Genomic DNA, 72,089 nt, shown 5'->3' on the forward strand with positions numbered 1-72,089 from the left:
AAGAGAAATGGAAAAATCCATGGATTTTCAAAAGCGTATCTATTATATTGGAACACAATGGAAAATGTTGAGTTAAACTAACATTTGAATATTAGGTAGAAAACTTACTTCTTTTTTGTCCTTTTTCTGTCTCAGTCTTTTGAGACGGGAACTTCTTCTCTCAACTTACCAAAAAAGTCCCTACCCCTCTGTTCACCTACCTTTCTAACTCTTCCCCTAAAGAAGAAAGCGTTGTTAGTCTAGTCACCAGACCTCATTATATCAGTGGGCTGCGCTACCATGCCTTAAATATAGTCATCAATTCCATTTATAAGCACAACCTGGGTGTGATGACCTTCTAGAAGCTGTCTCCATCATGCCTGAGTGCTCTGTTTCAGCTTCTCTAACGGTGGTTAGTGAGTAAGCAGTCCTGCCATATACAGTCATGTTAACTGCTCAGGATGTGGATTCACAGTCTGCTCTACCCACATAACTCTCCACATTCGAGTAAATAGAAAAAAGGTTGTAAGCCAGGTTGCTGCTAGTACAAAGAGGGCTATCAATCAGCATGTTGCCAGAGCCCTAGAGCAGGGGAGCAAAGAGAAAGAGAAGAAAAGGAAGGATTCCATATGTGCTTCTTTCCCTTCATTCTTAACCAAAGGAGGGTCTTAATACAAAGTCCTTTGATTGGAAAGGACATAGATTCATTACTCATAGAATTTCCAAATTCTGAAAAGCCAGAAGTGACCTGATCTTTACCAGTGATGAATCTGCCCCTGAGGAGATTACCTGGAAAGGGAGAATTTCTCATAGCAGGTGGATATGTTCATTTTCAATATAAATGTAAGGGATTTTTTTCTCCCATTTTTAGCTCCAAGAGTAACTCCCTGTGTTAATTTTTTTTTTCTAAATCTTTCTTAACCAACCTCAAGGTGAATGATAATGTTGTATTTGACCTAATTATGAGTTTCAGAGACATGAATGTTATTGAAGGCCGAACCTTAATAGCAAGTCTATTTGCATGTCACTTAAGCCAGCAATTTCTGCATTTTTAGAATTACAAAACATGCTCTCATGTTTGGCATAATTTTGAAAACTTTGCAAATGTGGCCACCCATCTTTTAAAATGTTTATCTAATTTAAAATATTATGTACTGGATTCTTTGTTTAAAATCCTTTCTTCTCCTTGCTCAAATAAAAAAATCAATTTTTGAAAGGAATACATTTTTAATAAGCATATTATTTTATTACTGTAAATGCTTTGAAAAAGGCTGAATGTCAGACACAGATTCTCAAAAAGGCCAAAAATCATATCCGAAGATATGTCTATTTTTTTATATCTACTTTGCCAGCTTCAGCGTTTATGCCAGAAAAAAAATGATCGACACTAACATACTTGGGCAACACCCTTTCTCTTAAAAGCTTCTATAAATAACTTTAAAAAAATAGAATTTCTGCATTTAACATGGAATGACAGAACAATTTGGGGGTGAAAAATGGTCAGTTGTATCCCTAAGCCGTGTTGCCCTTTCCCTGCTTGAGGAAACAACAAAGGCAGTTTAACACTGATCTCTGTTAAACTTTATTTAAGAAATTAGCATCATGGACTCAATTCTGTCAGTATCCACAAAATCCGCATGTGATGACGACAAGAAAGGAAAGAAGATGAAGAACTCAGTCAAATACCTACTGGGATAAGTCTGTATAAAGACATCGATTAAATGTGTCTTCACAGTAGTTTTTTTTGAAGGTTATATACCATCTTTTAAAAATTCCTAATCTGAAATTTCCTTTTTCACTTAACACATTTGTTATTGAGAATATTCTCTGTGCACAGCTCTATGCTGGGCACTGGGTGAGAGTGATGGAGAAATAGAGAATTGGCAATATGTTTTGCAGAAGAACATGCAACAATTTTATAACACTGGGAAGCTACAACTGTGTCAGTTTGAGGGAAACAGAACAGAAATGCAGAGGGGGAGAGCTCTAAATCGAGCATAGATTGGAGCACACTAAAAATCGTCTCCCCCCTCCTATCCCTTTCCTTCCACTTTGATCCCAGCCTGCTGCTGCTCATCTTACTCTAGTTCATGATTATACATCACTGCTGTCATTTCCTCAGGGCTGCTTCCCTGGCCCTGTTCTCTCCAGTGCAGAATTAGATGCCCTTTCCAATTTCCATGTTCTTATGCTCCACAAGATATGAGACCCAAGTTTCATAAGTTTTCTGGAAACAGGTAATTTATATCACTGTTCATTTATCCTGAAAGTAAAGACTCATGTCCACTATACAGTAGGAGCTCATCAATTGGCTGGAAAAAATAGGAATGACTTTTGGATGGAGTGGGACATGAGATACACCTCAAGAGAGTGAAGTATAGAGAACTTTATTGCATACTATGATGAATCTCCCTCACTTGCTCTTAGGACTATAAGATTGAATCAAATCAAAATGCTGCGTAAGATAATTCAAGTAGAACTATTGAAAGATAAAAATTTTGTTTTTCTGTGGAGAAAAATTAATTACTGTCATTAAACATATACTCATGAAAACTCTAAAGTGTATGTAGTATATTTCATAATTTTTTTGTTACTTGTCCTTATTAGGGTTGGTACTTATGGGTCTTTGATATTAATTATTTTGTTCAAATAAGTTATTGTAAATAGTGTGCTCAAAGAATTTGATCTAACTCATAATATTGTGGCATTCCTAACAATTCAGTTGTTTTCCAGTATTGGTAAATGTGCTGTTAGACTGGTCCACTGTTGTGTTAATGTTAAGAATGCACGGGCACTTGGTTTAAAAATGGCTTGGTCCCAGATAGGCCAGATAATTCATCACCACCAGTTATTTATGTTAACTTGTATTAGTTATGTCCATTAACTGGTTAATCCAGGAAAAGAATCAGTCAAACACATAGACTCTGACTAGCTGAATCATCTGACATCAATGAATAATTTTTTTCTTTCTTTCCATCTCTTTGCCATTTCATTATTTAGATTTGGGTTTAGGGATGTGAATATTAGTAAAAAAACAATCAAAAGAATTCATGTGTGAAATAGTATGTCTCTTTTATAATGAGTATAAAATTGTGTTTAGAAATGAACAAGATTTAAACACCTTGCAAGATTATTACTAAGGTAACAGAAGAGCCCAAAATAAATTGCTGCAAATTAACATACACATTTCTTCTTCTTTTTTTTTCATACTACTTTATCATCTACTCAGAACTACCCAATATTCAAAGTGTGAGTTGGAACCGAGAGTCATAGCTCCCCTTCAAACATACCAAAGTGTCTATTCCTCTTCAAATGATTATCATTGGCTGAACCTGTACAAGTCATTAATTAAAACATCTTTTAAATAGTGGTGATAAATTATGTATTTTTGGAAGTCCACCTTCCTTGTTCATGTCTTCAAAGTAACGCATCACTAATTAATTTGTATTTTAATTCTTTCCCTTTTGAAAAAAAGTAGATATTGTGCCCTTCAATAGTTTGCCTGAATGAATACTCACGGTTTTGAGTTGATTCATTCTCATACTTCTAATTTTCCGTTGTCATCTCTAAGATAGATAGGGGTCACTTGAAAAAAATGGGGAGGGTGATACAGAAGGAAAACAGACTTCTAATAAAGGAAACTATTCTATTTCTTTCCCCTTTTCTTTTCTATATACTTGTTGGAATTGTTAATAAGTTGTCTTGCTCTCGATTTGAATCAGGCAAAAAGGTTTGTCAGAGAATGATCATGGAAAGATCAACACTTCTTTCTGAATTCAAATTATAGCCACATGGCAATTTTTATAGTTTCTGGGTCACATTTACATTTACCTAAATTGAGTAAATTAGGGTCACACAAAACCCTTGTGAATTAAGTGTAACTATCACCATTTTGCAGGTGACAAATATGACGGTCAGAAAGAGAGCAAATCAGTGTAGGTTGGCCAGCTACTTATTTCTGATTGAACTTGAATTCAACTCTTCTGACCCTGCAGTTTTTTTGATTTTGTATTTCATTTTATTTCCTTGGTGTACCAAAGATCTGATTAGAATGTAATTGCTTTGTGTATGAAATGATTTATTGGATTAACTGGATTCAGCAGGGTGCAAGCAGAAAACAACAATTTTTTCTTTACATCCCTGTCCTGTTGATTCTCCTTCATCCATTCTTGACAATACCTTGGTAAATGCATAGTCTTTCTGCCACATTCAGGTAAATTAGATCTCAATTCCAGATATAAAACATCCTTTACCTTCAAAGATTCTACCTTTCATTCAGTTCAAAGCTTTTTCCTTCCCCATTTTGGGCTTGCCTCCAATAGGAAGGCTGCAGCTATAGCACAGAAGAGGGAATTTAACATTAAAAACAAAATAGTTCCATGGCAAGTACATACTAAGTGTTAGAGACATTTCAGTGATCCAAATAGAGATTCTGCCCATAAGGAGCTTAAATTCAGTTTACATGTTATAGAAAATGGAAAAAGCTGAGCAGAGAGAACATAAGTACTAAGTATCGTGGTGGGAGAGTGTCAGGTTGCAGAAATAAATATGTTGGTGGGTAGGCCTTGTGGAGAAATGGATATTTGATAAAGCCTTGAATAGTGTTAATGAGTCGTCCATGCTAATATGTGGATTGAGAGCCCTCTAGGCAGAGGAAATGGAGAGTGAGCCTAACACATTCAAAGCACAGTGAGGAGACCAGTGAAGGTAAAGCAGAGTGAGTGAGGTAGAGAGTAGGAGACGTAAGGTCATAGAAACACAAAGAGCCAGATCATGGTAAGTTCAAGTCTTCCAACAAGCAGAAGCTGAGATAGAGTTAAGAGTGCAAGAGTTTAACAGGGGCAACATCCTATGAATCAAGGAGGAAGAGGGAGCCCCATATATTTGTTTTTGCTTTTATTTCTTTTGCCTTAGGAAACAGATCAAAAAATATTACTACGATTTTTGTCAAAGAATGTTCTGCCTATGTTCTTTTCTAGGAGTTTTATGATTTCAGGTTTTATATTTAGGTCTTTAATCCATTTCGAGTTTATTCTTGTATATGGTATGAGGAAATGTTCTAATCTCATTCTTTTACATGTAGCTGTCCAGTTTTCCCAGCATCACTTATTGAAGGGACTGTTTTTCTCCATTGTATATTATTGTCTCTTTTGTTATAGATTAATTGGTCATAGGTACATGGGTTTATTTTGGAGCTGTCTATTCTGTTCCATTGATGTATGTGTCTGTTTTTGTGCCATTATGAGACTGTTTTGATTACCATAGCTTTGTAGGCTTTGTAGTATAGCCTGAAGTCTGGGAGGGTGATACCTTCAGCTTTGTTCTTTTATCTCAGTATTGCTTTGGCAATTCAGAGTCTCTTGTGGTTCCATAGGAATTTTAGGATTATTTGTTCTAGTTCAATGAAAAATGCCATGGTGTTTCGATAGGGATTGCATTAAATCTGTAGACTGCTTTGGGCAGTGTGGCCATTTTAACAATATTAATTCTTCCAGTGAAAGAGCATGGGATATCTTTCCATTTCTTTGTGCCATCTTCAATTTACTTCATCAGTATTTTATAAGTTTCCAGAGTATTTAACCTCCTTGGTTAAGTTTATTCCTAGGTATTTCACTCTTTTTGATGTTATTTTAAATGGAATTGTTTTTTACTTTCCCTTTCTGACACTTCATTATTAGTGTGTAGAAAAGCAACAAATTTTTGTATCTTAACCTTGTATTCTGGAATTTGCTAATTTCATTTATCAGAAATAAGAGGAAAAATAAACAAGTGAGACCTAATTAAACTTAAAAGCTTTTACACAGCAAAAGAAACCATCAACAAAACAAAAAGACAACCTACAGAATAGAAGAAAATATTTGCAAATGATATGACCAACAAGGGGTTAATACCCAAAATATATAAACAGCTCATACACTTAATATAAAAAAAACTCAAACCAGCCCATCAAAAAATGGGTAGAAAACCTGACTAGACATTTTTCTAAAGAAAACATATAGATGGCTAACAGGCACATGAAAAGATGCATAACACTGCTGATTATTAGAGAAATGCAAATCAAAACAACAATGAGATATCACCTCACACCTGTCAGAATGGCTATCATCAGAAAGTCTACAATAACAAACATTGGTGAGGATGTGGAGAAAGGGAACCCTTGTGCACTGTTGGTGGGAATGCAAGTAGGTGCAGCCACTATGGAAAACAGTGTGGTGGTTCCTCAAAAAACTAAAAATAGAACTACCATATGACCCAGCAATTCCACTCCTGGGTATATATCTGGAAAAAACAAAAACACTAATTTGAAAAGATACATGCACTCCAATGTTCATAGCAGCACTATTTACAAGAGCCAAAATATGGGAGCAACCCAAGTGTCCACCAACAGACAAATGGATAAAGAAGAGTGTGTGTGTATACACACACACACACACACACATACACACACACACACACACACACACACACACACACTGGACTATTACTCAGCCATAAAAAGGAATGAAATTCTGCTGTTTACAGCAATGTGGATGGTCCTAGAGAATATTATGCTTAGTAAAATAAGGCAGAGAAGGACAAACACTGTATCATTTATATGTGGAATCTAAAAATTAATACAAACAAATATATGTAGCAAAACAGACTCACAGATGTAGAAAACAAACTAGTGGTTACCAGTGGGGAGAGGGAAGGGGGTAGGGGCACATTAGGAGTACAGGATTAAAAGATACAAACTACTGTGTATAAAACAGATAAGCAACAAGAATATATGGTATAGCACAGGGAATTATAGCTGTTATCTTGTAATAACTTTTAGTGAAGTATAAACTGTAAAAACACTGAATCTATGCTGTACACCTGGAACTAATATAATATTGTAAATCAATTATACTTCAATTTTAAAAAAAGGAAGAAGGGGGCAGAATTGGTTAGAGAAAGCCTTCAGACTGCAATGCAAATCTAATATCTGAAAGTCTGAGGAAAGGAGATAGAGTTGGGCAGGGACTACCTCACTGTGATTCATATTTAACATATTCTCAGCTAAATCCATGTTTCAGAGCAAAGATGGCCTATAAGAGGAGTCTTGCATTTGGCTGGTCTAGTTTCATACTATATGTACATCATTGGCTGGGGACTACCTGGGAAGGGTGTGGCCTCAAATGCTGCAGCAGATACTGAGGTCCTGCAGTTAGAAACTCTCAGCTAACTATACTTCAAGCAGCTGGATGTCAGGTTATTTTTTGAAAGGACATCTGAGCAGCGCACCTTCATGTCTGCTCCAAGCCTTTAGGTCACTTTATTGTTTTGATTTTTAGTCTAAGAGAAATGGGTGTCTACATAGAGGAATGCATGGTTTTGACTTAATTTTGAACAGAATCACTACGGCTGTGTCAAGAATAGACTGTAATGGGCAAGGGTAGAAGCAGGGAGGAGGTTAATGCAGTAATTCATGAGTTAATGCCCTGGACCAGGGCAGTGGTGGTAGAGGTGGTATGAAATGGTGATATTCTGGTTGCACAATGTCACATAGCTGCTTACTGATGTGCTGGCTTCTTCAATGCTTACCCTTGCTCTTCTATTCTGCTCCTCATCCCCAATCATTTTGTTGCCTCAGATATTCTAGTGTTGAAGCTAAGGGACAGAAGATACGTAGGGTCAGAAAATTTTTACTTGGCTACTGGAGTAGTAATAGTAGTAGTAATTTAGTATGTAATAGTAGAAATTAGTAAGTAATAAGTAGTAATCTAGTAGTAGTAGTAGTAATCTAGTATGGTAGGCTCTGTGGTGACAGTTATCAATGCTTATATTCTATATTTAGGGATTAAAAATTCTTGTTGTTGTTGTTCTTCTTCTAAGATACAACTATTAGGTTCCTCTGACTATACTTTTCTAGTGGGGTCAAAAATCTCTGCTGTCTGGCTACTTATATTTTCCCCTCTGCTCTTATTTTCCTACAATCCACTCCATAACAGACTCACCTGAAGGAGGTTTTTTTGGATGGAGACCTTTCGGTATAACTCTGAGGGGTTTACGTATGTCCCACAGAAAACATGACTACTTGTCACCACAAACAAGACAGTACAGCTTTCTCCCTCTGGAGTTATCTGTCTTCCTCTTCCTTCTTTTATTCTTTTCATCAGTGAGTCATGTGCCAGGCTCTGAATTTTCAACATTTCAAAAGATACAGGCCAAACTCTTCGGATGGTTCTTTCGGAGGATTCCTCACTTAAGGGGGTAAGGTGCAAAAATGGCCCCAGTTCTCTACTGTTCCTGTATTCACACTTCTTGCAACATGGTTTTGCAGCTCCTTTCATCAGAGGGTTGAGTCTACTTCTCCACCCTTAAATATGGATTTAATCTGGGCTGGTAAAAGCACTGTTGGGTCAGTCCCAGTGCTAGTACTCAAAAGACCTTGCATATTTCTACTCTCCCACTTGGGACCCCTATCACCTCTGCCATGTGAATAAGTATGGGCTAAACTGCTGGAAGATGAGAGGCCACGTGGAATCCAGATGAACTATCTCAACTGAAGTTTCACTAGGTCAGCCCTCTCTCACCTGATCAGACAGCTAAATGAAGAAGCATAAGTCCAGCCAAGATCAGGAGACTGCCCAGTGGAATGCCGCCCCAGTAGTTGAGCCACATAATTACAAGCTAAATCAATGGTTGTTATTTTAAGCCACTAAATTTTGTGGTGACTAGTTATGTGGCAAAAAAATAATTGGTATGCTTGGATTCAGTTAAGGAAAGTAACCCCACCATACTATGAAGTTAAAAAAAACCAGACACTTCACTCTAAAATTACTCTTCTTTCTAAAGAAATATTCACTTTCCTAATCAATATTCAAGTCTTTCTTTATCTACCTTCAAGGTCAGTGATAACCTAAATGTCATTAACCTGATTTTTAGTGGTTATCACTTAAATTCTCTAAGGGTGGTGTGATGTTTCCTTCTAGAATGTTCAGGCATGAAATAAAAATTCTCGGCATTGGAGATTCAGCCAAAAGTGAAAATAAAAAGGAAAGTCTTATTTCAGCAACTTTTTAAAAGTGCAAGGATCATGTACACATCAGCCTTCAAGAGGTGGGATAGATTACTGGTGACATGTATGGACTTCAAAGTCCTAGTTAGAAACTGAAACCCCACTTATTTGATAACCTGGACAAGTTAGTTAACTTCTTTGATGCGCAGTCTTCACATGGTAAACTTGGAATAAAATAATCTCTATGTCATATGTTGTATGGATCAAATGAGAATATCTAAAACACTTAAAATCATATTTGGATTAGCATATGCACTCAATGAAAAGTAGATATCATTAGTATCGTGTTTCACTTAGCACAGTGAAGGATATGACATGGGTACAATGAAAATACATTGAAAGATCCAAATGTCTGGAATTATCATGCAAATCCATGTAGCTATGTAATTCTATGTGTCTGTATACCTACTATGCTATTTTCATTTGCAGTCGTGAGTAATTTGGGGCATCTATGACTGGTATATGGTTTAAGAATCATTTAATATAAATGATAAAATAACAAATGCAGCCAAGTTTATAAGAAATTATTTATGTCACTTGAAATATGATTCCATCAGCTGTACCAATCTTGAGGCTCTGAGTCCTAGTTTTAAATTCTGCAAATGACTGACTGAAAGCCTCCACCAGTAATTAAAAAATTTCCATTATATCTTCTTTTCATTTACCAAAGTGATTATATATAAAAAATCAACTTTGTGGTCATAAACTTTAATATATTAAAATATGGTAAATGAAGATTGTTAGCATCCTCATCCCTATTTATACTTGTTAGCTTGTGTTTTTGTTATGAATTGTATTAATTGAATATATTAGGCTTCCTACAGGTTGATGTAATATTGATGCTGTTCTACATCACAATTTTCAGTTAATGATGCCTGCCCTCCAAAGTGATAGAAGTAATTATTTTGATGGTTACTCAAGCCAGTGTCCATAATGATAGAGGGTACATTAATGACTAGCAACACAGTTATGAATAATTGAATATTACTGGTGAATATCTCAGTGGTTTTAAAACATTTCTATCAGCTATCTCATAAAATGATCTCTGCAACTACTGAATTAACAACTCAAATTTAAAAATCATATAAAAGCTCTCTCATTAAAATAACTTGTGATTAGCCAAGTGTTTACTCATCCATTGTCAAGAGCTGATAAGATGCAAAAGAAATCATTTTTCAGTTACAACTCTGTCACCTACATGTCTTTATCACAGTTAGAAAAGCATGACAAGAATGGCAGAAGTTCTTTTTTCACAAAGCTTTTTTGCAGTGTGAACACTGAATGCCTCTGGTCATTATTTTCCCCACAAGAATGCATTAACATAATTTCGAGTCTTATTACTGTAGAAGTGTGACAGAACCAGTGTTATCCTTGGCAGCGTCTTATCATCGATTAGTCTCAGAGCTGGGTAAATGCTTCAGCAAAACATAAAAGGCACAACTGTTCAAACAAAACTTGCAAAGCTGTTAAGTGTTTCTACATATTTCTGCAAGACCTTTTTTGGTTTAAATTTTGTTGATACAGGTTAAAACTCTTGTTATTTTGGCACTCTTTTAGATTCCTGTTCAGAGGAACTGTCTCTGTGTGCTGAGGCTTTGATATACTGTGAAAATTTATGCCATCATGGTAGCACATTAGAAAACATGTGGACTGTTGTCTCACCAAACTGACGAACTGCTTCAATAGCACTTCATATTGGTTCTCTTCCAGGCCCCAGTGGCAGAGCTTAATCCATCAATACAGAGTTCATTCCATTGTCAAAAGACTCTCACCAATAGGATTGGGTTTTTTGTTTGTTTATTTAACTTACCAAGAATATGTCACTCTCTAATTTCCACTTACTGAAAATATCATCTGCCTCCTGAAATTACACCCAGAAGAAATTACATTTTGATGTCCTTCAGATATTTGAAGACAACCATCACATTTCTTTGAATCTTTTCTTTTTCAGGCTCTATTTTATTTGTTTATTTTTTTTCATTCCTTAGTGTAGTGTGTATAACCTTAGTGGGCAAAAATGTAATATCCTTTATTCTTCTTTAACTGCACTAAATTTCTATCAGATACTCCCCTTCTACCAAGAAGCAGAGACTTTATCTCAACCAATTCAGCATTCCCACCAGTTTCTCTACATTCTAAGGGTCATAAGTATTGTGAAGACCCCACACTGATGCCCAATAATACATTTTATTTCTGTAGAGCATTTGGTTCATGAATGTCAATGCTATATCCTCTTCATCTCAACTGCACATGGCCTTCAAGTCCCCTGGATTTTCTGAGGCACATTCACTCTGGTAGAAGAAAGTATAATATTTCATCTTCCATGAATCCTTCTCATAAAACATGTCCTTTGTAATTCTGTCCCAAGTCCATTTGCTTAGACTCTCAAGTATATATCTTTTATCCTTGAACTATACAAGCAATAGGAAAATTTTGGATTCTTGCTACTTTCCTGGACTCAACCCCCAAAGGAGGGATAGAGGTCCCTATGTCTGGATTCCCCAAACTTCTTCAACAGGTGCAACACGTCTTCTCTTTATGTCCATCTCCTCCTGTCAGCCATAGTTTTTTAACGTAGGGTAAGTGCAATATCTTGATATTTTATTGCTGCCTACAAATCTGTATTCTCTTGTATCTAAAGAATTATGTTTTCAGATTATCTGCTATATTAACACTCTCTTGCTTTAATAGAAATATCTAAGTGTAGTCTACTTTGATGAATGACTAGAACCTCCAGAGAAAATACCAGGAATTAATTTCAAGCTTAATCAACTTATTACATCTACTTCTGAGCCTATAACTACATAAAGTAACATTATACCTGTTATTTTCTCCAGGTAATTATTTTATAGCATTTCCGACAATGGAACCTGTCTGTTAGTTTTCCCTGTTCCCTCAATTTTCCCCGAGTCAGTTTCCTTTAAATTTTAGTTTGAACTTGTCTTTATGAGTACATGTCAAGTAGTACTTTCAGTTCTCCAGAGGACCTCTTAGATTCTTGCCAAGAGTCTGTCCATCATTGCTCTATAATATATCTTGGTTTAGAAACCAAAATCCTGTCTTTTCATGTCATCAATATAACCATCTGTTTCCCTCTAATGCTTTCTTCACTTTTAATGCCATGACTTTCAATTTTATTCCCCCAATTTTTAGTGTGATACACAGAATATCTACATTCATTCAAATGAATCAGTTCAAATGAAAGCATTCATTCATTCATACATTTTTATATTCTTGTGTCTATTACATTGGAGAGGCTTGATAACCACCAAGATAAGACCTCTGAAACAAATAATTGAACATACAATTCTATTGACTGAGTGCTATGATTAAATATATAGACTGAGGTGGTGAGTGGTATCAAGGGAAAGAATCTTGAAGGAGTTCGTAGCTTAGCAAAATTTGGGAGCAGATAAAAATCTTTAGGCAACCATCAGGTAAGAATTACTGCAGTGAAACATTCAAGATAGGGGGAGCAAGATGAGTAAACGCACAATTGCTTCTAGAAAAAAATAAGTTCGTCTTTGTTAGCAAAGAGAAGATGTTAAAGTGAAAGTTATAAAAACTGGGGACTAGATCATAAATGTCTTTATAGGCTGTTCTATGGTATTTGTATTTATTGTGAAGATTAGAGAGTCCTTTGAGGGATTATTAATAATGGGATATTGAGTGTCCATTATGTGTTATCTTACATACTTTTCACAGGTGTGATACGAAGGAAACGATGTTCAACAAGGTTAGGAAACTTGTTTCAAAACCAGATGCTTCTTCCATTATGTCTCTTTGACAATGTCTAAATAAAATAGCAAGAAGAGGAATGGAAAGGTGGGCACTGTTTCAAGAAATATAAAGTCAGTAAAATGACAGGGTACTGTGGCTGAGTAACTGAAGTTAAGGGAGTTAGAATAATAAATAATGGTGACAGGTGACTGATTCTAGTGACGGAGTAGGTGGGCATACTCTTGATTAGGCAGGGAATTCAGGAGTATTCCTGATGGAGAAGATAAATTATGTTTCAGACATTTGAGTTTGAAATCCCTGAGAGCTATCTGAACAGAGATGTAAATTAAGAAGCTGGCTATATGGTTTGTTGTCCAGGAATTTAAATCTAGGGTAAAAATACAGATTTAGAAGAATAGGCCCTAACTGATGATATGAGAGTTAAAAGGACTCATAAAAATTTTTAATGTGAGAACAGGAGAGAGAGAGAAGTACAGACACCAAGAAAAACTAGAATGTAAAGGATGGGTCCAAAAATGTAAGCCTGGAAAGAGACCAAGAAGAAGCAACATGAGAGAGAGAGGACTAAAAACAAGTGATATTCTTGTTAGGGAAACACAGAGGTGAACAGATACTGCTGAGTGATTAGGGCAAAAAAGGACTAAAATGTGTCACTGTATTGGGCAATAAAGAGGCAAGTTGTTATTGTGATGACAGCAGGTTCTGTGGAGTGGTTGGGGACAGAAGGAAAATTTCAATACCTTGAGAAAAGACCACCAGGAAAACCTCTTCTATTATAGTCTCTGGGGATGAAGACCCTGGACTTGTGCAATGTCCCAGCTCAGGTTTGAGAGGTGAGTGATGTCTGAGAAAATGAGAAGAATGAGTGTGTATCACTCAGAGGAAACCTGGTTGTATCGAAGAGAAGGGAATTGAATGTTTGCTTTGCATTTAAGTATGGGAGAGACTTGAGGACTTTTCTAGCCCAAGAAAGAGGAGTCAGCAGGGGGCGAATGGTTGTATACATATGTGAATGAGGAAATATTTGATTGAGTGAGGTTGCTGAGGAAAAGTGATGTGGGATCAAGAAACTAAGAATTAGAAAGCCTGACAGGCCTTGCTTGGCTTACTTACACATTTTAGACCCATTCACACTTTAGGAATGAACTGTCCAATATGGTAGCCATTGGTCCCATGTGGCTCTTGAGTACCTGAAAAGTGACTAGTCCCAATTGAGATGTACTGTGATTATAAAAATACACACTAGACTTCAAAGATTTAGTATATAAAAAAGAATTTAAAATATCTGTTTAATAATTTTTATATTGAATAAATATTGAAGTGAGATTATTTTAGATAGTGTTAAATAAAATGTATTATTAAAATAAATTTTACCTGTTTCTTTTTAATGTGCTGTTAGAAAATTTTAAATTGCATATGTGGCTCGCAATAGATTTCTTTTGGACAGTGCTGCTCTAGGAAGACCCTGCACCTCCAGTTAGCACCTGTGACTATCCTTTCACACAAAGCATGGACCCAGCAAGCAAGCAAAACATATATTACTCCAAGGACTAGGCCCAGAATTCCTCTTGTCAGTCCTTGTTTTTGTCTTGTGAGTACTTCCTCAGAAGGTCAGTCTTAACATACAAAGGTCAGGATAGAGGCCTCTTGTATAATTTAAATCTTCTATAGCATGTAGTTCCTTCTCTTTGTCACATGTCATATTCTCTTACTGGTTCTAGTTTTCTTTTGCTCCTGAGCAATTATTTTTGTTGCTGTCGGTATGACCTCCTTCATTTTTGTCCTTCCTTGGGGTCCTCAGCTTTACTAATAATTTGCTCAAGCTCTTTCCTTTCCTCTCTAGTAAAGAGATGGGTCTTTTTTAGAGCAAAGATAATTTGTCCCAGGCTCAAGTAGGAAGACAAATGCAATCGACTTTATAAGTGATTAGATTAGAATTTTTAAAGGTCTTAGGTCCCAGGTTGGTCCACCTTCCTTGGCCCATCACCATGAAAATGTCCCCTGTAAACTGCTAGGATAAGTGTCCCTTTTGCTATACCTGTTAGTCCCTGAGCCTGTGATCAAGATACTCCTGGCAATTCTTATTTGTCATCTGTCGACATAGTGTTCTCTTCCACCCTGCTGCCCCCACGCATAGGCCCTAACACCCCTCACAGACTTGCTGAGTGTTAGGAATTACCGATCATTTTTACCAGCTGGGCATCATTCTCCTCCAGAAAACATAAATACAAACTGTTGACCCAAATATTCTAAATTTCTCCCTTATCACTCCTTGTCCCTTGCTGGGCCTGTTAACTGAGGTCTGGTATTGAAAAAGGCTGGATTTTATCTTGTCTACTGAAAAGCCAATGAAAGTTAGGAAGATTACAAGGATATCTATATCTTTACTTCCATCACCACAGCACTCTATGTTGTATCAGTCCTGAGACTCAGTCTCAGTGCTAATTCAGAGATTTTACACATATACTCAACATCCTTTCCAGGCTCTATAAAGAGGTTAAAAATTAGTTGTAAGTTTTGGCAAAGGTAGTTTTAAACTTGTGTGAAATAATTCACTTATTATAATGAAATTTTAATTAGAAACCCTCCCTAGTTCCTCTATCACTCAATGCACGTATTAACAATTCTCAGCCATCAAAGATGAATGATGTGTTTATTTTATTATCACTAACTGGAAGACAATATGTAGCTTTAGTTAAATTTCATCACAAAAAATTATTCTGTTGCTCCCTCTGTTTTCCTCCAGAGTTCTCCTTTATTAAATGATATTTCATTGCCAATATCCAGCTTCTATAGTTTTCTGACATGTTCTGAAATAGAGGGGCATTTGTCTAAATGATTCTTTGCTTGTCTTATAGAATAGAAAGAAAACTTGAGAAAAACAACAATTTCCTTTCAGCTAGTTTTTAATTAGAAAGCCTTTTAGGATAGCAATTTTTCTCCTAACTAAAATTTACTATTGTGCAATTACACAGATTTCACTTCCAGATTGTTTACGCTCTTCACTCATTTAAAAATTGATAAAAATCTATAGTGGAAATATAAAAGTTAATAATTTTCAAGAAAATCTGATTTTTACTGGTAAATGCAATAATACATATAAATTTGAAAATCCCAGAGTTCAGCAATAATTTTTCTTTTTTAATTCATATATAATTGACACATAAAATTGTGTTACTTTAAGGTGTAGATCTGACCCGTTTATATGTTGCAATCTGAGTACCACTGTAGCTGTAGCTAACACCTCTATCATGTCACGTATTATTATTTCTTTGTTGCGGTGAGAACATTTAAGATCTAGTCTCTTAGCAACTTCAAATTATATAATACAGTATTGGTGACTGTAATCACTATGCTGTGCATTAGATCTCCAGAAATTATTCATCTTCTAATTGCAAGTTTGTTTTTGTTTATCCACATGTTCAACAAATTACACTCCACCTTTCTGGAGAGATCTGGTTATTCAGCTGTGAATGATTTCAGTTTTCAGGCACTCTTTCTGCCTGTCATATTTTCATAGAAAACCAATATACATGTTCCACAAACTGGGAATGCTCTATAATGCATTACCTATTGGCTGCCAACTGCAAAGAATGAAAAAAGTGAAAATAGATTCTTCTAAACTTTTTATTTTATATTAGAGTATAGTTGATTAACAATGTTGTGATAGTTTCAGGTGTAGAGAGCAAAGTGATTCATTTATACATATACATATATCTATTCTTTTTCAAATTCTTTTCCCATTTAGGTTGTTACAGAATATTCAGCAGAGTTCCCTGTGCTATATAGTAGTCCTTGTTGGTTATCCATTTTAAATATAGTAGTGTGTACATGTCAATCCCAAACTCCCTAACTCTCCCTTCCCCCCACTCTGCCTCCCCCCAATCCCTGTAACCATAAGTTCGTTCTCCAAGTCTGTGAGTCTGTTTCTGTTTTGTAAATAAAATATATTAATGCTATTAAGAATGCATCAACAAATTATTCTTCAGTAGCTGCCTTTCAAGTGGAAATTGCCTCAAATGACTTTCTTACAAAAAGGCCATTGCCCCTCTCTTCTGTAGCAAGCTGTGGTCAGAGTTATCACTAATTCCATTCTACTGCTAACACTGGCACATAGATTCCTGAGGGCTGCTGTGCTGCATTGTGCATAAAACATCCTTTGTCATTCCTGATCAACAACTATAAAGAAAAATTTAAGCAAGATTTTTATACTGTTATGGTCAGAGAAGACATGGGTAGGACAAGGAGAAATTCTGTAGTGCCCATTGTTATTAAGTGATGATTATGCCTGCGCCTGTTCTGGGAATCATAATATTGTGGTCACCTTCCACTGAGAAAAGAGGGGATTCAGCTCAGTTGCCACAGAAAGTACAAAGGGATGCTAAGGCTTTCAGAAGAAAATGCTTAATTGTTACAGAATGATTTATTTCCAGCCAAAATTAACTGCTGCACATGACTCAGAAATACCAAAAAAAAAAAAAAAAATTCAGACATCAACAAGGCTATCTGGTTTATGTAACAAAGGAAATCTACTGGAAACATCCATAATTTCTTGGCCCATAGACAATTCTCTAAGCCTCCCTTTGCCACCTAATGCCAAGAGTAGCATATTTTCCCATTCCTTGTTTCTGAGACGTTGGATGTTAAGAGGAGGATAAATGTAAGTTTATTTATTTTTCAGAATTTCAGCCAAAGCCAAGAACAATAAAATAGGTTCCAGTTATTCCAGACCTCATGGCAAGGTGCTTCAATAGCAAAGTGCACCAAGCTAGGAGCGTGTGAAATGAGTTCTATCAGTATTGACTCATCAACCACCTCAAGGCTAAGCCAGCAGAAGACTAGAGATTTATTAGAACATTCAAGAGGGTAAGAAGAATTTCTTTGGAGAGAAGTGTGCTATATATTCTAAGTCCTTCCACCTGGGGTGAGAGGAAGATAGTGCTTCCCCAGCACTGCAAATCTAGTGAGAGAAACTTAGCAAAAGCTTAACAGGTGTAGCAGATGCAGTGAGCATCCTGCTCAGAGCCCCTTAACTGGGCTTATATGCTCAGCCCCTGACTGAGGATGCTTGCAGCCAACGGTAACTGGTGCAAAATGTGTGCACCCTTGCTTTACATTGGGACCAATTCTGTTCTTTCTCCAGAGACCCTCATGGGATCAGCTGTAGGGAGACTTCAGCTAAAACCATGTCTTTTCTTACACTATCCTGCTTCTCTCACTCCCTTTCTTCTGAAAGACTGCCTCAATAAATTAAATGTTCTCATATCCCCACCTCAAGCTTTGCTTTAAGGAAACTGACCTAAGAAAACAGATATCTGCAGCTTGTGGGATATAGGGTCTGGTACTGCTTCAGACCTAGAAAAGTCTAAATATGTGGGACTGTGGCCCATAGCCAGCTGCACCACCTTGGACAGCAGGGAAGTGAGTCATAAGCAGACCCTATAAAAGCGAACCAGCTACAAGCTATCTTGAATAGAACCTTGCCTGACCAGGCCTTTTTTCAAGGAGTGAAGCAACATCTCAGGTGTCCAGAAGCATTAAAGGACTAGATACACGTAGTCTAACATTGTCACTGAAGATAGTTATCCCTAAGGGACCCATAACAAGATCTTTTATGAGAAACAAATGGGATTTAAAATCTGTTACACCCAGAGGACAGTACTGTGAGGTTATAATTCAGGTTTATTTTATGACTATTGTTTCTCCATTTTCTGCCTGCTCCAATAGTGGTGGGCCTACATCAGCAGCTACTGAGGGGAAGGAGGTAGAGTGAAGAAATAGGGGAGAAATGCTCCATGATCCTCCTCCTTCACTGCAGGCTTCTAGACCCAAGGCAGGTCTAAGCTGAGTAAATAAAGACATTTTATATTGGACGAGAGTGTGAAGATTTGGTGTTAGATTAGACTAGATATTTTACTACTTGAGAGTTAGTGGGAAAGCCATGGAAACCTTGAAATTCATACAAAAGTCAAAGGGAAACAGACCCACTTAGAATAAAGTTACCTTCTGCTTGTACCTGACAGATTCCAGCTTGTTCATGAAACCCATGGCTTACCTCTCTATATATATTCCAAATATCAATAAAGCCCCTCTGCTCCTTGCTATGTAGTGAATTACCTTGAACCCATTTATCCTGCTACCTGGGTATATCAAAGTCTTTCCCAAGATTTCCTTAGATTCCCAGGAAGATGTCTGTTCTCTTGGTCACATTTGTCTCTGGCAAACTCTGTTTAGCTTACATCAGCATTTCCTTTCCAAGTATCTTCAACAAAGTAACTCAATGTCCAAAAGGTCTAATGGAAATTTCTGTATATTGCCCAGGATATGATCTCTTTCCTTTGATGAAGAGCTTAATTCCCATCTACTAACTTTCCTAGCATTTCTGGAAGCTAAAGTATGGGCAGTTATGAAGTATAGGTTTTCCCAGTCAATTGTGCATGAGCCAGTGGCACAAAGAAGCAGAGGCAGAGGAGAACTCATTTATTTTACGAGTGGTGGTAGTAACAGCCAGCTATAGGCCGAGCAGTGTCCAGTGTCCTCAACCAGAGGTGACAGCCACATGCATGAAGCATCCTTTGGTGGTCTGCGGAAGCAGCAATCAACAGGCCAGATTCTGTGCTGTGGTTTGGCTGTGATTCTGTGTTCGATTTCCATTCCTTTCTGCCTGTTTTCTGAGCCAGTTTCTTCAGACTTCCCAGAGATTCTGTAAACTACCACCAGATGTTTCAAGAATATCTTTTTCTACCTAACTTACCCATAGTCAATTTTGCTTGCTTTAATACAAATCTTAATTAAAAACACAAGAATTGAAATATAAGTTAATAATGTGTTAGGGTCATGGAGAGGATCACACTGCAGAATGAAAGGCTTTTTACAACCTCGTTTTGTTCTCTTTGGGTTATTTATTTTTCCCTTCTCCTATCCATTTACTCTCCCCCTTCCCCTCTTCTTCAAGAGACTCAAATACCATATCTTCCTTTTACTGGGAAGAATTCAGCTCATTTCAGATCCTTGCTCAATCCTAAAAGGTGTTCACCTTTATAAAGGGAGTTCCAGTCAACTGGACCCATACACTTTCAAGGCAGTCGAGGTTATAAAAATTGTAAATAAATGAACAAATAAGGGTTTGTTTATTTGAGAATTATGATATATATACATATATATCTCACATTTGTCTACATTTCAGATAATTATTTCAAATCTAAGTTGTATTTATTACATTATTTACAGTCTATATTAGAAGACTAGGTCTAATGTGATTCAAAATTATAAAGCATATAGTGATTATCATGGTATATTTAGATTTATTTCAGCCAGTGTTCAGATAAACCAATTTAATTACTTAAATTTGGGAGAGTAATTTGAAAATCTACAAACAATTGTACTATACATGATCTTTACATGATACGCTGAGGCACTTACAGCCTAAGGATTACTATGAGAATTAAGTGAACTATCTGGTAAAAATACCTAACATTTATTGGAAGATTACTGTGCACAACATGCTTTTCTAACTGCTCAACATGTATTAATTCAGAGGATTTTTTTTCTAACAGGTTGTATTTACTTGGTACATTTTAAAACAATGGTTATACTGGTCATACGTATTAGAAACTATAAAAAATGTTAAGAAAAATGTACATCATACATTTATATATGTATTTTTTACACAGAAGTAAAAAAGCTTATTATAAAAAAATCAATACAAAAGGGTTTTTAATATACAGATTGAGAAAGAATTATGCTTCAGGCAGTTTAATTTGTTAATGTGAGCGAATAGCTTGGGGATTCAGAAAATAGCTTGGGGATCCTGTAAAGTAAGCAGTGTTATTACTCCCATTTTATAAATGAGTAAACTAAGGCACTACATCAAGCTCCTATGTCTGGGAAGTTGCAGAGCCAGATTTCAAACTCAGGGAGTCTGGCTCAGGATTTCAGGCTTAGCCCTGGGGCAGTGGTGCTTTAAAGTGAATGATATTAGTACCATACAGGAAATAGAGTAAGTACATGAAAACGGTCAGTTTTCCTTATTCTTTTTTCTCCTTTAGGACAAAATTTTACAATATCAAATATACCATTTGGCATAAATTATGCAACCTTAAAGTACCACTAACTTTCCCAAGCCTAGAATATAATGACAAAAGCAATGTGACACCAGTACAAATGTTAGATGTGTTTCAAATGTTTGTAACCTCCAAGATTCTAAGCTTTAACTATTGGCCTGACCTCCTTAAATCAATACTATAGACAGTAGGTTCCATTTCTCTATCATTCACTACATTTTAGCTTAGAATTATATAGCCTCTTCTTCCACAGTTACATTGGAACGCTTATGATATTTTAGCCATTTTGAGTGGGTTCTTTTCTTCCTCAACCTTGAAATATCATTTTTACCCTTGTAGCTTCCTTCTAGATTCACTCCCTTCCCTTTGCTTTCATATAACCATATGCTCCCAAATCATCTAGCTCATTCAGTACTCCTCTCCTTTGTCTTATGTGCTTGCTTTTTGTACTCTTTTCATTCCCTGAACATCCTTAAAAGCTTGGCCATTGGACCCATACAGTTCTTGTTCTACACTAGCCCCTTCTGCCAGCTCAAGTCCATGGTCTCCTCTATCACTCTCACACTATTTCCTCACCATAAACATTTTCAGCCATTATTGTAATCCAGTTATGTTTACAGTAAAAATTGCCCAAGGACACACAGCTAGAAAGGCACAGACTGGAGAATTGAACTCATTCCTTTCTTCCTTCTCAGTCTATGGTCTTAACCTGTATATCTCATTAATTTACGATTTGACTTACAGGACATCTCCACTGGGATAATCTGCAGTCACTTTAAATTTAACAAATTTGTCCTTTCTTGATATTTTTCATATCTATTTTAATAAAATTCCCTTCTCTTCTTTGCCTTTTCCCTTAATGTGCAAAATATATTTTTATACTCTCCATATTTTCTCCTGTGACAATCCTTTTAATTCGTCACTGTCCCCACTTGCTAGCTCAAGCCTAAGGTAAAAAACATGGTTATTTACTTATCCTTGCACCTGTATTTATTCACAGTACTATTAAGTGCTCTTTTTTAAAGAAATTAAATTTTAATTATTTTTTATTGAGATATAATTGACAGCTGACATTGTGTCGGTTTAAGGTACACAATGTATTGATTTGATACATTTATATATTGCAGTGTTAGCCAACACTTCTACCAGTTCACATAATTATCATTTCTTTTTTGTGGTGAGATCAATTAAGATTCAGTCTCTTAGCAACTTTGAAGTTTATAACACAGTACTGTTGACTATAACCACTATTCCCTGGTATACAGTTGAACCTGGAACAATACAGGTTTGAATTGTGAGGGTCCACTTATACACAGATTTTTTTCAGTAAATATGTTTACAATCAACGGTTGGTTAAATCTGTGGATGTGGAATCTGCTGAAAAGGAGGGCTGACCCTGGGACTAGAGTACAGTAGATTTTGGTATCTGCAGCTGGTTCTGGAACCAATCCCCCTTGGATACTGAGGGATGATGACTGTATATATACAATGGAATATTATCCAGCTATGAGAAAGGAGGAAATCCTGCCATTTTTGAAAACATAGATGACCTTGAGGGCATTATGCTAACTAAGTGAGATAAGTCAAAGAAAGACAAATACTGTATGATATCACTTATATGTAGAATCTAAAAAAGCTGAACTCATAAAAACAGAGAGTAGAATGGTGGTTACCAGGAGCTGGGGAGTGCGGAGATGTTGTTTAAGGGTACAAACTTGCAACTACGTTTGAAAAGTTCTGGAGTGCTTGGTTCTTCAAACACAACTTTCTTGATGTCACACTTTTTTCTCAAGAATTTATTACCTATTAGTTTTATGCCCAATTTCATAGCTATATATTTAAAGTCTTTCCTTAATTAAGTCTGTTTTACAGGTATCCCCTGCTTTTTGAAAGTTTGCCTTACACTACTTCACTTTTACAAAAGACCTACATTAATACCTGTTTTTGCTAATTGAAAGAAATCTGAAGAGGATTTTCGCTTTTATGAAAGAAGCCAGAAAGTGAAAATAGTGTTCAGCATTTGTTCAGCAGCTATCAGTTATAGAAGCAGCACACACCCCAAGCAGTGAGAGCAGTACTGCCAAGCTTCTTCCCCAGGAATGACTCTCAGCATCTCAGCATCAAGCTGCCATAGCTTTGAACTGTATCTTTGAGCATCTGTGATTTATTTCAGTTTATTTTGTGCATCTGTTAGCAAGATGTGTCCTAAGGTAATTACTTCTTCACTTTACGCCATTTCAGCTTACGAATGGTTTCATAGGATCTCTCTGCTTTTGAAGAGTGTGGGAAATCTGTATTTAACCAAAGTTCTTGGGATAACTCCAACATGGATCCTCCACAAAATTAAGCCAATTTTTTTCATCCTTTTCACATCCAAGCTCACTTCTGTTTCTTTGATTTGTCTGAAGTCTACACTTTATCCATGTTTATCTTTAATAAAATCATCTTTTCCTCTCCTGATATCCTACATACCTGATTAAAAATTGATTTGTGTTATTCTCTTTTTTCTTCCACAGAAATATAAATACAGATTGAAAGTGAGGCAAGAGTTAGAAGAAACTTAGAAACTGCATGAGCTTAGGGATCATGTAGTTATTCTGCTTAATTTTATAGATAAGGAAATGTGGTTAAGAGAGGTTCTTTTAAATCCTGGATCCTCAGCGGTACATGATGCTCTCTCTTTGGCATTTATTACAGAGGATTTGGTCTCAGAAGATGCTTAGTAAGATGTGTTGCATTCATTTTTATTTAGAAATGGGAAGAATGTCCTGGTAAAATTTAATTTTCACTGGGACTACTTAGGCAAACTCATTTCAAACCAGCCTCTGGGAACTTTAAAACAACAGAGTAATGACTCATTAATCTACCTTCCAGATCTTGCTAATATAAAATTTATGACTTTGGCAAATAGCTTTCAATACCAGTGATACCATCTGTTACTCTTTCTGGTTGAATCTTTCAACATTGTACATCCCCAGAAGGGAATATGAACCCAAGTAATACACCAATCAGAACATAAGCTAGGGTCTGAATGAAAAAAGGGAAAAGAGTTTATTAAATGAAAATCATTATGGATATCTATAATAAATATTATAGTTTCATTTTAGCAAATTAATTTACAAAGCCTTGGTAGTATATAACGTATCTTCACTGTTCACATACTCCAGTGTTTGATTTCTAAATCACTTTTTCTGAAACGCACACTCCTAAAATAAATACCATTCAGGACCAACACTAGGTAAAGGCAGACCTAATTTCTATTTGCTTGTGCTCATATAAAAGATAAGCTTCTCTGTTGATAAAGTTTTATTCATAATTTCAGAATTATTATATCTCTTACATCTTCCAGGATGCTCATTAGGTAAACCTGGTATATTTTCTACATGCCTTGTTATATTACTCATTTGTGTCGTAGATAGTTTCAAATATGTCTGAAATATACATTTCTTGAGATCAGGAACTATGACTTATTCAACTTCCTTATATATTAGCAGGTAGTCAATAGTTATGACTTTTTTCTTCATTGAATTTGTGGCAAATCAGTGGCCACACATACAATATAATACATATAATCTTTACTGTACCACAGAACGTAAGACTTTCCTGTATTCTTTATGTTCTGTTCTCTCTTCTGCATTCTCTGTTTATTTATTTATCTATTTTTTTGAAGTATAATTGCTTTACAATGGTGTGTTAGTTTCTGCTTTATAACAGAGTGAATCAGTTATACATATACATATGTTCCCATATCTCTTCCCTCTTGCATCTCCCTCCCTCCCACCCTCCCCATCCCACCCCTCTAGGTGGTCACAAAGCACCGAGCTGATCTCCCTGTGCTATGCGGCTGCTTCCCACTAGCTATCTATTTTACATTTGGTAGTGTATATATGTCCATGACACTCTCTCACCCTGTCACATCTCACCCCTCCCCCTCCCCATAACCGCAAGTCCATTCTCTAGTAGGTCTGTGTCTTTATTCCCATCTTGCCTCTAGGTCCTTCATGGCCTTTTTTTTTTTTTCCTTAGATTCCATATATATGTGTTAGCATACTGTATTTGTTTTTCTCTTTCTGACTTACTTCACTCTGTATGACAGACTCTAACTCCATCCACCTCATTACAAATACCTCCATTTCATTTCTTTTTATGGCTGAGTAATATTCCATTGTATATATGTGCCACATCTTTATCCATTCATCTGTCGATGGACACTTACGTTGCTTCCATGTCCTGGCTATTGTAAATAGAGCTGCAATGAACATTTTGGTACATGACTCTTTTTGAACTATGGTTTTCTCAGGGTATATGCCCAGTAGTGGGATTGCTGGGTCGTATGGTAGTTCTATTTGTAGTTTTTTAAGGAACCTCCATACTGTTCTCCATAGTAGCTGTATCAATTTACATTCCCACCAACAGTGCAAGAGTGTTCCTTTTCCTCCACACCCTCTCCAGCATTTATTGTTTGTAGATTTTTTGATGATGGCCCTTCTGACTGGTGTGAGGCAATACCTCAGTGTGGTTTTGATTTGCATTTCTCTAAAGATTAATGATGTTGAGCATTCTTTCATGTGTCTGTTGGCAATCTGTATATCTTCTTTGGAGAAATGTCTATTTAGGTCTTCTGCCCATTTTTGGATTGGGTTGTTCGTTTTTTTGTTATTGAGCTGCATGAGCTGCTTGTAAATCTTGGAGATTAATCCTTTGTCAATTGCTTCATTTGCAAATATTTTCTCCCATTCTGATGGTTGTCTTTTGGTCTTGTTTATGGTTTCCTTTGCTGTGCAAAAGCTTTTAAATTTCATTAGGTCCCATTTGTTTATTTGTGTTCTTATTTCCATTTCCCTAGGAGCTGTGTCAAAAAGAATCTTGCTGTGATGTGTGTCATAGAGTGTTCTGCCTATGTTTTCCTCTAAGAGTTTGATAGTGTCTGGCCTTACACTTAGGTCTTTAATCCATTTTGAGTTTATTTTTGTGCATGGTGTCAGGGAGTGTTCTAATTTCATACTTTTACATGTATCTGTCCAATTTTCCCAGCACCACTTACTGAAGAGGCTGTCTTCTCTCCACTGTATATGCTTGCCCCCTTTATCAAAGATAAGGTGATCATATGTGTGTGGGTTTATCTCTGGGCTTTCTATCCTGTTCCATTGATCTATATTTCTGTTTTTGTGCCAGTACCAAACTGTCTTGATTACTGTAGCTTTGTAATATAGTCTGAAGTCAGGGAGCCTGATTCCCCCAGCTCCATTTTTCGTTCTCAAGATTGCTTTGGCTATTCGGGGTCTTTTCTGTTTCCATACAAATTGTGAAATTTTTTGTTCTAGTTCTGTGAAAACTGCCAGTGGTAGTTTGATAGGGATTGCATTGAATCTGTAGATTGCTTTGGGTAGTAGAGTCATGTTCACAATATTGATTCTTCCAATCCAAGAACATGGTATATCTCTCCATCTATTTGTATCATCTTTAATTTCTTTCATCAGTGTCTTATAATTTTCTGCATACAGGTCTTTTGTCTCCTTGGGTAGGTTTATTCCTAGATATTTTATTCTTTTTGTTGCAATGGTAAATGGGAGTGTTTTCTTAATTTCACTTTCAGATTTCTCATCATTAGTGTATAGGAATGCAAGAGATTTCTGTGCATTAATTTTGTATCCTGCTACTTTACCAAATTCATTGATTAGCTCTAGGAGTTTTCTGGTAGCATCTTTAGGATTCTCTATGTATAGTATCATGTCATCTGGAAACAGTGACAGCTTTACTTCTTCTTTTCCGATTTGGATTCCTTTTATTTCTTTGTCTTCTCTGATTGCTGTGGCTAACACTTCCAAAACTATGTTGAATAATAGTGGTGAGAGTGGGCAACCTTGTCTTGTTCCTGATCTTAGTGGAAATGGTTTCAGTTTTTCACCATTGAGGACAATGTTGGCTGTGGGTTTGTCATATATGGCCTTTATTATGTTGAGGAAAGTTCCCTCTATGCCTACTTTCTGCAGGGCTTTTATCATAAATGGGTGTTGAATTTCGTCAAAAGCTTTCTCTGCATGTATTGAGATGATCATATGGTTTTTCTCCTTCAATTTGTTAATATGATGTATCACGTTGGTTGATTTGCGTATATTGAAGAATCCTTGCATTCCTGGAATAAACCCCACTTGATCATGGTGTATGATCCTTTTAATGTGCTGTTGGATTCTGTTTGCTAGTATTTTGTTGAGGATTTTTGCATCTATGTTCATCAGTGATATTGGCCTGTAGTTTTCTTTCTTTGTGACATCTTTGTCTGGTTTTGGTGTCAGGGTGATGGTGGCCTCATAGAATGAGTTTGGGAGTGTTCGTCCCTCTGCAATATTTTGGAAGAGTTTCAGAAGGATAGGTGTTAGCTATTCTCTAAACGTTTGATAGAATTCGCCTGTGAAGCCATCTGGTCCTGGGCTTTTGTTTGTTGGAAGATTTTTAATCACAGTTTCAATTTCAGTGCTTGTGATTGGTCTGTTCATATTTTCTATTTCTTCCTGGTTCAGTCTCGGCAGTTTGTGCATTTCTAAGAATCTGTCCATTTCTTCCAGGTTGTCCATTTTATTGGCATAGAGTTGCTTGTAGTAATCTCTCATGATCGTTTGTATTTCTGCAGTGTCAGTGGTTACTTCTCCTTTTTCATTTCTAATTCTATTGATTTGAGTCTTCTCCCTTTTTCTCTTGATGAGTCTGGCTAATAGTTTATCAATTTTGTTTATCTTCTCAAAGAACCAGCTTTTAGTTTCATTGATTTTTGCTATTGTTTCCTTCATTTCTTTTTCATTTATTTCTGACCTGATCTTTATAATTTCTTTCCTTCTGCTAGCTTTGGGGTTTTTTTGTTCTTCTTTCTCTAATTGCTTTAGGTGCAAGGTTAGGTTGTTTATTCGAGATGTTTCCTGTTTCTTGAGGTAGGCTTGTATTGCTATAAACTTCCCTCTTAGCACTGCTTTTGCTGCATCCCATAGGTTTTGGGTCGTCGTATCTCCATTGTCATTTGTTTCTAGGTATTTTTTGAATTCCCCTTTGATTTCTTCAGTGATCACTTCGTTATTAAGTAGTGTATTGTGTAGCCTCCATGTGTTTGTATTTTTTACAGATCTTTTCCTGTAATTGATATCTAGTCTCATAGCGTTGTGGTCGGAAAAGATACTTAATACGATTTCAATTTTCTTAAATTTACCAAGGCTTGATTTGTGACCGAAGATATGATCTATCCTGGAGAATGTTCCATGAGCACTTGAGAAAAATGTGTATTCTGTTGTTTTTGGGTGGAATGTCCTATAAATATCAATTAAGTCCAACTTGTTTAATGTATCATTTAAAGCTTGTGTTTCCTTATTTATTTTCATTTTGGATGATCTGTCCTTTGGTGAAAGTGGGGTGTTAAAGTCCCCTACTATGATTGTGTTGCTGTCGATTTCCCCTTTTATGGCTGTTAGTATTTGCTTTATGTATTGAGGTGCTCCTATGTTGGGTGCATAAATATTTACAATTGTAATACCTTCCTCTTGGATCGATCCCTTGATCATTATATAGTGTCCTTCTTTGTCTCTTGTAATAGTCTTTATTTTAAAGTCTATTTTGTCTGATATGAGAATTGCTACTCCAGCTTTCTTTTGATTTCCATTTGCATGGAATATCTTTTTCCATCCCCTCACTTTCAGTCTGTATGTGTCTCTAGGTCTGAAGTGGGTCTCTTGTAGACAGCATATATATGGGTCTTGTTTTTGTATCCATTCAGCCAGTCTGTGTCTTTTGGTGGGAGCATTTAATCCATTTACATTCAATGTAATTATCGATATGTATCTTCCTATTGCCATTTTCTTAAATGTTTTGGGTTTGTTATTGTAGGTCTTTTCCTTCTCTTGTGTTTCCTGCCTAGAGAAGTTCCTTTAGCATTTGTTGTAAAGCTGGTTTGGTGGTGCTGAACTCTCTCAGCTTTTGCTTGTCTGTAAAGGTTTTAATTTCTCCATCACATATGAATGAGATCCTTGCTGGGTAGAGTAATCTTGGTTGTAGGTTTTTCTCCTTCATGACTTTAAGTATATCCTGCCACTCCCTTCTGGCTTGCAGAGTTTCTGCTGAAAGATCAGCTGTTAACCTTATGGGGAGTCCCTTGTGTGTTATTTGTTGTTTTTCCCTTGCTGCTTTTAATATGTTTTCTTTATATTTAATTATTGATAGGTTGATTAATATGTGTCTTGGCGTTTTTCTCCTTAGATTTATCCTGTATGGGACTCTCTGTGCTTCCAGGATTTGATTAACTATTTCCTTTCCCATATTAAGGAAGTTTTCAACTATAATCTCTTTAAATATTTTCTCAGTCCCTTTCTTTTTCTCTTCTTCTTCTGGGACCCCTATGATTCGAATGTTGGTGCGTTTAATGTTGTCCCAGAGGTCTCTGAGACTGTCCTCAGTTCTTTTCATTCTTTTTTCTTTATCCTGCTCTGCAGTAGTTATTTCCACTATTTTATCTTCCAGGTCACTTATCCGTTCTTCTGCCTCAGTTATTCTGCTATTGATCCCGTCTAGAGTATTTTTAATTTCATTTATTGTGTTTTTCATCATTGCTTGGTTCCTCTTTAGTTCTACGTCCTTGTTAAATGTTTCTTGCATTTTGTCTATTCTATTTCCAAGATTTTGGATCATCCTTACTATCATTATTCTGAATTATTTTTCAGGTAGACTGCCTATTTCCTCTTCATTTTTTAGGTCTGGTGTGTTTTGACCCTACTCCTTCATCTGCTGTGTGTTTTTCTGTCTTCTCATTTTGCTTATCTTACTGTGTTTGGGGTCTCCTTTTCACAGGCTGCAGGTTCATAGTTCCCGTTGTTTTTGGTATCTGTCCCCAGTGGCTAAGGTTGGTTCAGTGGGTTGTGTAGGCTTCCTGATGGAGGGAACTAGTGCCTGAGTTCTGGTGGATGAGGCTGGATCTTGCCTTTCTGGTGGGCACGTCCACGGCTGGTGGTGTATTTTGGGGTGTCTGTGGCCTTATTATGATTTTAGGCAGCCTCTCTGCTAATGGATTGGGTTGTGTTCCTGTCTTGCTAGTTGTTTGGCATAGGGTGTCCAGCACTGTAGCTTGCTGGTCGTTGAGTGAAGCTGGGTCTTGCTGTTGAGATGGAGATCTCTGAGAGATTTTTGCCGTTTGGTATTACGTGGAGCTGGGAGGTCTCTTGTGGACCACTGTCCTGAAGTTGGCTCTCCTACCTCAGAGGCATGGCCCTGATGTCTGGCTGGAGCACCAAGAACCTTTCATCCACACGGCTCAGAGTAAAAGGGAGAAAAAATAGAAAGAAAGAAAGAAAGAGGATATAATATAGTGAAGTAAAATAAAGCTATTATAAAGCAAAGTTATACAGACAAAATCTCACCCAGAAGCATATACATATACACTCACAAAAAAAGGAAAAGGGGAAAAATTAATATATCCTGCTCCCAAAGTCCACCTCCTGAATTTGGGATGATTCGTTGTCTATTCAGGTATTCAACAGATGCAGGCACATCAAGTTGTTTGTGGAGTTTTAGTCCTCTCTTTCTGATGCTGCTGGGAGAGATTTCCCTTTGTCTTCTTTGTTCGCAGAGCTCCCGGGGTTCAGCTTTGGATTTGGACCCGCCTCTGTGTGTAGGTTGCCTGAGGGCGTCTGTTCCCCGCCCAGACAGAACGGGGTTAAAGGAGCAGCTGCTTCGGGGGCTCTGGCTCACTCATGCAGGAGGGGGAGGGAGGGGTACAGAGGAGGCGGGGCGAGCCTGCGGCGGGAGAGGGCGGCGTGACGTTGCACCAGCCTGAGGTGCGCCGTGCGTCCTCCCGGGAAAGTTGTCCCCAGATCACGGGACCCTGGCAGTGGCGGGCTGCTCCGGCTCCTAGGAGGGGCAGTGTGGAGAGTGACCTGTGCTCGCACACAGGCTTTTTGGTGGCGGCAGCAGCAGCCTTAGTGTCTCCTGCCCGTCTCTGGGGTCCGCGCTGATAGCCGCGGCTCGCGCCCGTCTCTAGAGTTCGTTTAGGCAGTGCTCTGAATCCTCTCTCTTTGCGCGCCGTGAAACAAAGAGGTAAGAAAAAGTCTCTTGCCTCTTCCGCAGCTGCAGAGTTTTTCCCGGTCTCCCTCCCAGTCAGCTGTGGTGTGCTGACCCCTTCAGGCTGTGTTCACGCCGCCAACCCCAGTCCTCTCCCTGCGATCCGACTGAAGCCCGAACCTCAGCTCCCAGCCCCTCCCGCCCCAGCGGGTGAGCAGACAAGCCTCTCGGGCTGCTGAGTGCTTCTCGGCGTGGAGCCTCTGTGCGGGAATCTCTCCATTTTTTCCTCTGCGCCCCTGTTGCTGTGGGATCCGCGCTGATAGCCGCGGCTTGCGCCTGTCTCTGGAGCTCGTTTAGGCGGCGCTCTGAATCCCCTCTCCTTGCGCACCAGGAAACAAAGAGGGAAGAAAAAGTCTATTTACTCTTCGGCAGCTGCAGACTTTTTCCCAGACTCCCTCCCGGCTAGCTGTGGTGCACTAACCCCTTCAGGCTGTGTTCATGCCGCCAACCCCAGTCCTCTTCCTCTGATTATTTTTATACCAATATTATCCTTTGTTAATTACTGATGTTTTAAAGTCCATTTTGAAGTCTAGTAATATATGTCCTCTGACTTGTTCTTCAGGACTGTCTTGCCTAATTTAGGTTTTTGCACTTCTGTATACATTTTGGAATCAAGATATGAATTTTTATAGAATGGTCTGCTATGATTTGGTTGTTTTTTTTTTTTTTATTTTTTAATTAATTAATTAATTTATTTATGGCTGTGTTGGGTCTTCGTTTCTGTGTGAGGGCTTTCTGTAGTTGTGGAAAGCGGGGGCCACTCTTCATCACGGTGCGCGGGCCTCTCACTATCGTGGCCTCTCTTGTTGCGGAGCACAGGCTCCAGACGTGCAGGCTCAGTAATTGTGGCTCACGGGCCCAGTTGCTCCGCGCCATGTGGGATCTTCCCAGACCAGGCCTCGAACCCGTGTCCCCTGCATTGGCAGGCAGATTCTCAACCACTGCGCCACCAGGGAAGCCCCTGTGATTTTGTTTTGATTGTATTGTCTTGACAGTGAGAGTGTAGTGATCAATGTTAGAACAATAGACATATTAAGAATATTGAGTCTTCTAATCCATAAACAAGGTGCAACTCTTCCTTAATTGTCTCCTTTTATGTCACTCCACAGTGTCTTATACTTATGTGTAGGGAAGTCTTTCACATTTTTTTTTTTTAAGATTTATGTCTTGACCCTTGATTTTTTTGATGCTCTTATAAATAGTATTTTTTAATTTTAGTTTTCTGATCCTCTCTTTTTAGAATATAGTAATACCATTGAGTTTTGCATCTATTGACCATCCTAACATCTTATTAATTCAAATATTTTGTAGAATTTTGAGTTTTCTATGTATGTAATCATGTCATCTGAGAATAAAGACTGTTTTACTTTTTCCTTTCCAATATTTATACCTTTTTAAAATTACATTATTGCACGAACTAAGACTTCCAGTACAATGTTATAGAAATGAAAACAGTGACATCCTTCTTTTGTGCCTGATCTCAAGGAAGTCTTTGAAATTTTATCATTAAATATGGTGTTAGCTGTAAGTTTTGTATTTCTAGTTCTTCATGAACATTTATCAAATACTTGTTCTATATCTATTGAGATAATCAAATAGGTTTTTCTTCTTCCTTTCATCAGTGTGGTAAATTACTTGGTTGATTTTCAAGTGTTAATTTAGCCTTATGTTCCTGAGATAAACTTGAGGTTCAATATGATACTATTTGCTTATAATTTTTGCATCTATGCTTATGAGACACATTGGTCTGTAATCATTTCTTATATCTGTCTTAGGGTTTGGTATCACCTTCAGAGGTTGCCGCTTTCTCTGTTATCTGAAAGACTGAAAAATATTGTTTTATATCTTGCTTAAATGTTTGTAAGCATTCATTAGTAATAAAACTCAATTGATGTGTTCTGTTTGTAAAAAAGTTTTTTTTTTATTATCACGGATTCAGTTTCTTTAAAAGGTACATGATTATCCAGATTACCCACTTTTTCTTGTGTTAGTTTTAATAAATTTTTAAAGGATCTAAAACATTTTATCCCAGGTATCAAAATTATTGGTATAACTTTAAAAATAATATTCTATTATTAACTTTTTAATATTTATGACATCTGAATTGATATCCCAATTTTTCCTTCCTGATTTAATGACGTGCTTTTTTTATTTATCTTGATCAGTCTTTCTATAAGTTCATCACTTTCAAAAATTAAGCTTTTACCTTTTTGTTTGCTTTTTTTATACATTTATAAACTGTTTCATTGATTTCTGGTCAAAGCTTTATTGTTTCTTTCATCTGCTTTCATTGAGCTTAAATTGCTTTTGTTTTTTTAGCTTCCTGTGATGGAAACTTTCATCACTCTTTTAACAACATTTTCATTTCCTAACATATGCTGAAATGTGTGCTTATTTCCTTCTGACACAGATACTCTATATCCACTAACAGAGTTCCATTATTCTTTCTCTGGACATCTTAAATCCATTCTTTTAGTCATAGCTCTGAATGATATTGGACAAGACACTTCACCCTTCCTAGGATGAGAAAGAGTGAAGTGAAGTAAGTGAAGGAGGAAGGGAAAAAATGAAAAAGATAGGAAAGATAGTTGGACTAGAACATTTCTAAAATTCATTCTGGTGCTAAAATTTTGACTCTTTAAATAGCCTGAATGACTTTACTCCATGCTTTCCAATCATCTCTATATAAAAAATAAGCAGTCACTGTATGCTCAGTGTAAACAAATGGCTTTTTACATCTGGAAAGGCCAGGTGAACTGCTCAAGGGCTGGACGAGAATGGCCAGGATGCTCTGGGAAGTATAATCACTGGTCCCTTTGGATGGGTCTTATCCCATAGGGGGTAAAATGTACGTATGCCTAAGGTATTAACCTGAAACTTTCTTATGTTAAATCTTATGTAGTCTGGGCACAACATGTCTGACTCATATATTTTTCTTTTCACATAAATTCAAGGTTAAAAATTTAAATGTCTATAGGGAATGTATATGTAAATGAATGAAATAGCCAGGTATAATAATTCTGATATTTCAATATTATTATTTTTAGTTTTTAATATTGCAGCTGAAACTTAGCATTGATGTAGATGAGACAATGAGAAGTAGGACTTTAGGGAAAGTGGAGAGCATGTAACTTTCTGTTGAAAAAGGATGGCAGCTGCTCTGCTTGCACGGATGGTTGCCATGCAGGAAGATGGGCTTAGGATAGCAAGACGTTCCAATTTCTCAAGAAACTAAGATCTTGATATGATATTAACATATTATTATTTTATTTCTGGAACATTTCAATAACTGTCCATTAAAATCTATGTTATTTGATATGCACACTTGTCAGGCTAATAATTTCTTTTGGGGATCATAGATAAGAAAGAATTATATAGTCTTTTTTTATTAGTTCATTAATTAATTCAGCAAATAGGTACTGAATATTGATTAAATGTCAGACAACCATGCTGGGTACTGGGAATAAAATGGCAAACGAAACCAGACTGTGTTCCTGCTCTCCTGGCACTTTTAGTTGAGTAAGGGGTATGGGCAGTAATAAAATAATCATGTAAGAAATGTAACAATACCATTGTAAGAAGTACTGTGACAGGGCACTTAAGACAGGGAAGAGCTTCAACTCAATTCCTTAGACCTTAATATAGAGAAGAAATGATATATAGCACATCTTTTATGCCACCCAGCTTCGAGGAAAAAAGAGAATAAATAATTTACCTCCTTTTTAAGAGGTTTTAATGAAGAATCCTCTTTATATGGAGTTTTACATAACTCCCTTCAGGGATCATGAGAACCAATGGATATGTAGATTAAATTTGGGTTATCCAGAGGAAGGTTTTTCAGACAGCAACTATTGTTCTTTTCTTTTCTTCTCCATAATAGGGCCCTTAACATTCTCTACTTGCTTAGAAAACTTTACTCCCTGACTCTTTTATGCTCCAATTCTTCATAAGAACTTTCTGGGTCTGCCTCAGGGGAAAATGGAAGACTTTATAAAACATTCAGAGATCATGTGAGTAAATCAAAGACACACAGGATCTAGATTTTAGCACTGAATGACTAACCTATCAGGAGAACCTCCCAATGACTCTCCCCTTAGGTGAAACCCAGGTACCTACTGTGTAGGGATTCCTTTTCATTTATGACTCTGATCCAATTAACCAGAAATATTTATGTTGGAATACCTAATATCTTGTATTGGCTCTTAATATGTATCAGATATTATTCTAAATATCTCATAAGCATTAGTTGATTTAATCCTCAAAAGACTTTTGAAAATAGATGCTACTATTATTTCCATTGTACAGATTAACAGACTAAGTGTGAGACAAATTTAGCAATTTAGCAAGATCAGATAGCTATTAAGTGCTCAGCCTGGCTTTGAATTCAGGCTTTTGACTCCTAATACTATCACTATTACTTTACTGCTCAGTATTACTTATCCTATCTTTTTATGTTTGTCCTGAAATCAAGTTTGATCCCTACCTATTTTTGATCCTATTCTCTGCTACCTAGAATACCACAGTAACTGGCTGATGTTTTACCAAGTAGTTTGAGGCCTCAGAGACCTAATTTTTATTTGGCAATGATCTAGACAAAGAAGAAGGATTAGAGTTACATTAAAAAATTAGTGCTGCTCAGGGAGCTCTAAGATGTGTTCAGAATTTTAAAAGGACATGGGAAAAATAGGCTCCTTACCTTGAATAATAGAATTGCCTAGAATTGCAGTAACAGGATCACACAAAATACTTAGGTCCCATAGATCGGAGCTCTGGAGAGATTATAACAGCAGTAATAACCATTTTAGTTGTGTTGGGGCAAAAAGAAAGAAAGAAAAGGAAGTCAATGGAATAGTATCAATAGATAGTAGAAAGGAAATTGAACAACTTTAAACTTTTTGGTTTTTTCTCTTTAGTCAAAAAGAATGAACTTCAGACTCATAGAGGGAAAAGTAACCAGAGGTAGGAAAGAGATCTGAAAAGTCGTTGGTTGCTCTAAGGGAATTTATGTCTCCTCGTCACCCACATAAATTATACAGGAGAAATGAGATTTAAAATGGGACGTTTAAACATGCTAAAAGAGGAGAGATTAGTTGTTTTGTCCCCCATGGCTCCTGAGAATTGCTTCTTGTATTGTATTGATTCATCCTCCAGTCCTTGCTCTCCTAGGTTTTTTTGATCCAATTGAGGTAGGTGTATAAATTCTTTAGATGTCTTAACAGGCATTTGTGAGTGCAACCTCCAGGTGAATTTTTATACCTCTTTCTCAGTTTCAGTGGATAACATCAACCAGCTTAGCCCCTATGGCAGAATAAGATAAGCTTGAGTTTAGAAGTCAGAGGATCCAGCTCTCTCACTTATTCCCCAATAGAATGCACTACAAATTACCTTATTTACAGGCCTATGGTGATAATTAAATGAGCTAATATATGTAAAAAGTGTTTTGACCTTATTTGCCTTCATCATTAAGAGAGTCTTTTACCATTTATTCACTTTAACCAAAATATTCCGGGAACCCAAATGAAATGCATAGGGAAACTCATATTTCATTTTTTTAAAAAATAAATTTATTTATTTTATTTATTTATTTTTGGCTGCGTTGGGTCTTTGTCGCTGCGTGTGGGCTTTCTCTAGTTGCGGTGAGCGGGGGCTACTCTTCGTTGCGGTGCGCAGGTTTCTCATTGCAGTGGCTTCTCTTGTTGCAGAGCACGGGCTCTAGGCACGCAGGCTTCAGTAGTTGTGACACGTGGGCTCAGTAGTTGTGGCTCGCGGGCTTAGTTGCTCTGCGGCATGTGGGATCTTCCCGGACCAGGGCTCGAACCCATGTCCCCTGCACTGGCAGGCGGATTCTTAACCACTGCGCCACCAGGGAAGCCCCCATATTTCATTTTAAATGAAGATTTCTAATGCCAATTTTTAGATTACATATACCAAATATACCAAAAAGCACTTTGCTTTGGACAAAAACTTGCAGGGCATTGGACTTAAATTAAAATATACTTTGAACTGCAGCTCTGCCATTTAGTGTGTAACCTTAGGCAACTGAGGAACAAAGATAACAATACCAACACCATAGGAATAGTCGAAGAATCAAATATAATAATCCTATAAAATACTTGGCACAGTGGCTGGCCATAAATGTGGTTGGTTCAGTAAATGTAAGATATTATTATTGTTTATTATTATTATTTGTAAAAGCTGTGCTCCCTTGGCTTGGGTAATATAATCCTTTGTAGCAAAAGTCTCACTTTTGCTGAGATATGTTTGATAAGCCTCTTGCATGGTAGACATAAGCCTCAGGGCATGTAAGGAATTGTGGTCAGGCTCCAGAGGATAAGAGCTCTTTAGCAAAATACAGTAATTTGTAATGTAAAAGAAGGAAAAGGGAAAAAGAGACAGAGATGGAGGAGGGGGCAAGCAAGTTGGTAGAATGTTAAATATTGCACAATGTGACTTACCCCTTTTTATCTCCAAATCATCAGTCAACTCTCCATTGTTTATTGATGCTTTGTTTTTGTGGATGTATGTGTGTGAGTGCATGTGTGTGTGTGCCCCAGAGAATATGAGGCTAAAAATAGTTGAGAAGTGTACAGCTGCCATCTATGTGTTACATCCTCAGTGTTGATTCATGTTTCTTTTGATAGGAATGGTAGAATTCTAGCATTGGGTGAGGAAATCTGTGGTGAGAGGCTTGGCTACAAATTCTAGCTCATAATTGTTAAATAACCTTGGCCTTCCAGTTTAATTATCTTCAGGATCTTCATGTGTAAAACACCAGTAATTATAGTTAGCAGATGCTCACAAAACCTATTGGGATTGCCCATCAAAATATCAATGGTTATATAACAATGTAACAGACATGCCACAGCTAACAACAACCCAGGCATGAGAGGAATTGGATAAACTCCCTGGCATTTCGTGTAGGATCTTTAAAAGTGATAACCAAAGATTTTTAAGTCTTTCTCTCATGAAGAAGGCTATCATGGCTTTTCTGTACTCTCTGTTCAAATATATAAAACAAAGCAAAGACAAGTTTCACCTTATTTGTATATTTTTTCTTTCTTTTCACATCCACTCTCTTACCTGCCGATCTTCTCTGCCTCCACTTTACCTCTTTCTTCCTAGCAAATTACTTTGGCTTCTGTCCATATTAAATAAATTCATCAGTAATAAATTTGCTTTGCTCCTCTGGCATACATTGATTGAAAATCTGGTAGGTCAAAGGCCTGTGGGGGACAGAAAGATGACTCAGACTTTGACTCGGTTTTTGAAGTAGACCTGTTGTTTTTGTCTGACAGCCCTTTCTCCTTGAGAGAGTCACCTTTCAGAATACAGAGTTGGCATATGACCATGGCTAGAGCCAAGGATACGCATATGAGCCAAGCAAGGTCAGACAGAGAGTCTTTTTCAGTGATTCACATGGAAAGAAAAATAAAGAAGCATTTTCTACTGTGGTTGTTAAACTAAGATAATATGAACCTAGAGCTACCAACAGCCATCTTTCTGCCAAGTCGACTTCATGCAAAATGAAATCAGATGGAGAATTGCATTGTTAAAGTGCCCTCTCCTAGGATTCCCAAGAATATTGGGCAATAAATTCCCTTTTAGCTTAAGCTAGTTTGAATTGGCTTTTTGTCACTGGCAATCCAAAGTGTCCTAATGAATATAGCCTTCAAGAGTTTATAGTCTAATAAGAGAATACAGCTGGAGTGGCAAATTGTCCTGAGGTGACCACATTGAACAGTGCAAGTATTTCCACTTGTGACTGAAAACAACAGTAGTTTTTTAATGATATATTACCTATTACCCTAGCCCTGTTTCACCTTGATTCCTAGGTCCCAAAGTTTCAAAGGAACCTCCAGTTTTAGTAGTGGTGCTCTGGATATGTGTGTGGGGTAAGAAGAATGAAGTTGAAGCCCTCTTTTCAACATCTCACCCATAATGTCTGTTAGGCTCCCTAAACCACTGTAAATAAGCATGTGATCTAGGTGAAAAAAATCATAAAATTAACTAAAACCATATGATAAGTATACAAATGGAATTCCAACCCCCCAACCTTTCTTTCTAACTGGATTGCCACCCCAAAACTCTGCCTATTTATTTTTGGAGGTACCACTAGTTGCATTAACTAGGAACTAGGTTTGTACTAAAATCCTAACACCTGTTAAGACCTGTCTTTGGACGTATGATAGCAAATTGTGAAAAAGCTACTTTTTATATCTACCATTGTTGGTGAAAAGTTAATCAGTTGATCTAAGAAAGAAATGGAAAATTTTATTCAAGCCATATTGAAGATTGTAACCTGGGAACAGCATCTCAGAAAGCTCCAAGAACTGTTCCGCCCATTAGAAGTCAAAGCACAGTTATATAATTTTTTGAGACAGAGGTCTTTACATTAAATGATGTATTATTAATAGTTTACATAATCTAGATCTGCAAGTACAAAGTGGTGGGTCATCCTGCCCCTTACAAGGTCAAGAAGGAATGTTACCTTTTAAGGAATTGTCTCATTGGTGCTAGGAGAATGTTGCTCTTTATGGTTGAGCAGGTACTTCTGCCGATGGAGGAGGTTTGGTCAATGCATAATGCAGAGGCACAATGCACAATACAGGGGAGAGAGGAAGCCAAGGAGCAGAGAAGTTTTTTCGTGTTTAAATTTACCTCGTTTTGCCATAAAATATTAATTTCATTTCACACCATCTTTAGCTTCCTTCTTTCAAAAATGCCTTTTTAAACTATTAGTGGCAAATAATACCCTTTCAAATTCTGTTTTAGAGTGTTGGTAATAATAAAGGTCAAATAATAAAGTGTTTTTTTTTGTCAAACCCAAGTTCCTGTGCCCGATGCACAGTTTAGGCAAACAAACTGAAATATTAGAGTTTGGAGCAGAGAAAGGTTTACTGCAGGGCCACACAAGGAGAATGGGTGGCTCAGGCTCGAAAACCTGAACTCCCAGACAGTTTTCAGGGAAAGATTTTTATAGGCAAAATTTAGGGTGAGGGCTACACCCTAAATTTTCTTTCTTCTGATTGGTTGGTGGTGAGGGAAAAGGGTGGTGTTCTAGGAATCTTGTGCTCAGACTGAAGTTACCATCCTCCACCAGGGTGGCGGCCCTAGTTCCTGCAGAAGAACTCAAAGATATATTGTTATGTATATTCCTTGAGGAGAAACCAGGCCCCTGCCCCATCTGTGCAGTATTGTTTCTTGACGGCTTTTCCTTTGTTTCTGCATTCTCTCACTTCCCTAATTAGTAACTGTTTGAATCTGCCCTTTGGAACTCAGAGAAAGTCTAGGAGGCTGAAGCCTTTTACAAACTAGAAAACAGGGACTTGGAAAGGATTTGTATGGGGGGGTGCACAGTGTCCTGCTCAATTTCAGTTTGATGAGTACAAAGTACTAAAAACACCTTATTGATAAAAACTGACAAATTATAATATTCTTCTTTCTTAAGAGTTGAGCTTTCAACCTGTTATATATCATCTCACACAGCATTGTAATGGTTAGGAATGAACTATTCAGATAGTAAAACAAACTACAAAGTCTCTGTAATTAAAACAGTGTGTTTCTGACCACAACACTATGAGACTAGCTATCAATTACAGGAAAAGATATGTAAAAAATACAAACACATGGAGGCTACACAATACACTACTTAATAACGAAGTGATCACTGAAGAAATCAAAGGGAAAATCAAAAAATACCTAGAAACAAATGACAATGGAGACACGACGACCCAAAACCTATGGGATGCAGCAAAAGCAGCTCTAAGAGGGAAGTTTATAGCAATACAAGCCTACCTCAAAAAACAGGAAACATCTCGAATAAACAACCTAACCTTGCACCTAAAGCAATTAGAGAAAGAAGAACAAAAAAACCCCAAAGTTAGCAAAAGGAAAGAAATCATAAAGCTCAGGTCAGAAATAAATGAAAAACAAATGAAGGAAACAATAGCAAAGATCAATAAAACTAAAAGTTGGTTCTTTGAGAAGATAAACAAAATTGATAAACCATTAGCCAGACTCATCAAGAGAAAAAGGGAGAAGACTCAAATCAATAGAATTAGAAATGAAAAAGGAGAAGTAACCACTGACACTGCAGAAATACAAACGATCATGAGAGATTACTACAAGCAACTCTATGCCAATAAAATGGACAACCTGGAAGAAATGGACAAATTCTTAGAAATGCACAACCTGCCGAGACTGAACCAGGAAGAAATAGAAAATATGAACAGACCAATCACAAGCACTGAAATTGAAACTGTGATTAAAAATCTTCCAACAAACAAAAGCCCAGGACCAGATGGCTTCACAGGCGAATTCTATCAAACATTTAGAGAATAGCTAACACCTATCCTTCTCAAACTCTTCCAAAATATAGCAGAGGGAGGAGCACTCCCAAACTCATTCTACGAGGCCACCATCACCCTGATACCAAAACCAGACAAAGATGTCACAAAGAAAGAAAACTACAGGCCAATATCACTGATGAACATAGATGCAAAAATCCTCAACAAAATACTAGCAAACAGAATCCGACAGCACATTAAAAGGATCATACACCATGATCAAGTGGGGTTTATTCCAGGAATGCAAGGATTCTTCAATATACACAAATCAATCAACGTGATACACCATATTAACAAATTGAAGGAGAAAAACCATATGATCATCTCAATAGATGCAGAGAAAGCTTTTGACAAAATTCAACACCCATTTATGATAAAAGCCCTGCAGAAAGTAGGCATAGAGGGAACTTTCCTCAACATAATAAAGGCCATATATGACAAACCCACAGCCAACATTGTCCTCAATGGTGAAAAACTGAAACCATTTCCACTAAGATCAGGAACAAGACAAGGTTGCCCACTCTCACCACTATTATTCAACATAGTTTTGGAAGTGTTAGCCACAGCAATCAGAGAAGACAAAGAAATAAAAGGAATCCAAATCGGAAAAGAAGAAGTAAAGCTGTCACTGTTTCCAGATGACATGATACTATACATAGAGAATCCTAAAGATGCTACCAGAAAACTCCTAGAGCTAATCAATGAATTTGGTAAAGTAGCAGGATACAAAATTAATGCACAGAAATCTCTTGCATTCCCATACACTAATGATGAGAAATCTGAAAGTGAAATTAAGAAAACACTCCCATTTACCATTGCAACAAAAAGAATAAAATATCTAGGAATAAACCTACCTAAGGAGACAAAAGACCTGTATGCAGAAAATTATAAGACACTGATGAAAGAAATTAAAGATGATACAAATAGATGGAGAGATATCCCATGTTCTTGGATTGGAAGAATCAACATTGTGAAAATAACTCTACTACCCAAAGCAATCTACAGATTCAGTGCAATCCCTATCAAACTACCACTGGCATTTTTCACATAACTAGAACAAAAATTTCACAATTTGTATGGAAACACAAAAGACCCCAAATAGCCAAAGCAATCTTGAGAATGAAAAATGGAGCTGGAGGAATCAGGCTCCCTGACTTCAGACTATACTACAAAGCTACAGTAATCAAGACAGTTTGGTACTGGCACAAAAACGGAAACATAGATCAATGGAACAGGATAGAAAGCCCAGAGATAAACCCACGCACATAGGGTCACCTTATCTTTGATAAAGGAGGCAAGCATATACAGTGGAGAAAAGACAGCCTCTTCAATAAGTGGTGCTGGGAAAACTGGACAGGTACATGTAGAAGTATGAAATTAGAACACTCCCTAACACCATAAACAAAAATAAATTCAAAATGGATTAAAGACCTAAATGTAAGGCCAGACACTATCAAACTCTTAGAGGAAAACATAGGCAGAACACTCTATGACATAAATCACAGCAAAATCCTTTTTGACCCAGCTCCTAGAGAAATGGAAATAAAAACAAAAATAAACAAATGGGACCTAATGAAACTTAAAAGCTTTTGCCCAGCAAAGGAAACCATAAACAAGACCAAAAGAAAACCTTCAGAATGGGAGAAAATATTTGCAAATTAAGCAGCTGACAAAGGATTAATCTCCAAGATTTACAAGCAGCTCATGCAGCTCAGTAACCAAAAAACAAACAACCCAATCCAAAAATGGGCAGAAGACCTAAATAGACATTTCTCCAAAGAAGATACACAGATTGCCAACAAACACATGAAAGAATGCTCAACATCCTTAATCATTAGAGAAATGCAAATCAAAACTACAATGAGATATCATCTCACACCAGTCAGAATGGCCATCATCAAAAAATCTAGAAACAGTAAATGCTGGGGAGGGTGTGGAGAAAAGGGAACACTCTTGCAGTGTTGGTGGGTATGTAAATTGATACAGCCACTATGGAGAACAGTATGGAGATTCCTTAAAAAACTACAAATAGAACTACCATACGACCCAGCAATTCCACCACTGGGCATATACCCTGCGAAAACCATAATTCCAAAAGAGTCATGTACCAAAATATTCATTGCGGCTCTATTTACAATAGCCAGGACATGGAAGCAACCTAAATGTCCATCATCGGATGAATGGATAAAGAAGATGTGGCACATATATGTAGTGAGGTGGATGGAGTTAGAGTCTGTCATACAGAGTGAAGTATGTCAGAAAGAGAAAAACAAATACACTATGCTAACACATATATATATGGAATCTAAGGGAAAAATAAAAAGGTCATGAGGAACCTAGTGGCAAGACGGGAATAAAGACACAGTCCTACTAGAGAATGGACTTGAGGATATGGGGAGGGGGAAGGGTAAGATGTGATAAAGTGAGAGAGTGACATGGACATATATACACTACCAAATGTAAAATAGATAGCTAGTGGGAAGCAGCTGCATAGCACAGGGAGATCAGCTCGGTGCTTTGTGACCACCTAGCAGGGTGGGATAGGGAGGGTGGGAGGGAGGGAGACGTAAGAGGGAAGAGATATGGGAACATATGTATATGTATAACTGATTCCCTTTGTTAGAAAGCAGGAACTAACACACCATTGTAAAGCAATTATACTCCAATAAAGATGTTAAAAAAAAAAACAAAAAAAACCCAGTATGTACTTATATAGGAATAGACAGACTGATGGATGAAATAGGACAGAAAGAACACAAATTAACCCAACTGCATTCAGAAAACTAGAATATCAGAAAGATGGAGTATCAAATCACTAGGGAAAAGGTGGGTTTTGGAGATTGATATATACACACTACTATATATAAAATAGATAACTAATAAGGACCTACTATATAGCACAGGGAACTCTATTCAATACTCTCTAATGAACTATATGGGAAAAGAATCTAAAAAAGAGTGGATACATGTGCATATATAATTGATGCACTTTCCTCTATACCTGAAACTAACACAACATTGTAAATCAACTGTACTATAATAAAAATTACTAAAAAAAAAAAGGTGTGTTTTTTAATAAATTATGTTTTGAAAAGTGTAGTGCCATTTGGAAAAGATTAAATTAAATCAGCTATACCTCAATTGAACAAAAAAGAGCAGAGTTCAAGGATATCTAAATGTAAAAAAATATATGTAGAAGAGAATGTAAACACTGTTAAAAAAAAAAAAAGTGGTCTATGTAAAAATCTGAAGTTGGTTACCTACAGGGAATGAGGGGGCAAAGTGGAAAGAAAGGCAAGAAAATGACACCATCCAGTGCTCATTTACCATTCCCAAAACTCTAGGGCCCTTACGAATCATGCTCAATTTACTTTGCCTGTGCTGTCTAAATGAAACAAATGGAACAACAAAGCGTGAATGACAGCACGTCTGTTTACAACATGGTTTACTAAATAGTTTAAGACCAATATTGAGACCTACTGCTCAGAAAAAAAGATTCCTTCCAAAATGTTACTGCTCATTGACAATGCATATGGTCACCCAAATGCTCTGATGGAGATGTACAATGAGATTAATGTTGTTTTCATGCCAGCTAACACAACATCATTCTGCAGCCCATGGATCAAGGAGTCATTTTGACTTTCAAGTCTTACTATTTAAGAAATACATTTCATAAGGCTATAGTTGCCACTGTAGATAGTGATTCCTCTGATGGACCTGGGAAAATTCAACTGAAAAGCTTCTGGAAAGGATTCACCATTCTAGATGCCATTAAGACCATTCACAATTCACAGGAAGAGGTCAAAATATCAACATTAATAAGAGTTTGGGAGAAGCTGATCCCTACCCTCATGGATGGCTTTGAGGGATTCAGGACTTCAGTGGAGGAAGTAACTGCAGATGTGGTGGAAATAGCAAGAGAATTAGAATTAGAAGTGGAGCCTGAGATATGACTGAGTTACTGTAATCTGATGATCAACTAATGGATGAGGAGTTGCTTCTTATGGAAGAGCAAATAATGTGGTTTCTTGAGATGGAAAGATGAAGATTGGTGGAGATGCTATGAAGATTGTTAAAATGACAACACAGGATTTAGAATATTACATAAACTTAGTTGATAAAGCGGTAGCAGGGTGTGAGAGAATTGACTCCATTTTTGAAAGAAGTTCTACTATGGGTAAAATGCTACCAAATAACATTGCGTGCTATAGAGGAATCTTTTATGAAAGGAAGAGTCAGTCAATGCAGCAAACTTCACAATTGTCTATTTTAGAAATCACCACAGCCACCCCAACCTTCAGCAACCATCACCCTGATCAGTCAGTAGCCATCAACATCAAGGCAATACCTGCCACCAGCAAAAGATTACGACTTGCTGAAGGCTCAGATGATGGTTAGCATCTTTTAGCAATAAAGTATTTCTCAATTATGGTATTTTTTAAAGACATAATGCTGTTGCACACTTAATAGGCTACAGTGTAGTGTAAACATAACTTTTATAGACACTGGAAAACCAAAAGTTCATGTGACTCACTTCAATGCTACATTCACTTTATTGTGATGGTCTTGGAACAGAACCTGCAATAACTCTGATATATGTCTGTATATACTCCCAGTCTTGTAGTCCGGAAATAAGAGCAAACAAAACTTGGACTCTTTTGAGTGGACTTGTTTTGTTGTAGTGGTATGGTGAAGCAATTCTGAAATTATTTTAGTTGTATTAAAGGATTAAACAAATGCGCAAATGTTGAAATTATTGGGAGCCACTATTCTTGGTATAGAAGAAAGGAGATAAAAAGGTGGAAAGAAAAAAAGCAAGGAGAAAACCTGTATAGATAGATTGGAGCAGAAGATATCAGTATGAACTAATAATAGCATGCCTTCAGTAACTGGTGTTATTTATCATTATCATCATCAATTTCAATTGCCCTGATGACCTTTCTCTTTCTGGATTGGGCTGCCGCTCTAGATAAGGGACTGCACTGGGATTCCTTCAGGCTCTCTGGAAGCTGTGGGGGCCAGTGGGGCTCAGTCTAACATTGACATGCATATACATCAATTATTGCTTTTGTGAGTATTAATGCTCATCACTGTGCTGGATTCAGTCATTAAATTACTTTCAGTAGATATTGGTAAGTATATTGAGGTGAGAAAAAACCAGATTTGGAGTTACCAAACTTTCAGATCTTGTGCAACAACTTTAGTCCTCTGAGTATCAGTTTCTTCATGTGTAAAATTTGCTACTACTAATAATAGCTAACATGGATATAGAAATTGCTTTGGGATGCTATAGGATAGCATGTGATAATACATTTTGATAATAACTTTCTCAGAATTGTTGAGAGGACAGGAAGGAAAGAAACGTACACTGAGTGCTTACTAGGAGCTAGGCATTTTCTAGGTTATTAAGCTATACTTTCACAATTAATCTTTACAACACAGTTAAAAATGCATTGTATGTCCCCACTTTACAGATAAGAAAACTGAGAATAAAATAGACTAAATACATATCCTAAAATTCCAAAGCTCTTATTTCAAGTGTTAGGATGCTAAAGCCTTCTGTTGTTTACCACTCTCTACTGAGAATTAAATGAAGGAAGAGATGTAAAAGTATAATCTGTAAAGATTTACATTAACATATTATTGTAATTAAGGGAGAGAAAACAAACACACATAAATCAATTAGAAAACAATGTATTCTTAAACCAAATGATACTGATATGGTAGCAAGTGCAGTTGGAGTTGGGGGGTGGGGAGAATCAAAGTATTGATTGGCGGGAGATGGACTGTTGAAGGCTCCATGGGAAGGATGGGACTTGAGTAGGCCTTGAACAGAGAGCATTTTGATAAACGGTAATAAGTAGAGAGGACATTCCAGTCAGGGAGAATGGCATAATTTAAAGGCACACAGGAAGGGGCATGTGCTGCAATGTACAGGGCATCTGCAAAAAACACAAGTAGACAGGACAAATAGGCCTGGTTCCAGATAGAATAAAATTATTTTTTATACTATTCCATAAAACCAGATTTTTGATAATCTTTCTTTGTAACTTAGAATCATGATGCACCTGAGTGACCACTAAGATTTTGCTGACCTATCTGTACTGGAAGTACTTTCCCTAATAGATATTGGTGTACTTGGTCCTGCAAACTTTATAGAGATAAATGTATGCAGCCACAGTGAAGGTCAGTGGGAATTCTGCTTACTAAAAAGCTGTAGAATCTAGCCTTTGACAAAGCATTCTTTATCAGTGAGATCAAGAAAAGGATAGAAAAAGCTGTCTGATGATGGATTTTGCTCTGCTCTGCTATGATGATGGATATCATTTTTAAAGTTATTTAAACAATGTAAAAAATAAAGCTCCCAACTTTTTAAGAAATGTCCAAAGAATTGTGTTTACTATTCATATATTATGCCCCACCCTTATCATATTCTGCCCTTATCTAATGTGTTTCTCTCTTTAGGTAAAACTTTCAGTGATCGGAAGGCTTTTTCAGCTCTCTGAACGTATATGGATTTCTCCAGTTTGGGATTTTAGTTTGCTGTACTTCTTAATTCTCGTATGTAGTAGCTCAGCTGACAACAAAGGATAATGTAATATATATTCCATAGATTCCCCCACCCCCACCGCCACTTTAGGCAAGAAATTTCCAACACAGTAGTAAAACTATGTTCCCCAAAATCTGGAAAACAAATAGTACATTGACCAGGTATAAATACCACATTACATTAAAAAAAAAATACCATTTTAGTGAGGAATTGAGAAGAACATAAATATAAGAATTGAGAATTTCCTAACACTGATGAAAGACACTAAGCCATAGATTTTCAAAAGTACTTAGAACTCCAAATAAAGAGTGAGAGAATTTATGGCTAGTAGACCTGCCTTATAGGAAATTCTAAAGGAAATCCTCAGACTTCAAGGAAACAATTCCAGATGGTAACTCAATTCCAGAGGAAGAAATAAAAAACAGCAGAAGTGGTAAATATTTGTGCTAACATAAAAAATTCTATAAAATATTTTGCATTATTTTTCTCTTAACTTTTAAAAAAACAAGATTGTATAAAGCAATAATTATAAAATTCTATTGTTGGATTTATAATATACATATAAATGTAATATACATAACTAATAGCACAAGGGAAGGGGAGAAAATTTCTAAATTTTACTAAATATAATTAGTATTAATTTGAAGTAGATTGTGATCAGTTAAGATTCATATTGCAATCCCTATTATGAACACTTAGAAAATAAATCACAAAGTATAGTTTTTTAAAAAGTGAATTTAAATATTACACTAAAGAATATCTATTTAACACAAAAGAATGGAGTAAAGGAGGAAAGAGGAAGAAAAAAGACTGCAGTCATAAGGAAAACATATAGTAAAATATAAAGTCACCTATATCAATAATTATATTAAATATGAGTGCTCTCAATATCCCAGCAAAACAACAGAGATTGTCAAGATGGATATAAAAAAAAAAACATCCAACCCTATGGTATATACCAGACACACATCCTAGATTCAAAGAGATAAATAGATTGAAAGTAAAAGAATGCAAAAAAAAAAAAAAAAAGTCAGGTAAACAGTAACCAAAAGAGAGCTGGAGTGGCTCTTTGAATATCTGACAAGATAGGCTTTAAGATGAAATATTTCTAGATGGTTAAAGAAGAAACCACAAGGGAGATTGGAACATAATTTGAACTCAGTGAAAATGAAAACATATCAAAATTTATGGGATGTATCTAGAACATCGACTAGAGAGAAATTTATAGATTTAAACACATATAAGGAAAGAAGAAAAGACTCAAATCAAACGTAAGCTTCCACTTTAAGAAATTAGAAAAAGAGAAAAAATCCAAAGCAAGCAGGAGGAAGGAAAGAATAACGATTAGAGAAGAAATAAATGAAAGGGAAAACAGAAAACCATAGAAAATCAATGAAACTAAGAGTTCTTTGGAAAGATTAATAAAACTGACAAACCTTTAATCATACTGACAAAGAAGAAAAGAAAGAAGCCACAAATTACCAAATTAAAAATGAAAGAGAGAACATTACTACCATCCCTATTGAAATGGTCACACAATTTTAAGTCAACATACTAGACATCTCAGATAAAGTGGAAAAATTCCTAGAAAGATGCAAATTGTCAAAATTAATTCAAGAAAAATGGAAAATATGAATAGACTTAAACAAGTAAAAGAATTGAAATTCCAATTTTTCCCATAAAGAAAGCCTAGGCCCAGTTGACATCAAATGGTGAATTCTAGGAAATATTTGAAGAAATAACACCATTTCTTTACAAACTCTTTCAGAAAATATAGGAGGAAGAAACATTTCTTCCTCCAGCAATGCACTAGTATCAAATTCAAAGATAGTATGAGAAAAAAACAAAGCAAAACTATAAACCAATACCAATATGCCTTATGAACATAGATGTAAATACCCTTAACAAAATATTAGTAAATCAAATCTAGTAACATATTAGAAGAATGAAACCCTGGGATTTATCCCAGGAATGCAAGATTGCTTTGATATGTGAAAATTAGTGAAATAGACCATGTTAATAGATTAAAGAGCAAAAGTCACATGATTCTTTTAAAAAAATACAAAATGGGTGTTGACACATTCTAACACCCATTCATAATAAAAACTGATCAAACTAGAAATACTGGAGAACTTCTTCAACCTCACAAAACATCTAAGAAAAACCAAAACCATACTGAACCAAGCCAAACAAAAAAGCCACAGCTGCATCACACTTAACAGTGAAAAGATAACTTCCTTCCCTATAGGTAGGGAGCAAGGCAAGAATATCTTATCTAGCTGCATGTATAATTTACTGTACAATGCAATAGGCAAAAAATATGTATCTAGGTGTGGGTTTTTCACTCAGAGGAAATATCTCCCTGTTAGATTTCATATCTTATGAGGGACTTGGGTTTGTGTAAATTAAAAACACAATGAGATGATATTTCACATACACTGAATTGGCAACAACGAAAAAGTTGCCATGGCAATTACAAGTGCTGTTGTGAAACTGTGTGCTAATGGTATTGTACATTGGGACAATCAATTTAGGAACCAGTTTTTCATTGTCTAGTAAAATTGAAGACATAAATTTTCTATGATACCAGCAATTACAACTCCTACATATATACCCTAAATAAACTCTTGCATATGTGTACCAAGATATATAAGCAGAATGTTTATAGAACCGTTACTTGTAGCAGCTAAATACTGAAAAAAATCCAAATATCCATTAACACTAAAATGAATAAATAAACTGTGGTATGGTTACACTTCAATGAAAATAAGATAAAAACAAAACTAGAGCACAAGTATAAATGTCACAAATATTAGTATGAGTCAAAAAATTAAAACTCAAAAGAATATGCACAGTATATAGTCCATTTACAGGTTTAAAAATGAGTCATATTACTTTGGGATGAATATATAGATGGTAAATTATTTAACAGTTAAGGACTCAATTATCACAAAATTGTGGATAGTAGGTGCCTAATGATGTCAGCATTTGGGTAATTTCTTTGCAGAGATCATAGAATGGAGGTTGAACACCTCAATTTTTTTTTTCTTGGAGTTAAAACGAAAAAGTCATAGTGATTTAGGCATCATAATATAAATTATATATTGGCCCTAAAAAGCACATGCTTATTTAGGAAGGTCTGTGGAAACACTCTGGTTTGGAATGTGTAAGCAACAAAATGAGGGAGAATCTGAGAAGATATAAATCTCCTTCCAGATTAAAAAGAGAGTCTGTTTGGTAATGTTAATGGAGAAGAGAAGAAAGAGCAAATGATGAAGGGTAGTAACTTGTATCTGTGTTTCACTTCAGAATTTACAGTGAGTTTTGATTATATCATACATAGTAACTCTGGATGGAGACATGGTTTATATCATGCCCATTTTACAGATGAGAATGTGTAAGTTCATGGAGTGTTAACATCTAGAACAAGATGGCTCAGTTACTCATCTGAGTTTGTTTATAAAAGAAGATCAAGGCAGTGAATAACCAAGAGGCATAAGACAGTCTCTGGTGTGAGGAACTTCTTTTCATTCACTTACACAGAGAGCAATATACATAATCCAGTGCTAAATGTTATATTCAGATTAAATACTGAAAGAATGTTCAGAGATGAGAACAATTCTTCATCACCTTCCCTGCTTTTGTCCTTGGTATAGATCTGTGTGATGAAATTGCTCAACATGGGGCTGATATTGCACTAATAACTTTCATCTTGGAATATAATTAAACAAGGGATAGTCATATTAAAGAAGTCAATCTTAATTCTTCAAGGCTGTCTGTTTTTTACCATTTTCGCTACCAAAAATTACCATGGATTTGGGTATGATTAAATTTCAGAATGTGTTAGTCTTCTGACATCTTTTTCATAATAAAGTCCAGTAATAAAACTGAGCTCTATTTCATTTGCTGAAAATTAATAACATCTTCACAGAACCCAATTATGTTTTGTTTCTTTTTTAATTGTTTTAATTAATTATAATGATTATTTTTTTAAATACAAGAAAATCAATTCAAGTCATTTTATTATAAATTAAGGTATTGATTACTCTCTGTAGAGTGAATATTTTCTAAGGTATAAAGAGTATGCTTAAGCATGCATCAAACTTTACACCTCCGGGTAATGTACAGTACACTAATTTCCCTTGTTTAAAAAAAAGGTAATTTATTTCACCCATTGTGTTTAGACAAATTATTTCAATTAACTGTGGCAAGATCATTAAGCTTAGTTAATTTTAATGTAAATCAGGTTATTTATAAAATAATCCTAGGAGAACCATTATATATATATATACATATATACCTGTTCTTTTAGATGGAGTTTTGTTAAGACTAGTAATTTTTAAAATTGCTATGCTTCAGATTTCAGCTCAATAAATATTTCTCAAGAACATTCCATGTGCCAAGTTAGTATCTAGGAGCAGAGCCTGAGACAGGGATTCTTGTTCAAGTGTTCTTAGAGGAAGGAAATGAAGTATGAAAATAGAGCAGAGGAGGAAGGTTAAGCCTGGAAGTAGTTTCAGTTTGACCCAGCTTTGGTCTGATCCCAGGGAAGCTCTAGAGCACAACTTGTTCTGTAGACTCTGTCCTACCTTAAAACAAGCAAGGGGGTACACCCTTTGTACCCCTGTGTCAGTCAGTCCTGGACTGAGGACAACCCTATGTGGGTGTGGAGAACTCCTTTTGTCTGAGGTTCTTTGTTGGAAAAGAAATGGCGGGAGCTGTGAGTCAGCTTTCAGTGGGTTGGGGGCTAGATAACACTGGCTTGTGAAGGGTATTCTGGTGTGGCACCAACAACATCCACTATGTATTATAATATAAGAAAGAGATTCTGCCCTCTAGATATTTACAATCTTAACGAACACTGCCACACTCTTATATTGTAAAGATATCACTCCAAGAATATCTGCCAATATATTCAAGAAAGTCTCGGCAGAATTGGAGACTTATCTGTTTGAACTGAAAGCATCATGCAGAAAGCAGAGAAAACGAATTCAAAACTGAGTCAACAGTCTTATTTAAAGAGTGATCATAATTTTTGATTCGGGGTCAGAAAGCATATCTCCCAAATCTTGCTGATGTTTTAAGACAGTAGAAGTATTCCCCAGTCTCTACCCTTGGACTGATAACTCCACATAATGGCAGTTTGTGCTTAAAGAAGTCTCCTTGCCATGTCATAATTGGTTTGTAGGTTATTGGAACCACCGCTAAAGTGTTTTAGGCATAGCATTGATTTAATTTTATAAGCACTGAACCTTATTAGGATTCTTTAAATCAGCCTCCTAGAGACTGACTTAATTTGGTTTTCTTTGATATTATTTTTAATGATCCTACATACGTTTGATCTTTTATTTTTTAGCAGCAAAACCACATTTAATTTTTTTAGATGATATGCAATTAGTTGATGAATTTTCTATCAGTTTAAACTTCAGTACACTTACAAAGTAATCCTGATCACAGCAGGTTATCATAATACAATCTGGATCTGTTAATAATGAAAACTGGCACAGCTGGAATCCCAGAGCAACAGGAGATTGAGGCACACACCCAAAGACCAAACTTAATTACAAAAGAGAATGAGCCCCTCAAGTAGAGGTCATCATTGTTCAGGTTGTCTTAGGTGCAAAGCATTTTGGCTCTCGGGTAACAGGTGATATATAAGCTTGACATTCTTAGGATGGGGTGGCCACCGGGGGAAACTGACTCTGTTAGTGCGGCTCCAGAGAGAAAATCCAGGCAGACTTGAGTGAACACCACAGCCAAGAAGGTGCCGTCATTGCCATTGTGATTTGTGAAAGTGTTAGGTGCCAAAATATCTAACCTGACAGACTCCTACTTATTGATTTGTCAGGTGGTAGGATATTGGTCTCTTCTGGAGACCTGGGATGACTGGGATGGCTGGATGAGAGTAATATAAGGGGCAACTCTAGATTTAAGTTCTGTTCTAAATTTATTTGGTAACATTTGATTGAAAACATTTGTTTAAATTGTAATCCCATCAGATAAGTGTCACACCTCAGTTTTTTAAGTGATGTTCTCTTCTTTCTAATGAAAAATATTTCCTTCTTTCAAGCATATTATGATTAGACTGCAAATTTTATCATCAGCTTCCAACATGATACCTGGTGGTCACAGATTATTTGTTGAATGAGTGAATAAATAAATGAGTGACTAGTAGAATGATGACTTTTGTTTGGGGAGGTATGGAAGAAGGAGAAACTTCCAAGCTTATTCCAGAAGATAAAATAATATTCTTGGCTTAGGAGAAATTCTGTTACTTATTTCTGGGCTAAAGTGCTCTCATTGTCTTCTGAACAACCATACCCTCCTGTGGCTCAGCTTCCAAATATAAAGTAATTCTTGCCTTCTTATGTCTTTTGTTAAAGCATTTCCCTATCATTTTATTGAGAAATACAGAAAAGTGGCCTAAGAGGCCTGTAAAGGGTTGGATTATCAATTTGTTTTGGATAAAAATTGTTTTTAAGACATTTGAGTTCAATCTAAGTTAAAAACAACCCTCAGAAGGGTTACCTCTCTGGGCTATTTTATTTATTTTTTCCTATTAATGTACTCAATCTTAACATAATTGCTTCCGCTGAGTTACAAGTAAATGTAAGATGATCTGCCTTTGAATATCTATGAGAAAACCATTTTGTTTCTATATTTCATAAAACCATGGCTAAAGGGCTACCCTTTGCTCTCATTCAATGTCCTCCAAACAGCAGTTCTCATGATCAATTTCCATAACATTTTATTCTAGAAGAAATGATGTTGGCATACATGAATATCTAAAATCTTTGCTGTTGGCTGTCTTGCTTCATTTAAAAACAATCATTTAGTTTTATCTATAAATACATTTTATTTTTTAAATGCGTTTTAATCTATATGTACCTCAAATTATTTTATGAATAGGCAAGAGATCCATAATAATGCCTTTCGTGAAAACTTGCATTATTATGAATAAAGAGGTAGTTGAGTTATGGTATGAAAAGAGCATATTGTATGGAATAGCATGACCTGAGCTGTCATCCTAGCTGTGTGATTTTGAAAAAGTTACTATTTGTCTTGGCTGCTGTTTTTCTTTGAAAAAATGGGGATATGAGTCCTAACATCCAGTAATGCACTGGAGCTGATTGGCTGGCAAGGGCTGATTGTTAAATATTCATGAACTTTACAAACCACTTTTTAAAAAAAAAAATATTTATTTATTTTGCCTGCGGTGGGTCTTTGGTGCTGCTCGCAGGCTTTCTCTAGTTGCGGAGAGCGGGGGCTACTCTTCATTGCGGTGCGCAGGCTTCTCATTGCCGTGGCTTCTCTTGTCGCGGAGCACGGGCTCTAGGCGCGTGGGCTTCAGTGGTTGTGGCGGACCAGGGCTCGAACCCGTGTCTCCTGCATTGGCAGGCGAATTCTTAACCACTGCGCCACCAGGGAACCCCTACAAACCACTTTTAAATCATTGGTAGGTTGAAATTGGCCATAGTGGAAGTATTTATTTATGCCACAGAAACTCATGCATTATGAATCAGGGCTTTTTTTTTTTTTTTTAAGAGCCAGCTTATTAGCACAACACTGATTGTTATTATAAAGAACAAATGAGATAATGTATGGAAAAGTGTTTTGTAATCCTCAAAAATCTGTGCTTAGAAATCAGTGTAGTAGAGACAAAGTGATTTATCATTGAATTGTATTACATATATATCTTAATTATTTTTCAATCCATAATTTAAAATATTCATTTTTATAAAAGATTATGAAATCTTATGAAAAACAATTTAAAATTAAAAAAAACACGTTTATCTCTGAAGGAATATTAGTGGCAAGGTAAGTAATAGAGTTTTCTTTCTTGGCAATATGAAACAACTCAAACAAATCCACATGGGCTATAAAAGGAAAATGAATTCAGGTGAGCAGAGAAGAAAGCAAAAAGTAGTAACTTCTAAGCAGAAAGGGAGCTGATCAGGAAACCAATTATTGGAAAAACAATTCCATTTACAAAAACTTTAAAGTTTTGTAAGGACGTTTTTCCAGTTTTATTGAGGTATAGTTAACAAATATTGTATATACTTAAGATGTACAAGTTAATGTTTGATATACATTGTGAAATAATCTCAATCAAGCTAATTAACATATTTGTTTCCTCACATAGTTACCATTTTCTTGTGTGTATGTATGTGTGTGTATGGTGAGAACACTTAAGGTCTACCCTTTTAGCAAATTTCAAGTACACAGTACAGTATTGTTAACTATAGTCACATTGTTGTGCATTAGATATACAGAACTTATTCATCTTGAGTAATTGAAACTTTGTGCCCTTCAACTAATATCTCCCCATTTTTCCCCTTGCCCCAGCCCCTGGCTGCCACCATTTTTCTTTTTGCTTTTATGAGTTTGACTATTTTAAATACCACATATAAGTGAGATCACTCAGTATTTGTCTGTGTTTGGCTTATTTTCCTTAGCATAATATCCTCCAGGTTCATCTATGCTATCAAATGGCAAGGTGTCTTTCTTTTTAGGTAGGGAGTTTCATCAAATGGTAGAATTTTTTTAAGGCTGAATAATATATATAAAATATTATATACATTCCAATATGTATATTATATACAAACATATAATATTTAACACATTTTCTTTGTCCATTCATCCATTGACAGACATTTATATTTCTATACACAAACAATGAAGTATTTGAAAAGGAAATGAAGATAACATTCCCATTCACAATAGCAACAAAAATAATAAAATACTTAGAATAAAGTTAACCAAAGAGGTGAAAGACTTGAACACTGAAAAGTATAAAACATTGATGAAGAAAATTAAAGACACAGAAAAATGGAAAGACATCCTGGATTGGAAGAATTAATCCATCCTGGATTGGTTCATGGATTGGAAGAATTAATCTTGTTCAAATCCCCATACTACCCCAAGTGAGCTATAGATTCAGTGCAATCTCCATCAAAAAGCCAATGGCATTCTTTACAGAAATAGAGTAAACAATTCTAAAATTCATTTAGAGTCACAAAAGACCCTGAATAACCAAAGCAATCTTTAGCAAGAAGAACGAGGCTGGAGGCGTCACATTTCTTGATTTCAAAATTGTGTAAAAGGTTTAGATAAGAAATATATATTTCTCATATTATTAGATTTCCTATGCATGTAAATAAAATGTCTAGCTCTTCTCTCTCAAAGATATTCTCCCTGAAATGTCTGCACTTCAGAGAGACAACAGTAACCAGAAGTCTCCTTCTCTAGGTCTCATGCTCCTCAGCATCTCTACCAGAGACATATTTTTCATCACTCTGCTGCATCTTGTTCTTCAGTGGTTTCCATGCTGGCTTTCAAAATTTTTGTTCCTTCTCACACTTCCTTCTCTTTCTCTCCCTACCCCACAACCCCCATTCTCTTGAGGTAGGTGGGCTCTAATCCAATGACTGGTGTCCTTATAAGAGAAAAGAGAGAGAGATTTGAGACATGAGACACAGGGGAGAAGGCCATGTGAAGATGAAGGCAGAGATTAGAATTATGCCACCACAAGCCATGGAAGCCTGGAGGGGCCCAGAAGCTGGAAGAGGCAAGCAAGAATTCTCCCCTACTGCCTTCAAAGAGAAGGAGAACCCCTGTTTTCTTGTGGTCTTTTTTACTTCGCCCATCATTCATTTATCATTCTAGGATACTGAAAAACTTACTTCCTCTTCCCTTGAAGCATTCCCGCCTTCAAGTCGTTATTCAGCTATTCTTTCTGCAAGGAATGCCATGCATCCTCCTACATGAAAGGCTTTGAATGTCCGAACACAATTCACCCTTCATGATTCAACCCAAATATTATGTCTGTAATGATGTTATATTAGTTTCCTAGGGCTATAACATATTACTACAAGGTTTGGAAGCTTCAAATAACAGAAATTGGCATCCTCAGAATTTTGGAGGTAAGAATCCAAAATTAAGGCATTGGCAGGACCATACTCTCTCTGAAGGCTCTGGAGAGAATCCTTGCTTGTTTCTTCCTGCTTCTGGGGGCTCTGGGCTTCCTTGGTTTGTAGCAGCATAATTCTGATCTCTGCCTTCATCTTCACATTGCCTTCTCCTCTGTGGCTCTTTGTCTCAAATTTCTCTTTCTTTTCTCTTGTAAGTTAACCAGTCATTGAATTAGGGCCAACCCTTACTCCCAAATTATCATAAGTTCACAATCACAGGTACTGGGGGTTAGGACTTGGACATATATTTTTCAGGGACACAATTCAATCCACAATAGGAGTTTCCCTTCATTCCTTAGCCAAAATTTTTCTTTCTATCAACTGAGTTCTCCTATGGCTTCATCTTTATATCACTTAATGGTAGTTGTCATGTTCTGTCCTATATTGACAGGACATGTTTTGTTCTGTACTGTTATTTGCATACCAGTCTGATCTTCCAAATAGACTATACATTCCTTAAAGATTGTATTTGGTTCATCTGTATCCAGAAGAAATCTTAAACCAAGCCTTGTATGAAGGGAGGTTTGATAAATATTCGTTGAAAGAATGCTTGTGACCAAGCACATTGAATTATTATTTATATTTATTCCTTTAGTCCCACAGTAGCTACAGTTCCAAATCTTTTTGTTCATAACAATCCTGTGACCAGGATAACGCAAAGTAAATATATTGTAGATGAATCAACTGTATTATTGAGCATTATTTGCAACCAAGCAGTATTCGCCTCAAGGAAGAACATTCTAACTTAATTTCCTAGTGTTTATTTTTTATTATGTCAAAGTAAACTTCTCTAATAAACACAAGTCTGTTTAAAAACTCCACAGTAGCAAAGATCTAAATTTCATGTAAATTTTTACGTCACATGTCAAAGGCTTGCAGAAAGACTCACTTCTGTAGAAGACAACTGTCATCAAAAGTAACAAGTCTGTCATATAAATTTGTGGAGGCGGAATGTAGTACATTGTAACTTTGAGCTGGAATTTAGTTTGACATGAACAAGAAGTCAGAGTAACCAAGTATTCAAGTAAGAAATACCTTCCCATCTCTAATAACTAAACATGCTGTGCAATTTCCATAATCTTTAAAAAAACTTCCCCCCTTAGGATTTGCTGATAGGTAATCAAATGTAATTTTCTCCCTTCTTAATGTGTTCAGAGTTTATTGTTTGATATTGCTTAGTCAAATTCAATAAATGACATTTATCATTTTGCAAATGTTCAATTTATTCACATATTGTAGGATTTACATTTATTTTGGATCAGATTGTTTGATTGGAATTTCAAATCTCTAAAGCTTCAATTTCATCTAGCTGCAATTATGTAAAAATCATGAGTCAATTTCCAAATCAGTCTATATTTATGCTTTTACTACATCTAGTAAGGGTTGGCTTTTTGGAACAGCTTCTGGCAAACATTCTTGCCAGAACTGGATATAAAGATTGCATGAGAAAGACATTCTGCACTCTTGCTTTATGGTTAGAAAGCTTTCAGACCATTGTTTCATATTTTAGGAAAAGAAAGTCAAACGTTATAAGCTTCTGTAAGTCATAGCCAGACCAAAGTAAAGTTGTGACAGCATGTATCAACTTGGAAAAAGACAAATTAATGGTGAAGGAAAATATGTTATTAGTCACTCTGTATGTGAATGTAGAAATTTACCACTTGGGAGATTGTCATGTAATTGTCAACGGGACAAAATACCTCTGGCATATTTGCACAAACTTCCCTTAGGGACACCGTGCATTTAAAGGTATAAAGATAATGCTCCTGATAATCCCCTCCACATGAGACCTGGCATCCTATGCTCACGTCTCTCTCTGTGAAAAGAAAAAGTCAGGGAGACTTACCCATGATGGAAGATTCTGGAGTTAGTGAAGGACTGTGATTTGCAGTATATGTCCTCCTGAACCTCACCTGACAGCTGTTCTCAGTTTACTTTCTATATGCCTCAACTTCACAAGCAATTGTCAGTTCTTTAGGATTTAGAAACATCTTTTATGCTTTTTGTGTTTCCTACACTGTTGAAGATAGGAGGCAGTGTGGCTTAACAGATACTTGGAGTAATCTGATCATTCAACAGTTATTTTCAGAACACTTAGAGGGGCCATGTTCTAAAGAAGCAATGGTGAGTAAGGCTATAGGATAGTAGGTTTCATTGCCCTCAGTGAAAGTTATCTGAGATGATAGCAAATAAGGCAACAATAATAAAGCTAGTTAAATGTTCTGATAGGGAAGTAGAGTGTACCAGGAAAGCTCACGGCATAGGCACACAACATAGAGGGGGAAAGGCTGGTCAAAAATCTCCCAGATGAAGCATGTATTAATCTTTGAGTCATAGGGGGAAAAGAAGGAAGAGATTAAAATCACATGTGCAAAGACTCAGATACAAGTGAGAGCCTATCTTCCTTCAAATATGTGGGGGAAATGTCCATTCCATTAAAACACAGCCAAATTAATTCCATTTTACTGTTGATAGATCAACAAGAGAAGGTCAACAGTTTAATAAACGGCATCACTAAATCAACACTTATTTTTTCACTTCAAACTTAACTGTGCATAAATGCAATTAGGACTTTTCTTTGTCAGGTAATATATTTCAGCTGCAAAGCTCTTTGCCTCCACTGGTGTGAATCACAGCACTCTGTCCCAGTTGCTTCACTGCTCCTTCTTTTAACTGCCTATGAATTAAAATACACATATATCAGGAAAGGTCTAGACAGGAATAAAGAAACCACTCTAAGAATTCCAACCATAGGGAACCGAATACAAGGAATTGGCTGCAAAGATATTTGATGGGCTGGAATTGTAAAAGAGAAAAGCAAGGTGGCTGCAGGAGAAAAATAGTGACAATGTGAAATCCAAAGCTGATTCTAATTGTGAGCTGGAGTCCAGGAGCCTGAAGCTTCCCTGTTGGATACACCATCCTGGACAGTTCTGCATCTGCTGGGTAGGTGCTGCTTCTACCAGGGCTCAAATTACTGAAAAAGTACTACTTCTGTCCAGGTTGCTGAACCTAAAATCATCTTACCTATGCTGCAAACATCATAATTCCCATCAACTGCCATCAAGTGCCTTACTATTGGAACCAGAAGCAGAAATCCTTACTTTCAATCTTTTCATCTCTCACAGGTGTTCCTATTGTCAGACCATAGCTCTACTCGGAAATCAGCTAACGATGGATCATGGGAAATGTAGTTTGCATATTCCCCTTCCAGCAGTGCAGAGAAGAGTAGGGAAGAGTGGGCATGGGGGCAAAGAGACAGCTAAATGACCTCTCCAACTTAGGTTCAGGATTGGAGCTGGACTCGACATGAAATCAACTAAAAGCCAAGATAGAAATATTGCCCTGTCAATTTTTTATGAGGATTTAGCTGGGTGAAAGTTATACTAGAATCTCACTGAGGTTTACATTCAGTGAAACAATGAACAAATGTGGGTTTTAATAAAGTGTGGGGAAAGGCCATAAGGTATTATTTTGGTGTATGTAGTTGGTATTCAAAGCAGAGAAGGAGAGCATTTGTCTCTACCTAGATTTTCAGTTAGTTGATACTATCTCTGCAACCTCAACATTTTTCAAGGAAAGTTGTGAATTTGTAGGTTATCCAGTTTTTTCTTGCTGTAGATTTGGAGTAATGCTCTTTCACACTGTCTATCTACATCCTAAGCAGAGGCCGGAAACCCACTACATTCTTGATTCTCTCATTTCTGTGGTTGAAGGTATTTGCAGCTTTTTCCTTCCTTATTTTATCTGTTGCGTCACAGTCTTCCTAGTTCAGTGATCCACACATTCTATTTCAATTTAGTTTTACTGGTATTTCCCCCTCTTGTAATATAATAGATGCCTCCTTTGATCAGTTCTGCTCATTAAACTTAAAGTCTTTCATAAACAAATTCTTAAAGAGATTTTTCTCGTAGGAATCTATTGTAATGAGGAACTACTTGTTTTATGCAACAAATAAGGAAGCATTCACCCTGCATATTATAATTGGCACAAAATAGTGCCAATTATAGGAAAACATACTAAAAATGGTGATTAAGAAGCTAACTTTTCCATGCTGAGTTTTGGTATGATGGTTATTTAAGACTTTATATCTAAAAACTGAGGCAGGATACATTTTAAAGTTGATGTCATTTCTTTGTGATGGTATGATTTTGAATATCTTTTTAATTCTAAAATTTCTATTTATTTTCTTACACAGAAAGAAAACAGGATAAGTCTCAGCAATGTACATGTTCAACACTTTCTTAAGATGGAAACTTCATGAGTTCAATTTCATAACTCTTCTTAGTAACCTGTTCTGTGATCTCTTCTTTAATTATTTCATATATATAATTATATGCATGTATAATTATATAATTCAGACATTATTATTATATCTTACTTACGTTATACTTAAAAGGGTGTCTATTATCTTATAATCTCAAAAATAAATGCATTCTTTGCCTGCCCTTCTTAAAAATTGTGCATACCTTTATGCTACATCTTCGTATACTAGTATGATATACTTAATACACCTTCATTTTTAGGTGCTTTATTTTTACTTACTATATACTTTATTTTTAAGTATTGTATACTATAGACTTTTCATGACATTCTGAGTGGTCTAAAATATTACCTTTCCAATTTCATAGGATACATTATCCTCCACTCTAAAATTGTTGTTTTGCTAAAAGCTTAGTTTCCAATTTCATAGGTGACCCTACACAATAGCTGAGATCCAAAAGGGGAGGACAGTTGGGAGTACTGGGGGGTCATGTATTTTCCCTGGCTTCAGAGTATCTAAGGACCAAATATGATTTAGCTTTGTAGTGATGGGAAGTCATATAGCAGAGTAAAGCCCACAGACTTTGGAGTCAGGCAGACATAAATTTGAATTCTGGCTCTACCACTTGTTAATGCTAACTATATGACTTCAGACATTTCAATTAACATTTTAAGGCTTAATTTCCTTACCTGAAAAAAGGAACTAATAATGGCAACTAACTGCTAAGGATTATTGTAATGATTAAATAAAAACTTTTTTTTAATTTAATTTCACACACACTCTCTCTCTCTCTCTCTCTCTCTCAAAGGTCTTAGCCAAGACCCTATACATAGTAAGACCCACTGTATAGGAAGTATAAGTGTGGTGTTGATAGCTTGGAGGCAAGAGGAAGTCATGGAGGGAAATGAAGTATCATTTACTGAGGATTTAGTATCAGACAGGCACAATGCTAAGAACTTCCTATGCATGACTTTATCTTATCCCCACAATAACACTAGAATGTAGATATTATTATTTTCACTTTGTAGAATGAAGGGAAGGATGAATTAATGAGAACTCGAGGCATATGATATTCACATCTCTTTCCCAAGTTTAGACAGCCCAAATGACATACCAGAATTTAAACTAAGGACTTGAAATATGTGATTTCTTCTACATTATTCTCTATCTTTTCTGCATCAGTCCCAGCGAGGAAAAAACAAACCTATATGCCTTTAAAACAGATGGAATTTAATATAGGGCATTGGATACAGGTCATGGAAAAGCTGGAGAGCCAAGCAGGGCATTGAGGCAACACAGAGACAAGTCAGGAAGAGGTTACCATTTCTAGAATAGAGATCTAAGCAAAGAAGCAGTGTTACTAATAAATTCTGGGGACCGAGGTCACCTGGTGAGAACTGGATCTACGATGGAGCTGTTTACGGGGAGCAGGAGCCAGGGAAGCATCCCAGCAGCTGAGAAGACACCACCATAAGCAAAGAGAGGACAGGAGAGACATACCCTGGCTTCTCCTTTCCTCCCACTAACTCTCTGATCGTCTGTTGTTTCCTGCCATTGTCTAAAACTAGTCAAGCCACCTAATAGAAAAATAAGGAAGATACAGCCTGCAGGGATCAATAATGCTGTGATACAGAGCAGAGCAAAAGCATGTAAAATGGACCTGGAAACAAACTGCCAAGGATAGGCACTCCAGATTCCTCTACACTCCCTTCCAAAGTGTCCCCACTCTCTCTAGCCTATTTTGAGAGTGCATGTGTCAAAGACTCTCATCTTTTTTTCCACTTGGTCAATTTTCAGTTATATATTTTTACACAACTGTTAATTTTCTCTGTTTTTCATGTCATTTATGTAAATCTCTTGAGGACTGGGATCCTATTAGTTCAGTCTGACAGATACCCAGCCTGTCCCCCTATTGAGAGAGGTGCCTATAGACGCTGAATGATAATGAGTGTGGGTTTTGAATTGTGCCAGATGAATGCATCTTTCATGTACCATCTGCTTCTTGAAGTGAGTTGCAGACAAATTGTTTACATTGACTCCATGTTTAGCTGCTACCAAATTAGCAGCCATGAAGTTTTTTGTTCCTAAAATGCCTGAGTAGGACTGATTTGATTTCTTTACTAGGCAAGTTTGTGTTGATTTTTGTGTTTATGAACTTACAACTTTTATTTATCTTGGTCGTCTTTTGACATGTTGTTGTTTGTTTGATTTATGTTTGGCTGGCTCTCCTGGCTAGAAAGTAAGTTCTATAAGCACAGAAACTTATGCATTTTGCAAAGCCACCTGGCTCAGAGTAAGCACTCAGTTAATGTTTGTGATTCAATAAATGCACAATCTGTCTAACCAATGCTTCATCTACTGTTGTATTTTTAGGATTAGAAGTTGTCTTCTTTTATGTTTTGAAATGCATCACAATATCTTGACAGTTAACTTTACTAGACTTGTCTTCGATGTCACAAGTACCTTTTGTTACTATAGCAACCATTTTCCCTATTATGATTATGTAGATCTTAGAAGAAAATTAGGTAAAATTTATCTTTGTTTGCATTTTTCCTAACATTTATTTAATATATTGAATACAGTATTTAACCATTTTCAGGATTTTCATCTGGTTGTAAGTTTATACAGCACAGTATTCAAGAGAAATCTAAGACTGCTTTCCCAAATTCAAATAATTCAAACCATCTCTTATTAAAAAGATCTCATGGAATTGTGGTTATTTTACATAGCCCCAAATTGATTTTCATAAGAACGTTGAAATATATTCTGGTATTCATTGCTTAAATTACTTATGTCTGCCCCACCAAATTCCCACTAGTTTTTACAATGGCTGTGTAATAGTGGTGCAACTTGGGGTGAGCTGATTATCTTCTTAGAGTCTCATTATAAACATCACATAAAAATTTTTGGTGTCTCCTTAAATAGTAAAATTCTGTGATTTTAGTAGCTATACTACAGTATGTTGAGATAGAGGAAGAGCTAGAATGCTGTTCCCACCGGGCCAGGGCAGATGTTTGCTCAACATCCCTGATTTTGAGTTTGGACAAGACCCACAAACTAATGCAACACAGTAAGATATAGAACCCAGGTTCTGGAGCTAGGCTGCCTGGGTTTGAATCTCTGCTACTTATTAGCTTAGAATCTTGGGCAAGATACTTAATCTCACAGTAACTCAATTTTCTCTTCTTTAAAATGTAATGATAATAGCACCTACTTCAAGGGGTTGTTATGAGGATTAAATGAGTTTATAACATATGTAAAAGTGTTTGGAACAATTCTTGGTACTTGGTAAGTGCATATAAATGTTAGCTGTTATTTACATGATTATAAAAGTAATCACATGTCTTCAAGGCTTAGAACAGCTCAGTATATATACCATCCAAACTCCTTACCATGAACCGTGTGGTCTTACATCACCTGTCCCTTGCCCGCCTCTCAGCTCGTCTCATGCTTGTCTTCCTTACCTTATTCTAACCAGTAACTCTGGTCATCTGCAAGTTGCCAGGCATGCCAAGCTGTCTCCCATCTCAAAGTCTCTGTGTCTGTCAGTTTACCCACCTGGAAGTTTCTTCACATGAATGGCTCCTTCTCATCTCTGGGTCTCAGCTGAAAAATGCCTTCTTCCCAGAAAGGCTTTCCCTATATATCCTATGTACTTATTACCCCCATCCTGCTATGTTTTATTTTCTATCACAGAAGTCTGTGTTTTTTTCTTCCAAGTCCATATAGTAATTTGTCATTTTAAAAAATTGTGTTTTTCTCAGTGGAATGTAAGTTCCTGAAGGTCGGGGAACCTCTGTGTATTGTAAATTATTTTCAGTGTCTAGCATAGTGCCTGGCATACAAGATATACTCAATAACCATTGGTATAACACATAAATGAGAAATTAATAAATGAGTGAATATAATGGATTGCATGTTTTCTGTTTCAAGCTTCGAAGAGATAAAACCTTAGAATAGTGACAAATAATGATTATGGCAAAAGCAATGTGGCTAGACTCTCTGCATTATTAGATATATGTAGATGAACATTGGAGCTTTCTGGGTATCTATTAATTGTTTTAGCACTGTTTGAGGTCATATGAAGACCTCAAAAAATAGGAGAGCCCATCTAGTATGGGATAGGGATCTAGTATGAAAGTGTATAGTTAAGAGCTGAGCTGTGAAGTATAGACTCCCTAAGGAAAAAGAAGATTCCGAAATTAAGAAACTAACTAAAGAAACTTAGTCATGGTTCACAAATGCATCTTCCATTATATTGGGACATGGTTCTGCCTGTAAGTTCCACGTCTAGACTGAAAAAACTCCATGAGGGCAGGGAGCAGGTTTGCCTCAGCCCTTTCTCCCCAGCAGCTGTCTCAGGCACATTTGTATGTAGTCTCTGGTTTTTGAATGAAGGGGAAAAATGTTTTACATCTACCATATTTATCTTTGAGAAAAGAACCCAAATTCTAAGTTTACTAAGTTGGAACAAAATATGTGGTTATTTAAAAATATATGGTTAAAGAGGTTCTTATTAGAAATTATTGCCATTGGCAAAATGCATTATTTCATTTAAAGCTGCAACATTCTATGAAATGGATATTCTTAATATTCCATTTTACAAATGAGACACTGGGGCTTAGATACCCACTGAGCTATTAAATGATAGAGCTGCTGCTGAAATACAGATTGGCCTCATTCTAGAACCACAAATCTCAAGCCCTCACTGTAGTAGTCTGTCTTCTCCTATATGTTGTAAGGTGGTGGATACAGACTTTGTGTGGAACACAGAGCCGTAATGCAAACTTTATTCAGGTAATGGTGACTGACTACTAGCTGCGGTTTGGAATTGTCTATATATTTATTAGGGCAATGGTACCGGTGTCAGAGAAAATTACAGCTAAATAGCACATGATTCTGTGAAAACAAGACATTTTGAGTTTTAGCCTTATACATACGAATTCTTTCCTGAAACAAAGTGAATAAATACATAATCGAAAATTATTTCCTGAGAGGGAGCAAAATAGGTAATTATAGAGTCTACAATACCCATGTTAAGGTTGAAGGTGTATTTCTGTATTTTGAAGCTCTAGTTTTACTCACTCTAGTTGTCTCTGAAATGTATGTTTCTCTTTCAGTTGAAAATTGCCAATGTTGCTCTTTCTCCCAAGTCCCAAGAGAAAAGTTGAAATGGTTTATTTATTTATTTATTTTTGGCTGTGTTCGGTCTTCGTTGCTGCGCGCGGGCTTTCTCTAGTTGCGGTGAGTGGGGGCTGCTACTCCTGTGGTGCACGGGCTTCTCATTGCGGTGGCTTCTCTTGTTGCAGAGCATGGGCTCTAGGTGCGTGGGCTTCAGTAGTTGTGGCATGCGGGCTCAGTAGTTGTGGCACACGGGCTTAGTTGCTCTGCGGCATGTGGGATCTTCCCGTACCAGGGCTTGAACCCGTGTCTCCTGCATTGGCAGGTGGATTCTTAACCACTGCACCATCAGGGAAGTCCCAAAAGTGGTTTACTTAAATAAAATGAAGCGCATATGGATTTTACTGCTGCATACCAGATTTTAAGAATTGGAATTTGTCCTTAAGGCTTTTGAAATAGGGCAAACAAACTTTAATGATTAAATATAGTCATTAAATATTATGATTAAAATAACTGATGTTTCTCTTAAAAAATTAAGGGAATGACAATACAATATATCAACCAAGGAATATTTAGAGAGGTAACTCTTGTACAAGCCAGGCGAAGGGCTGAAATTCAGCATCTTTCAATACCCTAATTAAGGCATTCCTGTCCTACAAAGATTTTGTTTGTTCCATGTGTCACTTAGAATTACCATAGTGCCCTCCCTTGAGCTACTGTCATTTAAGCATGTTTTTTGATAGACAGATACAGACTGATGCTAATAAAATTCCTCTAATATGAAGCCTCCCTCCATAACTACCCAGACACTACAGGACATAGAGTAAATCACTCAGGATGGATTTCCAATCCTTCCAAATCAGGCTACAGCCTTTCCTGTATATATGTCCCATTACTCCCTTTCACAATTTTCTAGTCCAAATAAGATTACCTTCCATCCTTCTACTTTTAAGAAGGATGTTACAGTAACTGGTAAAGCTCTGGTCTCTTTATCTCTTTTTCTCTTTATCCCTTTCAATTTTTGTCTCTTTATCAGTTCTTGCCTGTAGGAGTAACATCAACAGTCATGCAATGCTTAGAATTATTAGTTAAGAGTAGGGACTCTGCATTGATATTCTAATGTGGGCTTTCCCACGTATTAGGGCACAACTTTGGGCATATTATTTAACCTTGTGGTAGACTATAAATCTCTCTACTTGTAAAAGTGTGACTTTGTCATGTTTTTCTTGTAGATGGAGTATATTTCTCTGCCTTATTGTCAAAATTGACCATAAAGTTTGCTTTGCCAGTAGCATGAGAGTTCAAGCAGAAGCTTTAAGAGTAATTGAGTGGTTCAAGTCCCTCCTTCTCTCTCTTTTTTACTCTCTCTGAGCTTCAGCCTTTTATTAGAAGGAAAAAATTCATGGAGTAGAGCTTCAGCAGCAATTGTAAACAAAAAATGCTTTGTTTTTTGTTATTGAAAGCCATCCAATCCAAGAATTATTTGTTACTACAGCAAAGCTAACCAATTCGAATTTTATTTGTAAAATGTCAAGACAACAAAAGTGCCTACCTCTTAAGTTTTGTGAAGGTTAAATATGTAAGATTTCACATATCATATTCAGGTTAGTGCTTGGCATATAGCAATCTCCTAAATAAAGATATCAATCAATGGTAATATCATTTTAAGGAAAAAACCCTTTTTTCTCCACAATCAGATACTAAGTATTTTTATTCTCTACTTTACCTTATTTTATTTTATTTCTCTACTTTACCTTAATGTAGATGAGGAAATGGAGGAAAAAAGAGACTACACATTTTTGGTATACTTACTTTATTCTTGGGCAGGCTTTCTACATGTTTTAAATCATTTCAACCCACAAAAACACTGAGTGGTAAATACTATTATAACCCTTAGCAAATGATAAAATTGAGCCTCAGAAACTTAAGAAAGTTTCCCTAAGTCATATAGCTATATAAATGTGGGACCCAAGGTTTGGATCTGGTTCCTAAATTCATATTTTCCCATCATACAAAACCTTCCATGTAGTAGCTTATACACAGTGAATTCTTATAAGATTATTCCTCAAGCTAATAAAAGGGCTCCACTAGCACAACTTCCAGAGCATCTCATACCTCATCTGTGTTATAATGCTACAGCTTTAGTTCAGGTAAGTCCTTGTAGGAGGCTTTGATAGCCTGGGGAGGCTGAAGGTGATAAATGAGAACTGGGTTCATATCAAAATAAATATACTCTGCTCTGTAATCATATTGTATATTGTGTAATCCCAAAGGTGGATAAGGAGGACTGGCCCAAGTGAGCTGGTCATCAACATATTCAGATTAACCTGTGCACGTAAATACTCCCACCTTATTTATGTAGATATAGACACAGAAGGACCTCAGAGCAACCAGCAGTTCTGAGATCACCCTTAACTCACAAATATGTGTGTCCACTGGTATGTGGCCTTTTTGGGGGTACCTGAAAGCTTATACTCAATTTGACAGTGGAAAATATCTACCACGTTTCATGATTGTGCTGACTTCCTTCCATAACATTTAAGTAACTAAGCCTTGATACATTTATCCAGCTGGAATCTATGTCTAGTCTCATTGTGACTCTGAACTTAACACTCACATTGGTCAATATGGTGGTTGTGAAATGCTCAATGAATAAGTACTGACTGATTAATACTAAAGTTTGAAATAATCCTGCCAAAGAATAAGAAATCTTTAATTATCAGTATTCCTGTGTATTTTATTTTAAAATGAAGATTTGTTTGCAACTTTAGTCATCGTATTTCCTACAACATGAAGGATGTATATAAAATCACATATCTATTCTCTTATATAACCATTGAAGTAGTCATAGAAGAACCTCTTTGCATATTCCTAATTCCAAATACATTTAAATACTTCATAATTACACTTTAAAGAAGAAACTACTTGCCTTGTTTAAAATGGATTTTTTTGTATTTCAAATCTCAAACTTAGCATGCCTGAAAGAGCTAATTTTCCAGGAGAAAATAATATAGGATAGGAGGTCAAATAGGATATGATATAGAAGTGATGAGTAAGAAGATTTCTATCAATACCTTTGAAGGAGTAAATGAAGCAATTTATTGATGGAATAAAATGATATAGAAGAAAATTTCTCCTATGGGCATTACTTATGATATGTCAGGTATCACCAAATTAATTTGTGCTTTATAGTAACAATTCCCAAAAACAAGCTCTAGATCTTGAGAATAATGACCCTTGTTCAGATGACATTCTACTGAATTTCTTTGGCAAATCACCTTAAAGCAGTGAAGCTTCTTCACCCTTTGCCCAATTTCATTTTGGCTGAAAATATAACATGAACAATAAAAGAAGAATGCTATATTCTCTTTCACAACTGTTCTTTGCAACACTGAAAGGGAATTCTAAAAGCATTCTTAAAGATTTTTAAGGCATTCCTGTGCTCAGTTTTTGGAGTGAGAAGCTATCCCCTCTTCACAGAGAATACAGTGTGACTTAGTTGTAGATGACCTATTTCCCAGATGTGAAATAGAGATTCTCTTTTCCAGCTGTGATTATCTGCTAGCCTGGGGACGTCAACTTTGGGCTGACTGCTTTCTCCAGGTTGCTTGCTTCTCTTCTCTCATCATCTCATTTCTCTTGCCCTTAACTGGAGAGTAATAGCAGACAAAAGACTTGACCATTAACCCACATGCCTGACTCATTAAATTCCTTGCCTGGTGGGCCACAATTAACTCGGCTACAATATGCTGAATTATAATACTTTTGAGAGCTATAAAAGTACTTTTTTCTGCAAAGGTCTTTATTCTTCCGTTAATGATACTTTAAAAGGTTTTGCATTCAGCCTGAAGTTCCTGATACTACTGACCTCACTTCAGGGGATATTGTGGTGTGTGTGTGGTGGGGGTGGGGGGGGGCATGCGAGCATGTGCATTTGCATGTGTATGCAGGTGCATACATTTATGGGTAAAATTTTTGGAGCACGAAATATTTCACTATCTTTGTATTATAAGAGACTATCTTAAGGAAAAACTGTTACTTTAAGAAAATTTATTTAGACATAGTTTAACATTTAAAAATGTTTTGAGATATTTCTCTAGTAAAAGATTGAAAAGAGGATACACTGATTTTTAAAAACTTTTTAGGTAAGCTATGTACTCCCTGTAATTAGAGTGTTGGACATTAAGTAACATTTCAGAATGCTTGCAGCTCCTAAAATGTGCATCCTTTATTCAAGTTGTGTGGTAAATTAATATGAGTGTCTGCTCTAAAAGACGATACGCATTTTATCTGCAAATAGTGTAGATATATTGTCTATTTGTGTATAAATGTAAGATAAATACATCTGTCTGTCTATTTATCTATCATCTATGGTCTTTTATTTTGTCTGCATGAGAGAACTTTCCACCCTTCCTGTGAACTACACAGTTATTTTTAGGCACAGAACCATGAACTCTTACATTGAAGGCCAACGTATAAATCACAGATCTACTTGTAGCTGTTCTAGTTGAAGCAGGGAATGGAAAATTTATTGGAAATCTTCACCCTGATGTCTCAGAGGCAGCTTCATCTTAACATATTCATAACATGAGTCATTGTCTCACCCTCCTCCCTCATAAACATCTCCTACTTGATCAGTGGCATTACCCTCATCCCCACTCCCTAAGCTGAGAACCTCAGGGTCATTTTCCATTCCCCCATCTCCTCCTGACAGAACACATCAGTCACCCAGTCTTGGTATTTTGATTTCCTCAAAAACTCTAAAATCATTCTTCTCTTCTCCATGCTAAATAAAGGTGTCTTAGTTTAGTCTCTGTGTTAGTATACTAGATAAGCTTTGGTAAAATGAGACCCCCAAATGCAAGGAAGCCTGGTGGTCTAGGGTGGGTAGGTGACTCTGCTTCCTGAGGTCATTCAAG

The sequence above is a fragment of the Balaenoptera ricei genome, chromosome 5, assembly GCF_028023285.1.
Source record: "Balaenoptera ricei isolate mBalRic1 chromosome 5, mBalRic1.hap2, whole genome shotgun sequence".
NCBI classification, from domain to species: Eukaryota; Metazoa; Chordata; class Mammalia; order Artiodactyla; family Balaenopteridae; genus Balaenoptera; species Balaenoptera ricei.